This window comes from Apium graveolens, chromosome 11 (genome assembly GCF_009905375.1).
Source record: "Apium graveolens cultivar Ventura chromosome 11, ASM990537v1, whole genome shotgun sequence".
NCBI lineage: Eukaryota > Viridiplantae > Streptophyta > Magnoliopsida > Apiales > Apiaceae > Apium > Apium graveolens.
Window position 1 is genome coordinate 41,288,030 of NC_133657.1, and position 72,089 is coordinate 41,360,118.

At 34.9% G+C, this 72,089-nt stretch overlaps 1 protein-coding gene and 1 pseudogene across 8 annotated transcripts; one reads left to right on the plus strand and one right to left on the minus strand.

The window, feature by feature from the left end:
- The first annotated feature begins 27,996 nt into the window (after positions 1 to 27,996).
- Positions 27,997 to 35,264, plus strand: LOC141696659 (NO-associated protein 1, chloroplastic/mitochondrial-like; annotated as a pseudogene).
- A 383-nt stretch (positions 35,265 to 35,647) lies between these two features.
- LOC141697005 (P-loop NTPase domain-containing protein LPA1 homolog 1) lies at positions 35,648 to 46,600 on the minus strand. 8 transcript variants are annotated; one of them, XM_074501183.1, is made up of 17 exons: positions 46,522 to 46,600; positions 45,836 to 45,987; positions 45,632 to 45,715; positions 43,495 to 43,568; positions 43,371 to 43,404; positions 43,136 to 43,194; positions 42,305 to 42,419; positions 42,146 to 42,183; positions 41,466 to 41,563; positions 41,308 to 41,363; positions 40,176 to 40,413; positions 39,939 to 40,063; positions 39,786 to 39,842; positions 39,339 to 39,404; positions 39,071 to 39,145; positions 36,388 to 36,487; positions 35,648 to 36,151 (listed from the first exon to the last, which is right to left on the minus strand). In XM_074501183.1, exons 2-16 carry the CDS (start codon positions 45,980 to 45,982, stop codon positions 36,410 to 36,412), a joined length of 1,344 nt encoding a protein of 447 aa, XP_074357284.1. In that variant the 5' UTR covers positions 45,983 to 45,987; positions 46,522 to 46,600; the 3' UTR covers positions 35,648 to 36,151; positions 36,388 to 36,409. The 8 variants fall into 8 exon arrangements, 6 of the variants coding, with proteins under 6 accessions (XP_074357284.1, XP_074357282.1, XP_074357283.1 ...); XM_074501181.1 differs by lacking the exon at positions 46,522 to 46,600 and having other exon boundaries at positions 35,648 to 36,058; positions 45,836 to 46,515; XM_074501182.1 differs by lacking the exon at positions 46,522 to 46,600 and having other exon boundaries at positions 35,648 to 36,143; positions 45,836 to 46,515.
- Between the last annotated feature and the right edge of the window lie 25,489 nt (positions 46,601 to 72,089).

Sequence of the window (72,089 nt, forward strand, 5' to 3'; positions counted from 1 at the left end):
GATAAAATACAATTATAAAATAGTCATTCACATATTTCTTCTTCATTTCTCTATCCAATGCAATCTAAGATAATCTATGAATCTTTGAATACTTCCTTGTTTGCACCAGAATGGAAATGCTGCTTTTTCTTGATTCCTCCAAGAGGCTACCACATTCCAATTGTCTCTGTCAACCCATGTGCCTCTGTCAGCTTATAAATTGTCACTATTAACTGCTATGAAACTGAGCATCCATTGAAGCTTTCATCCGTTGATGGCTTTACCCGTTGATGCTCTTATCCGTTAATGCTTTAGCAGTTGAAGCTTTATCCGTTGATGCACTCATCCGTTGATGGATGTTATCCGTTGAAGCTTTAGAGACATCCGTTGAGGCTTTGTTTCTCATCCATTGAAGGTCTTTAATTTATCAGTTTATACTACTTCATTTATACAGAATTACAAGGCATTGAATATTTACAATTAGCCCTCCTATTTGCATATCCACTAGTAGTCAACATGACTTATAATTTCCTACGACTTCTAAGAATTATAACTCATTTACAAAGACTGAAATGTGCTACAATACTAAACTTATTTCTAAGTAAAGCTACTCCATCAACGGATAGCCAAAGTGGTCTTATCCGTTGAGGCTACAAACACTAGATTTCTACTTAAGTGTTTTGTTTAACTTATCATCAAACTAATACACATATATTCCTAACAGCATCTTTGATGGTTGTATATTTATCACATTCTTGCAACTTTTTAAATTTTCAACTTTCAGTTTCTTGCACAAGCACTTACTGCAACAATTTATGTAATTGCATTTTTTGTTTGCTGATGTAGGTTCACTACAAATAAGAATATGTGACTTATCCAGAATTTTTATCAACATTGACTATGTTGGTGTTAATGATCTCAAACGAAGGTATAGATTTATTGATCGTATTTATCATACTTTTGCCTATTTTATTTAAAATGCAATATAGATCTACCAACTCTATATATTTTTTTGTACAAGATACCTGATAAAATTGATGGTGAACACATGGATTCTCCATGAGCAACTATATTTGGTCAAGAGCAATGGAGTTTTTCCAGAATAAATCAGATTGTTACATGTAAATACTGTTTTTTGTTTGCAGTTTAATTTATAGAGTCAATCGATCATGTTATTTCATTCAAGTTATGTCATATTTGTTCAAGTATTGTTTTCAATTTATGTTTGCTACAAGTTATTTTTTTATTTAATGATTACAACTTTGAGGAGTCATGTATATTCACCATTAGCCACAACCATAATTATTTTAATCTATTGCAACTGTTCGAAGAGAGGCCAACTTTGAGGAGTCATGAATGTTCGCCATTAGTCACAACCACAATTGTTCTTTTTATATTCAATTACAGTTATATTTTGAAATTAACATACCAACTCTAAATTTCATTCATTCACATATCATCATTCAAAAAAGTTTTATCAGATGGAACATGTAGAGCGTGTGTGGGAATTTCCTGACTTTGGTTGGGTGAAGATCAATATTCACACTGAGCATATTAAAAATGTGCATGAAGGTGATAATATGAATGGTATTGTGGTTGTTGTACGCGAATCAACCCGCCAACTCCTTAGATTAACATATAGTACAATTCCAGGATTAACAGAACTTAACAGTGCATTATGGGCAATTCTATTGGGAATGTATAGGGCTTTTCAAAATCAATATTCACGTGTCTTGATTGAGACAGACAATGTCCAGGCATACCGTGAGTGCAAGTATTATCCCGAAGAAGGAATCACAACATATACTCGACAAATATTCAGAGGTATTCTTTCTAGGTTCAAGGATCATAACATTCAATATGATATTAAGTTGGTCCATCCTAATATAAATGTAGTGGCAAAATGCTTGGCAACATTAGGTAGACAAAACCTTCATGATTTGCTGACTATGGATATGTCTTTTGCAGATATACAGGATTTACTCAATATTGATTTAGGACTTGGTCCTGCACAAGCAAGATTTCAAGATATTGAGATTAATGATCCAGAACCTGTTGCAGATGGTCAAGTTATAAAAGTGTAAACATGTTTCTAATTTTCTATCTAAGTAGATGATTCCATATGTAAAATAGTCTCGCAATCTCCATCATGTTGTACATATATTAAAAATAATGAAATTGTACATATATTTGTTATTTTTTGTTACAATAATATTGTTTGGTTTTAATTAATTGTGGAAGTATATGTTTAGTATGGGAATTCTATTTATTCAAGAATACAGTGTACAAATTTTATTGAGATTATTTAAGAATAAATAATATAGTGTAATAATACTGTAATTCTAAGAGTTTTTTTAAATAAAATATTTTTTTACATTTAGTATGATATATTAATTTGTTAAAGATAGCATATTTTATCTTTGTATTCGTTGTTATGAAAATATTAAGATAAAATGAATTATACATATTTTCATATATTAAACATTTAATTTAGTTATTTTTATATAGGTGAATAATGTTATTAAATATGAACTTATACATTATTTTAGGGTTTTTTTCATGATACGTTAACGATAACAAGATCTAACCATATTTTGTTGGAATTATATATTAGCTTAAGTTACATGCACGATTAATAATTGTCATTATTCTTTTTTTAAAAATAAACTAGATAAACTTTGGTTTTCTTGAATTTAAAGGAAAATTAATATTAAAAAGAATCCATATTACCCGGTCAACAAATTTTAATTTTTAACTCTTTTTTAAAGAACAATATACTCGATATTTAGATATTTACCATTATATTACCCAAACTTTTATAAAATCGGTTATTTTTTGATTTAACATAAGAAATGTTTAAATCGGTATATTTTTTTGAGTGATGAAATTTTTTGAGTTAATGTATGTTGTCAAATATATTAAATAAATTTTTTTTGCTAATTAATATATTAAATAATTACATAAAAAAATAACACTAATCTGAGGTAGTAGTTTTATCAATATTGATTAGAGAGAACTTTTTGAGTGAATCTTATGGAGATTTCTGTCATGTCAGTTTTTATGGAACACTGGTGATAATTATAATTCACGGTACTCTCTATATTTTTTGTCTTATACAATCTTATTCTTAAGTTAGCGTGTATTTTTAAAGAATTGGGGAGATGAACAGTTATATTTGTTTAGTTACAATATATGTGTTATTAATGTACACTACATTTTGTAAACTAATCACATTCTCCAAAGAACTATATTTACACGCAAAATATAGTATCTATAAAATCAATTACACTCTCTCTAATCTAACTTCCTACACAACACTCCAACTCAAACGCCTACTGCAAAAGTAATTCATCTCCCTATTTGAAACAAATGGTGAACTTTAATTTCTTCGACATGGATTCCGACGTCATTAGTATGTTATTTTCCTTCCTCATACTGGAAATTGATCTTTTCTGCACCTTCTCAAGACTTCTAATGGCTTGGAAAATGAAAAGCAATGCTGGTAGAGTAAGAATGTCCTGCAAAAGGTTTATTGGGATAGACTGTATCATTTCCATAATAATGTTGTTGAAGTCACCCGTGATGCTTATCATGGTTTTGTAGGTTTTGTTGTTCGAAACAAAGTTTATCAAGCAATATTTTATGACTCTGTTCGCAATTTATTACTCTTCCACAATACTGAGCATCACATTTAAACCATACAATATCTGTCTGGTAGCCATCTTCCATCTTCGTTTGCCTTTAATTTCTTAAAAGCTATCTATAGAGAACATGGGAGAGTTCAGATTGCTTATGAATTACGTGTCCTTTTAGATCTCAAACATTTGAGGGAAAATATTATGGAAACAATGAACCTAATGGAAGATATTTACTCTAATTTATTTCAGTATGACTATCTTCTCCCTGTTAATAAATTTTATCCGAATGCGAGGGATACTTATCCAATATATCAACTAGAAGGCATGCCATACCGGGACGAACTTCTCAATTCTCTAAGTGGAGACTATATCTCAAGATTACTTGAATAATGATTCTATTTGGGCTAAACGTGTTACAATGGATCATATGTGGGATACTTCATGTGACCATTGTAGACTTCAGATTGTGCTTTTTAAGATTCTGCTTAGTTCTTTTTCACATTATTGATCTTTTAGTATTATTAAATCTTTTGCATGTCACTGAATCAGATGATAATGAAAACTACAATTTTTAGTTGTCATTTAACAAATAAAATTTATTATTATTTAGGTGAGTGTATAAGAACAAATGAAGTTATGAAGCCATTCAGTTTACTACAATGAGTGTTTTGAGATAATTTCCTTTTGTTATTCGTTATTGTTAAATAGTTTCAACTCTTTATATTTCAATTTAATCCTCGATGAACATGCAGCCAATCACTTTATTATTTTACACCATCTTCGAACGGCTTGAAATGATTGTGCGTTGTCTCTTACATTTTTTTCTTTGACATGTATATGAAGTAATTTTTGTGTGTTTTCCACAGAAACTGCATTATTGAAGTTAATGTTGTTCGAGGAGCACCCTTTCAAGCTGTTATACATTATTAAAATTTGAATTATTTTTTTCCATTTTTGCACTACGATTTATTTATTTTGATGGTTTGTCACGTTTATCACTAACACTATTGTTAATATTTTATAATTTTCTCAAAACGGAAATTTAAAAATGAAATTGTTATCAAGAAGTGTAATATGCTTTAACTTTATATATTTAGGTTTTTAGTATTTTTTTTAATACCAAACTTTATAAGTTACCTTCCCACTAAAATTTTAAAGTAAATTAACCTTATTTGAAGTTCCCTCTTTCTTTTGGATATATATTGTTATCTTAAAACATACCTTCAGAATCATTTTATGATATGATATTTCATGACCAATCAATCACTGAATGGACGATAAGATCATACCATAACAAACAGTTTTTGATTGATCCAATAGTTTGTTATTAATTTGTTCTAAACAATATCAATTAAGATATCTAAAATTTTCACACCTTTACTATATAAATAGATTTTCTCACAATATCACGTATATTATCATCCAGTGCACTTCTGTTTTATCATTATAGAGTTTTGTGAACTAACTCAAGAGGTTAGTATCTTTAGTTTAACATATATTTCTATTGTATTTACAGAGCATAATGATATGATTATTTATTTACATTCGTCTATACTCTACAGTTAATAAGAAATGGCTATGCTTGCATTCGATCATCTAAATGCTATTGAGAAATCCGGAACAGGCTAGATGATTAGGACCAAAATAACAAGGATGTGGCCAACTGTTTCCATCGACAATGAAACTACCAGAGGCCATAATCTTATTCTCCTGTACGATGATGTGAGTAATATACATTTTGAATGTTGTTAATATACCTTTCAGCTAATTTATATTTTATCTTCATTCTCATATTTTAGTTTTTTTGTTATTTAACATAATCTTTTTATAAATTTGATGTTCACAATTAGAACACACATGTCCATGCTTTTGTGTATTCTGATACCTGGGATGTTATTGGAAATAATGTGAAAGTGGGTGGTGTTTACATCATACACGATTTTTCTGTTAAGGATGACATTAGGCTTTTGAAACATGTATCATCGAGGCATACTATTAGGTTCAACATTTAAACTAGATTCAAGCCTTATGTGGATAACTTGATAATCCCCATGCAGAAATTTGAATTCCTTGATCTTGGAGATCTCTACGGCCAGGTTGTTATGTACGAGCCTAATGAAAATCCTGAGTTTGTTGCAGGTATTAAACTATCTTTTTTTGTTGTTATATTATTATCTTAGTTGTCCTAATCAATCCATATAAACTTTTTTATAGTTTTTAACTATATAAATTATGTAAATGTTATTGGTGTGGTTGAGGAATTTAAAAAGATGAGGATTATTAATACAAGATACGGAGATAAGGAAATTGTGTGATTTAAGCTCCACGATGCCACATATGTGTTTTTACAAATGTTTATTTGGTTTTTTGTTCTACAATTTTATTGTTATTAATTAACACACTTATATCCCTTATTTAATTGTAGTGTTCATCACAGAGTTGCTATTTGGGGAGAGCTTGTCAAGATTATCAATAATGAATATCATTCTAAAATTGAAAAGCATGTTGTTGTTGTTGTTTTAACAAGCATCAAGTTGGCTACTTATAAGAGTATGTTTTTGCACATTATAACACCTTGCGACTTATTACAAGCACACTTTGCATATTAATAGTGTATAATATTATCTGTTGAAGAATCAATAATTAATGTAAAATGTTTTTGTAGATTCTGTTCAAATTAGTACATTGCCATCGTCTAAAGTTTATTTCAACCTAAGTGATGATTATGTTATCGAATTTAGACAGAGGTAAGAATTTTTTTAATTTATATATTGAAATGTAATAATGTTCTGAGTTTTATTTATTTAGTAATCATTATAAATCTTTTGTGCACAAGTATTGAAGAGGATGGTTATAAGGGTTCTGTGATTGATGATGGTCAGAGTCCTGAAACCAGATATGTTCCAGTATTTGAGATGATGTTTCTTGGTCAACTTATGCTGGAGCCTGAGGATTTGCTTAAGGTTTAGCTTATTTTAGATTTGATTTCATTTGTTGTTCATATGCACTTAAATAATGTTAATTTTTGTGTTCACAACTCTGTTTCAAACTAAGCAGAAGAACATGTTCTCCACATTTGTGATTGCAAGCATTGAAGAGTTTTCTTTCTGGTGGTACAATACATACAATAAGTTCCAAGCTAAAGTTATGAAGATTGATCGTAGTTATAAATGTGTTGAATGTCCTCGCAGCATCCCAGTTGCTGAGAAGAGGTATAATGCATAGTCTTTGTATCCCTTTATAAAGGCCAAGTTTTATATTTTACCAGTTTACAAATTGATGTTATTTATGCATTACCATATCCTAGGTTCAGAGTCAAAGTTTTTACTGAGGATTCTACAGGTTCTTGCGGTGTATTTCTTATGGACCGTGTTATCAAGTCATTGATATCACAATCTGCTACCAATTTGAAAAAAACCACAGACAATGTAATAATTTAATTATATATTATTTATTTTCATAAACAAACAATTGTCAATGTTTGATATAGTTTATCACAAACCATATCAGCATATGTGTAAACAATATTTTGGTAACCATATTTACCTTTTTAGGATCCTAAAATGGTTCCTGATGTTCTCCATTCCCTTGCTGGTAAAGAGATTACTGCTATGATTACTGTTAGTGAAGATAAACACAACAAAGGTGGATTTATGTTTCATGCCAATGAGCTTTATTTTGGTTCGATAACAAGCACATCCATAACTCATATTTCAAGCCTACCGCAGATTCCAGTCATTAACATATCATATGTAAGTCTAAACTATCTTTCTTAGTATTATATTAATATTATCCTATTGTAAATGTAATATCAAGGTTCATCTGATTATGTTTTTAATTTCTCTTGCAGTCCACGGATTTTACTGAATCAAGCAGAACTCCAGGATCTGCAATGTCAGTTAGCAAGAAGATCAATGTGGTGAACACTGTATTCATTTTTTTTATTAATGCTTTGATTTCTTATTATCCGTATTTAAATTTTGCAGGAGAAGTATTAAATCTCTATCTATCAAAACAAACAACTAAAGCTTCTACCGGATGTTTTCTATTTTTATGACTATCAATAAAGTTTGTTTATGAACTTTGGTTTCAAGACTATGTTTTGTTGAAGTCTTTTTTTGTTTTCTTATTTAATTCGCTCTTAGATGATTTCAAGTTGTTGGTTTCATATTTACATTGTCATATTTTATTGATGATATTCAATTCCACATTTAATATTTGTTATCCCTACTGATTGATGCATAATTATATCACTCCATTATGATTATATCATAAATTTTTCAGCAGGTTTAATGTTTTTAATTTTTTGGTGTCATCATATGTTCAGCAAAAACATTATTAAACACAATCTTATATTTTAATGTTCTGAATAACACATCACATTCACTATGATTCATGTTTTTTGAACCACCATTTCATATATTTTGTAGATCTGTATTGCGGTGATGGCATCGTTTCATATTTTGCTAAAAATAATATATGATTATGCACTTATGTTATCTGAACATTGTAGGAAGCAGTTAGTATAATTCTACTATACATATGCTACCATTTTTCTTGCAAACCTAATCAGATAGGCTATAGGCATTTCTTAGTAACTACTTTCTTTATTAGTATGATTCGTTCTGATACTTGAAGCATAAAATCAACTCTTCTTTCTGATGTTGTGTTGACGGCCATCTTGTTGATGTTCACGAAAAATGATACTCTCACCAGTAAAAATGTTCTTACTAACTTGACCATACTTCTAATTGTGTTTTTCCTATTTGGAAGAACTGATTGGTTCCTTCAACGGATAGCTTTCATCCGTTTTGACATTTTGTCCTTCAACGGATAATCACTATCCATTGACTCACAACAGTCAGTAACAGGTTCAAGTTTTACTTTATCTCTGTTTCCAGCAAGATCATAGAAATATTCAATGTCTTTAACTTCCATGATTTTGTTAACTGCATTTCTGGATTCTTTTCTTTTAGCAATAATAATTTGTTCACATTCAAGTTGATTTCTCAAAGTATCTTCCCTTTTTAGCACATCAAGAAAATCATCTTTAACTACCAGATAATCCTATTTTACTTTTACAAAATCTTGTAATTGAGTTTCTAACGGATTTTTTTCTCAACAAACAAAGCATTAAATTCTTTAAATATAACATTTTCTTTCATGAGATATTTTGGAGTAACATGCAAATTATATAGTTCAGAACTAAACTTGTTAATAACTATCTTCTAACACGCTTGCATTTAGGATTATTTTCAGATTGTTGAAGACACATAAGCAACCAATTCTTTAATTGTTAGTAGCACATAACATAACTTATTCCTAGTGATTCACTTACAAGTATCATCTCCCTGATCCAAGTATTAGTTCCTTCGTATTACCATTCCAATAGATGATTATGATGGCCACATCTTTCACCAGATAACCCACATAAAATGTGTACATTCATCTTGACCTATCATCCTTATAAACAATGCCAATCAACTTGTATCATAAATAATACAGAAAGTCATAGTCCAATTGCAAATGAATCTTATATGTTTCTAAAAAAATAACTTTATTGTTATATCATATTTAGATAACAAATTCAACTATTCTTACCCTCTGATATTACATCCATACTATCATCAATCTCAATAACTTATTCTTCAGATGAAGGAAACGTGAAATCTTCAAAGCGGTATGTTCCATAGCAATTATGAAAGTGATTCATGCATTGTGTATCATAAACAGAAAGTTCAATTTCTGAACTACCCAAATATTAAAAAATAACAGATAACCCTCATGTACATCATACTTTCGCAAAAAATGATTCATCCCATACAAATTCTTCTTCACATAATAGAATTTGAATTTTGCACTAATTCCTCCACCTACAACAATCTTTAAGTTATTGCCAAGCTTTTTACCATAATGATGGAAGAACGCAGCTGGTATTTCCTACATAGTAAAGTTATTAATTAAAGCAATACCTCAGTTTAGTATTTGAGTTTTTACAACAAAAAAAAACTATAAACATACCAGTGCCCCAAACTCTAACATATGTTCTGATATAATCTTTAGAATAAATTGTTGGAATAATGAACATCATCTACCTCACATGTTGAAATGCAGCATGAGAAATAAATTCATAATCTTTAATATTAAGTCTCAAACTATTAGGAATAAAATACCTGCAAATGACCCCTCTTTTGGAAGGACATATTCATCAAACACATAGATTATAAACTTCGACGGCTCTACAATACGCTGGATTACATTTGTATCAACGATTTTAATTTTTGTATCTTCAACAAACATATTACACTCATTATGAAACAATGTTATGCCATAAGCCCACTTAACAGGAATATACCATTCTTGATCTTCAAAACAAAATGTTATTACTCGAGTGGTTTCACATAAACCAGATTTCTCACAAACATCATAATTCATAACCTGGACCACTGAAAACTATTATGCTTAACTCAATAAGAAAAAGCACAAATTTTTATAAATAATTAAATTTTACATTGTCATGTTTACCTATGTGAATGTAGTGCCCAACATATGTTCTCCTTCCATTAGCAGATAATGAACATTGCCAAAATTACAAGCAAAAATGATACTAAATTTGTCGAGATCGGTATCAGCCCACACCAAATCAGAATTTCATTCAACCTCTGCATATTTTATTTCCACAGCATATGGATTATATACCTGAAAATGAAATTGAGCTCCTCCTACATATTCCATTAGAACCATATGGTAGGGCTTAATTGCGTAGAATGTCATCAATTTTGATAAATCTTTCATGCTCTTTTTTGATATATTTTTCAGTCCTAACAATCTCCAAAGGTCCCTTCAATTTAACCTCACCAGACAGGTGACTACCATATTCTACATGAAACGGCAATGGTAGGCACTGTATTGAAATAAACCAAATAATTATCCTAACAATTAAAATTATCATATAAAGACCAAGCAAATCTGAATCAAATTCCATAAAAATGATAATACATACCAATTCACGCTTTATGTAAACACCATATATATTTGGACAAACAAAACAAATCTGAACTTCTTTTAAATTCATTTGTGTAGCAAATCTTATCAAATAAATAATCTAACATATAAATGTATATGCAGCAACAATCAAATTTTATATACTTACAAACAACTTACATCTTTGAGATTAGGTATTCACATTTGTTGTGCAAGACATACATGTATAACAAGACTAAGTCACATTGACAACAATGAGATTTAGTTGTTGGATAAACAATTTTGTATTCTGTATTTTATTTCTTGAGTCTGTAAAAAGGTTAGAAGATTAGTCTGGAGGATTTTTCTGTGAACAGATTCAAGCTAAGGAATAAACTCTGGAAGAAGATCAAGCCATGATCATGCCTCAGAGAAAAGTGTAGAAACTTGGAATTGAATAAAACTGTTATAGGAAAAATGTTTTAAGTCAAGAAATCTACAAGTCACAGATCAATACGAAAAGTCATTTGAGAAGTCCAGAATGACTTATCGAGAAGTCCAAAATGGCTTATAGAGAAGTCTTAGAGAAATCGACAAGTCAAATGAAGATGTAGAGAACCGGAGATATCGGCAAGTCATTTATGCATGTAGAGAACTCATAGATATCGATAAGTCAATTTCTCATTAGAGATCTCAGAGATATCGACAAGTCAAAATGTGTATGCAGAGATCTCAGAGATATCGACAAGTCATTTCTACATGTAGAGATCTCAGACATATCGACAAGTCATTTCACATGCAAAGATTAAGAGATCGCGACAAGTCAAATATACTTATAGAGTTCTCAGAGATCTCGATAAGTCATTATACTTATCGAGATGTCACTTCTCTATAGAACAAACTGGAGATCTCGATATGTCTCTCAAATACAGAATGCAGACAAGTTCAAGATTCAATATTATCAGTCAACAAACGATCTATTCATTAGATTGAAAAGTCTATAAAGTAGTTGAGAGAATGCAATATCAAGGGCCAAGATTAACTGGACAAAAGATGGTCATAGACCTGCAAAATTCTGCACAGATTTGCTAAGCTAGAATGGAAATAGAAAAAGGTTGCTTTAGAAAGTAGTTTAGTACATTTTAGTGCAACTTTTGTAAACCTGTGCTGCTAGTGTATAAACATTCACTGGTCCTTAGTTTAGTAGTAAGATTCATATTTTCTTGTATTCTCTCAAGGAAGAAGCTGAGTTCTTGCATTGTTAAGAATACAACATTTGCAGCAAGACAAACTTAATTAATATAAATTAAGTGAGTTTTGAAATACTGTGCTTGTTGATTTATTTCTTGAACATAATATTTCTGCAAATATAAACTGCTTTGTTCATACAATATCCAAACAAGTTTTAAAAAGGCTAAAAAATCAAAGAAATGCATTCACCCCCACCCCTCTTATGTGTTTCATTCAATATATAATAACACTGTGTTAGGTCACACACACTATAGAAGGGGGTTGAATACAGTATATAGCACAATCAAATCGAATTCAAATAACATAAATAACAGAAAACAGATTTTATTCAATGCAATAAACTCTGTTACAATATGGAACTGTCCTCTCTCAGTGATGAACAAATATCACAAGAGCTGCTAGGGTTACAATGAATAATATTCTCGATAATGATAACACTTATAGTGTAAACCCTATGTCTGTGTTTATATACTACACAGTTACAAGATAATCGCTAATTGATATGGAATATAATTCTGCTTCCTAAAATATCAATCAGTTATCTTTTCTTCCAAGTATTCCATTCTTCATAGAATTCCTTCTTCATGCATATATCTTCTTACATTTGTCCTGATCTTCTTTCCAATCAATCAGCCGCCTTCCTTATCTGAAAGTTTCCTTTAAGTCCTGATAATATCTTCTGATAAATATCTCCTGAACCTTAAGTACTGATCACTTAAGTTCTGACTTCAGTATAAGTACTGATTTTAGTTAAGTACTGATTTGTCCTGTTTAAGTAAGATCTGAAAAACTAAACATAAATCATATTAGTCATGACATTATCAAATATATCTAACAATCTCCCCCAACTTGTAAATTAGCATAATATACAAGTTTAACAGATATTTGATGATGTCAAAAACATTAAGTACAAATGCATGAGAAATTGACTAGATAACTACAATTTACAGTCCTTAAAGCTTTACCAACCTTAACTTCTGATAACAACTCCAGTCTGTATATATATCAGAATTTGAGCAGTTGTAGAACTTGACTTGGCTTCACTTTCTGATCTCTCTGATGTCAGGAGTTGTTCTGATATAGTTCTTTAACAAACATCTATCAGCATATCTGAGTTCATCAATCATCCTCCTTTTAGCATCTTTGAGTTCTGCAGTATCTTCACCAGTTTGGAAGATAGCAGCCCTGATATCATTAATTCTAGCTTTCCTTATGTCCTGATCCAGTCTGATCAAATATGCCTTGTCAGACTCAAGATTGAATTCTACAGCCTTATAACCCAGAAAGGTAGTTATAATCTTAGCAGAGTTAGGCTTCATCTCAACAATATCACCCTTGTGATCTCTGTACTTTGGATGATATGTGCTGTCAGACTTTACAGAATAAAGTCTTTTCTGTCTCTGAATTTGAATCTTCAAATAGTTTGCAGCACTTTCTGTTATTCTGTCATTCACTTGAAGTAAGAATAAAACATGTTCCAGTTCTTCAAAATACTTCAGTGGAATAGCATTTTCCCTTATATGGTAAACCCTACCATCTGTCATGAAATATAACAAGATGTGTTCTTTTAAGTAGGTATGATAAACCATCTGTACAGATTCTAGTTGATTCAATCTTTCAGGAGTTGCTCCAACACCAGGTTCACTTAGGGAAGTTGGATTATTGGTTGTGTTCTATACTCTTCTTTCACCAGCACTACCCAATCCAGATTTATCTCTAGCTTCCTTTCCAGTAACCACTCTTGCTTCAAAACCACTTATTGCAGTCTTCAAAGGTTGAGTCTGTTTGGCTTTAGTGAATCGTGGTAGGAGTAACCTTGAGGATTTAACATGAGCAATGTCAGAGGTTTCCTTTGATTTATCTTCTGATATCAAGTCAACTTGAGCTATGTCAGAGGCTGCTTGCTTCATGGTTATATCAGAACTAACTATATCTTGACTCTGAACAACTTGAGCCATGTCAGAGGTTGTTTTAGAAATCTTTCTTGAAGTCAGAGTAAGATCAGCATCTTCAACAAAAATTTCTTCATCCATAGGAGACACATAAACCTTTATAGGTTCACCAACTTTTTCTTTGCCCTTGGACCTTGGATCTATCTGCAATTGTGATTTATCCCCTCAATATTTGTCCTTTCTTTTATCACAATGCATTTGGCCTTAGGAAGTTTCTTTTTACCAATAGAAGCTTCAGATTTAGAATTGACTTTTTCTGACTTAAGTCTAGCTTCTTCTTCCATTAGACTCTCAAAGTCCATTCCTGGATTTTCTTTCAGAAATAACTGTCTTGAAATTTCTTCATCAAGATCCAAAAGTTCATCAGAACTTATCATTTTACCAGTATCAGAAGTTATTCTTCTCCTTGTATCAGAACTTGTTCTATGACTTGTAGTTTCAGCTCTTCTTGATGAGAGACTTCTACCTTGACCATGACCTCCACCCATTCCAGAGTTTCCCTGGTCATCTTTTTCATCATCCTTCCCCTTCAGTGGCTTAACAGTTTTGCATTTGAACTTAATTTCTTTTTCCCCCTTTTTGGCATCAGCATGTAAAAGAAGAGAGACAAGCAATTCCACTGAGGATTGGATTTCATCAAGTTGAGATTGCTGAGAAGCTTGATTTTTCAAAATCTCATCAATCTGAGATTGTTGCTTCTCTTGGGTTTTCTCAATGTAAGCAACTCTGTCAAAGGTAGGTTAGAAAAAACTTTTCTTTTCAATTTTCATAGTCATTTCTTGCTTGAGTAATGCTTCTTGAATTTTATGCACCTCGGCATGAGTTGTTGAGTGTTCACCTTGAAGATGTCTAGTACTCAATGCAGTAACTCGTAGCTATGTCTTGAAATCATCATTAATTAGCATCTCATCAGCTTTTGCCAAGTGCTCAGCAAGAATTTTTTCAGATGGAACAAAGGTGACTGTGTCCACTCCTTTGTCCACTCCTGTCCTCTAGGAGTTTCACTCCAAGGTACTAGTGCTTCCCCTGTAACAAACTTCTTGACTATCTCAGCTTTATGAACAGTTTGTTGAGGTGCATGTCCTGATGGACTAGCTACATTGGCATCTTCATTTGTAGCAGCATCACCAGTATCATCAGCATTTGCAGCATCAGAACTTACAGAGTCAACATCCTCTGATAAAAGAACAGTATGAGAGGCTATTGAGGCTTCAATATCATCCTCTAAGTGCTGATCTGCTTCCAAGTTCTGATCAACAGCCATATTCTGATGCTCACCTATAATCTGATCATCAATGTCTAGATGTAGAGAAGGTGTTGTAGACAATTCTGGAGTTTCATTAGCATCAGGAATTGGTATTGTTGATGGATTAATTGGTGCTGGTGGAGCTTCTAAATAGAGAACCTCAGGCACAATTAGGTTATGAATATCAATCTCAGCACTTGTGCCTGGGTCTGCAGTAGATACTGGTTCATTGACAGGAGACACAGGTGGTGTTGATACTTTATCTTGAGCAGTTTCCTGAGTTGGTGACAATGAGGTGTAGATGCAGTGGCTTCAGCAAATTCTGGCTCTTTTGAGATCAGAGATTCATGATCTCCTTCCTTAGCTGCTGCTTCCTCATCCTCTGAATCTGACTCAGCCATGTACCTTTGTGCTCTCTGTTTCTTGTATCTCTTTGAAGATGGAGATTCCCTGGGAGTTTCAGCAGAATACATCCTTCTAAGCCTTTTGAGAAGCTTAGATCCCCCAATTCCAGTATCCTTCTGAGATGAGACCGTCTCAGCTTCTTTGACAACAGGTTCTGACACAGGAACCTGTTCCTCACTGTCTGACTCATCTCTCAGAACAATCCTCCTTCTCTTCTGTGGTGTCTGAGGGACAGTCTTTGTCCTCTTGGGCTTTGAAGATGAAGGCCTCACAGTATGTGCTGATGATGAAGGTTGAGATATCTGTGAAGGGTTGATGTATGTTCTGATAGAGGGTTGAGTAGGTTGAGGTGTATATGTGGTATGTTCTGATGGTTGTAGTGGTGTCTGGGATTTGTTGGTGGGTTGAACATCAGGGTATACAGATCTGTAGGTTTGAGGATCAGCATTTACCAAGATATGTTTTACAGACTGAGGTATCTGTAAGGGTCTAACCACCTTTTTCTTAAGGTCAGCATTTACCAAATCATTAAAAGCCCGTTTTGCAAGTTTAAAGGGTGGAAATAAAGAACTGGCTAGTTGAGGGTCATCAACACAATAAAAAGTATATATAAGCTGACAGAATCTAGCAAAGTATACTACATTCATATCCTCTGTCATCATATCCCCTATAAAGCCTAGCACAGCACTTGCAAAATCAAAATGAGTTTGGTGAATAATAGCATACCCGATGTGTTGACTCATAATTGGAATGGCATCAAAGTTGGAACATTTATTGGCGAATGCCTTAGTGATGCAGTTGAAGAAAAAGCTCCATTCCATTCTGATATGTGCTCGTTTCAACTGTCCAAGCTTGGCCAAACTCTTCTCATACCCCAAATTGGCCATGAGCTGCTAGAGAACGGGTTCCTCTGCTGTTGAGAAAATGCAGTCTTCTGGTAAGTGTAGAGCTTTACGAACTGCTCCAGAAGTTACCACATGCTCAACATCATTTACTTCAAAAATAATACTTGGAGTACCAGTAGCACCACCATTATCAAAATGTCCAGTCTGCCAGAACGTCAGAACTTGTCGGCTGGAAATGACTTGAGGTTGGGTCAACGCATACCCAATCTCACTGTGTGCTAGAAGATCTTGCACAAAGTGCAAATCAGATGGAGCTTCAGCATGGTTTAAGATTGCAGCATAGTTGTTGGGTACAAACTTGGCTCCATCTATAATCAAATCCTTAGGTGCCATGAGAAAAATTGAGAAATAAGGTTATCTGTAAGGTGTTTGATAAAATGTCTGTATGAAAAAAAAACGTCAGGAGATGAGAGAGAATAGAAGTAAAGAAAGAGAGATAAAGTGTGAAAGTAAATAAAAGATTTTACAATCTTCTCTCTCTTTTACTTATACACGGTAGAAAAAGTAACCGTTGGACACTTGTCAGACATGCAGCAGTAAAAGATAATTAATGGGCACGGGAATACAGTAATCATTACTTATCACATGCATTATTTCAAGGAAAAACTGTTCCACTTACCATGTAATCCCATTAATGAAGGTAGTTCAGTTTTAATTTAAAATTTAAAACTGTTCCCACTTAATAAATTATTTTTACTGCGAGACCAATATTCTGTGAAAATATGACCAATGATAAAATGACCATAAAGAAACCAAGTAACAAATATTGATACGTCAGAATCAGAACTTGATTTGTATTGGAGTTAAAACGGTCATCAGAATATGAGTAAATCAGGATTTAAAAATGTATCAAACGACTCAGAGACAAAATCTTGCATAAATATAAAAATTTCATTAATATATTGAGAAAATACATATCATGAAATTTAAATTACAACAGAAAATTACAAGATTGTCCTAAGCTACAAATCCTAACATCAACAGCTTTTGTCCTAAACTAAGAAGCCTGACAAAGCTGACAGTGAAGAGAAACAGGGAGCATAAACTATTTCTTCTTCCTAATCTCAATAAAAAGAACAGCGAGACGAATGATTCGCTCCTGCTGTCGAAGACGACGGAGATGTAGTTCTCTTCGAACTATCAACAGATCACGTTTAATAATCTCTGGAAATTGAATCCAGAGATTGTGAGGGATGTTGTCGATAGGGTATGGAGTTGGAATTCCATTGAGAAAGACATGTACTGTCTCAGTACCATAATTGTAAAACCAGCCAAACGCAGCCATTTTTGGTGATAAGAATAAGACGAAAATGAGTATGGGAGAAAATTATAGATGTGCTGGCTGGAATGAAGTGTTGGTTTATATAACCAATGGAATGTCAAGACACGCAAGGTAAATTTAATGATTATAGGTAGAAATAATTCTACCTCGTCTCCCTAGACTGATGAGAATAAGAACAGTCATTGGAAGTGAAAAACAGGATTTAATGCGCGCATGAAACAAGTAAGAATTACTGTGCATGGACATGTATCATTAACCCTCATTGTATTGACTGTTAATATTTCACCCAAACCTATTCTGATTTTAAATAAGACTGTTTCAAATGTTATCGATAAATAATCAAGTAAAAGATCAGAATGTAATATCAGAACTTAGACTTATATCAGAACTTAACAGTCATCAGAAAATGATTTCTGAACTCGAAAAGTAAATTCCTATTTCTGCAATTCTTCACACAAATTTTGATTTCATTTCTTCAGAACTTAATCATCAGAACTTTAATCATAACTTGTCCTCAGAATTTATGCAATCTGACACATAAACTGTTCATCTAAAACATCATTTATCACCACAGTAATTTTCATCATTCATATGGAGTGTATGTGTGTGCAGTAAGCTAAATATCATATAAGGATTAAAGTCTGATTCACTTCAGTACATCTTAGAAATAAGGCATAACTAAGAACTTTGCTCAAAATCTGTCATGATTCTGAAGTCTACTTTAGAATGAGTTCATGCATGAGTCCACCTCAACTGTTTTGTGCTCATTTTATGCATCTTTTGAAATTTTATTTTACAGTGGCTTCTCAGTGTAAGTGAGTCACGACTGCTTATCAGAATTTATGCCATTATCAGAGTATTTCTCCAGTAATCATAGAGTGTGAAAAGTCACCAAGAAAAATATTTTTTTTTGCTTTTCTGATCCATATTACTTAATACCAGCAATGCACTTGGGTCTTCCCTTCCACAGTTTTTACTCTAGATCTCAAAGGAGTACCTGATTTTTATTGCTTTTTCTTTTCCTTTTCTTTTGATAAGTGAGGCTTATCAGCACTTAGTACATTCATCAGACTTACTAACATCAGAACTTAACAGATGAGAAGCATTATTCTATTTTTTGACTTAGTAATAAGATAGACAAAGTAAACTTTACTAAGCTCAATATCAGAATTTGCTTGTGTCAATAGATTTCCACATAAGTAATTACTTCTAACATGGGATTTGTTAGTATATTAAAGACTACTAGGTCAGCATCTAGCATATTTATCCTCATTGGATTGAATAATCACAGAAACATTCATGTCACTATCACAGTTTAGAAATTCACATCAGACAACAATCAATACTTAAGCAATTTTCAATTAGGCACAGAATACACAAAGATAGTAATATCTGTAAATACTGATCATAAAGTCTGATGCATCAGAACAAAAGCTAAGCAGATTTAGAGAAAGAACCTGAAACCATTCCAAGTTCATTTACCAATCTTGTAAAAGTAGCTTCACACAGTGGTTTGGTGAAGATATCTGCTAGTTGTTGATCTGTTGGAACAAAGTGCAATTCCACTGTATCTTCATCCACATGTTCCCTTATGAAGTGGTACCTAATGCTGATGTGCTTTGTCATTGAGTGTTGAACTGGATCACCTGTCATAGCAATAGCACTTTGATTATCACAGTAAATAGGGATTTTAAAATATGTTAACCCATAATCCAATAACTGATTCTTCATCCAAAGAATCTGTGCACAACAGCTTCCTGTAGCAATGTACTCTGCTTCTGCAGTTGATGTGGAAATTGACTTTTGTTTCTTGCTAAACCAAGAAACCTATCTGCCTCCAAGAAATTGGCAGCTTCCACTTGTACTTTTCCTGTCAATTTTGCAACCTGCAAAATCTGCATCTGAGTAACCTATTAGTTTAAAGTCTGATTCTCTGGGATACCACAATCCCAGATCAGCTGTTCCCTTAAGATACTTGAAAATTCTTTTCACAGCTGTTAAGTGAGGTTCTCTTGGATCTGCTTGAAATCTTGCACAAAGACATGTAGCATACATAATATCAGGTCTACTAGCATTTAGATAGAGTAGAGAGCCAATCATACCTCTGTAATCAGTAATATCTACTGATTTACCAGTATCCTTATCCAGTTTTGTTGCAGTAGCCATGGGAGTGGATGCACTTGAACAATCTTGCATTCCAAATTTCTTCAGCAAATTTCTGGTGTACTTGTTTTGGCAAATAAAAGTGCCTTCTTCATTCTGCTTGACTTGAAGGCCCAGAAAATAGCTAAGTTCCCCCATCATACTCATTTGATATCTTGACTGCATCAATTTGGCAAACTTCTTGCAAAGTCTGTCATTTATAGAACCAAAGATGATATCATCAGCATATATCTGAACCAAAAGTAAGTCTTTTCCATGGTTGAGGTAGAACAGTGTTTTGTCTATAGTTCCTCTGTTGAATCCACTTTCCAGAAGAAACTGAGCTAAAGTCGCATACCATGCTCTTGGAGCTTGCTTAAGGCCATAAAGTGCTTTATCAAGCCTGTAGACATGATAAGGATAATTGGAATCTACAAAGCCTGGAGGTTGTTCAACGTATACTTCCTCTTCCAATTCTTCATTGAGAAAAGCACTTTTTACATCCATTTGAAAGACAGTAAACTTCTTGTGAGCAGCATAAGCCAAAAATATCCTTATGGCTTCCAATCTAGCAACTGGTGCAAATGTTTCATCATAATCAATTCCCTCATGTTGAGAATATCCTTTTGCAACCAACATTGCTTTATTCCTTGTAATTATGCCATCACTATCAGTTTTGTTTCTGAACACCCACTTTGTACCAACAACAGATCTGTTCTTTGGTCTTGGCATTAGGGTCCAGACTTTGTTTCTTTCAAATTCATTTAACTCTTCCTGCATTGCTTGCACCCAATCGGCATCTTGAAGAGCTTCTTCCACTTTCTTTGGTTCAGTCTGAGAAAGAAAAGAATTATAGAGACATTCACTTGAAGTAGTTATTCTTGTTCTGACACCTGCATCAGGATTTCCAATAATTAAGTCAGGTGTATGTGATTTAGTCCACTTCCTTGCAGATGGAAGGTTTTCTCTAGAACCGGATGCTCCCCCATGATCCATGCTATCTTCATCAACATTTTCTGATGATCCCCCTGAAACTATGCTCTCTGAGTTGGATCCTTCAGAATTTAAGTTTTCAGAACTATCAGAACTTGGCTTATCAGAACTTGATGAATCAGAACTTGAAGAGCCAGTTGAATGTTTTGATGCTTCTTGAGATGAGGTTGTATCTTCAGTATGCTCCCCCTGCACAGGTGCATCTTCCTTTGGCGTAGTCACCACAGTTTCAATAACATCAGAGTTTAATCCATCAGAGTTTGCAATATCAGGATTTAGACTGTCAGGATTTACAGTATCAGAATTTAAATCTTCATTTTCAAATCTCAGCTGATCATGATCATTGAAATCTTCAAGTCCAATAATCTTCTAATCATCAAAGGAGACATTGATAGATTCCATGACAACCCTTGTTCTTAAATTGTAGACTCTGAAGGCTTTTGTGGAAAGTGGATATCCAACAAAAATTCCTTCATCAGCTTTTAAATCAAATTTGGATAGCTGTTCAGGATGAGTCTTAAGAACAAAACACTTGCATCCAAATACATGAAAATACTTCAGATTTGGCTTCTTTTTCTTCACCATCTCATATGGTGTTTTTCCTTGCTTGTTAATGAGTGTTGCATTCTGAGTAAAACAAGCAGTCTACACAGCTTCAGCCCAAAAATAGGTTGGAAGCTTTGCTTCATCAAGTATAGTTCATGCGCCTTCAATAAGAGTTCTATTCTTTCTCTCAACAACTCCATTTTGCTGTGGAGTTCCAGGAGCAGAAAATTCCTGCTTGATTCCCTGGTCTTTGCAGAACTCTTCCATTGTCAAATTCTTGAACTCAGTGCCATTATCATTTCTTATTATCTTCACAGAATCTTTGACCAATTTATCCAGTTGCTTGACATGATCAATCAAGATAGATGCAGTTTCACTTTTTGTGTGCAAGAAATACACCCATGTGTATCTGGTGAACTCATCCACTATGACCATAGCATATTTCTTCTTTGCAACAGACATGACATTCACTGGACCAAATAAATCAACATGTAGTAGGTGATAAGGCTCAAGAATTGATGATTCAGTCTTGCTCTTGAATGAAGATTTTCTTTGTTTAGCCTTCTGACAAGAATCACAAAGGCCATCAGGAGCAACTACTGACTTTGGCAGTCCTCTCACAAGATCTTTTTTGACTAGTTCATTTATATTGTTGAAATTTAAATGAGAGAGTTTCTTGTGCCAGTTCCAGCTTTCTTCAATTGATACTTTACTCATCAGACAGATTGCAGAACCATCAGTACTTGTTGAAAGCTTGGCTTCATAAATGTTACCATGCCTGTATCCTTTCAGAACAACTTTGCCTGTAGATTTGCTTATAACTTCACAGTGTTCTTCAAAGAAATCCACATGATAACCTCTGTCACTGATTTGACTAACACTCAGCAGATTGTGTTTAAGTCCTGAGACCAGAGCTACTTCTTTAATGATGACATTCCCAAGATTGATATTGTCATATCCCAATGTTTTTCCAATGTTGCCATCTCCATAAGAAACACTTGGGCCGGCTTTCTCCACAAAATCTGATAGCAGGGCTTTATTTCCAGTCATATGTCCTGAACATCCACTGTCCAGAACTAAGATGTTTTTCCTGTTGCCCTGCAATCACAAAGACCACTAATGATTAGTTTTAAGGACCCAGACTTGCTTAGATCATGTGGCCTTATTAAGTTTGTTAACATTTGCAGCGGATTTTGCATCAGAGTTTATGTTAACATTTTTCTTATGAGCATTTACACTATCAGACTTTGTATCAGAACTTACACTAGAAGGAACAATGCTAACTTTCTTTAAAGAAGGTTTTATTTGATAATAATCATAGTACAAACTATGATATTCCTTAAAAGTATAAATGGAATGCCATAAACTACCACAATGAAAACAAGGATTTTGTGGCTTAAATCTAACAGACTGACTCTTAACTCCTGACTTTGAAGGTAAGGAGTTTATGTTCTTATTCTTCCTGCAAAAAGAAGCCAGATGCTTAGAACTTCCACAGTTATGACATATTTTTCTAGGAGCATTAGGAACAGGCTTATGATCATTGCTTTTATTCACACCTTCCTTTCCATTCCTATTTTTCCTAGGTGTTTGTACCTTGTTTACATTCTTAACATCTTTTAGCTTATGCTTAAGCTGCTTCTTTGTCATTAAGCCTACGTTTGCTTCAGTTGTCATTTCCTGTTTTAGTTTGTCAGAAGTTAATTCCTCTTTAACTTCTGATTTCTCAGTATCAGACTTTACAGGTACAAACTTAACAGGTTTTAGCTTTGGCTTTTGTTTAAAAACTTTAGGCTTAATTTCTTCAGTTCCTTTATCATTCTTATCATCTCCATAACCTAAACCCTCTTTCCAGTTTCCACTACTTAACAAATTCTGAGTTATTCTGCCAGAGTTAGTCCAAGTTCTGCTAATCTCTCTTTCCTTTTCTAACTCAGTTTTTAGAGATTCATTCATTTTAAGTACTTCATCCCTAACATAGACAACATCATCTCTATCTTTCTGAGTTTGATGGAACATGACTAACTCTTTTTCTAAATAATCATTCCTCTTTTTACAAGCAAGATTTTCAGAAGTTAATCTTTCACATGTTAAAGTTTGATCTCTATAACTAATGAACATGGTTTTAAGATATCTTCTCAACTCATTAATATCATCAGTATGAAAGGCATAAGTAGTTTGAGGTACCTTTAACTCAGCAGCTTCAGGACTGCTATCAGCATTTGCCATATCAGCATTTGCCATCAAGGCATAGTTCTCCTCACTTTCAGAATCTGAAGTGTCTGTCCAGCTTTTCTTCTTTGTGACAAGAGCCTTGCCTTTGTCACTCTTCACTTTCTTGCAATCAGGAGATATGTGGCCTTTCTCACCACAGTTGTAGTATTTGACATTTGTGTAATCTCCTCTGTCAGACTTTCCTCCTTTGCCTTCAGATTTTCTAAAATTCTTCTTATCAGAACTTGCACCTTTCCTGGAAAACCTCTTTCCCTTCCTGAACTTCCTGTATGCAATCCTTGTGATTCCTTTCACCATAAGAGCACACAGCTTCATCATTTCTTCATCAGCATCCATCTCAGGCAAGCTTTCAGTTTCTGAGTCATCATCACTATCAGAACTTGATGACTCAGTTTCAGACTTTGTGATGAGCGTTTTTCCCTTACCTTTCCTTGAGGTAGCTGCCTTGGGGGATTCTTCTTCAGCCTTAAGAGCAACTGTCCTTGACTTTCCTCTTTTCCTCTTGCTTCTTTATTCCATCTCAAGTTCATGAGTCTTGACCATCCCATAAATTTCATCAAGAGTTGTTTCATCAAGATTATAGTTGTCTCTTATAATTGTTGCCTTCAAATCCCAACTTTCAGGAAGAGATAACATGAATTTAAGGTTTGAATCTTCAATATCATACTCCTTATCAACTAGTGACAAATCATTCAAGAGTTTGACAAATCTGTCATATAAATCAGTCAATGACTCATTAGGCTTTGAGTCAAAGTATTCGTACTCTTGAGTGAGTATTGTCTTCCCGTTCTTCTTAATCGAATCAGTTCCCTGGCACCTTGTCTCCAAGGCATCCCATATCTCATTTGCAGTCTTGCAGTTTATTACCCTATTTGACATTACATTATCAATGGCACTATGCAGTAAGTGTCGTACCTTAGCATCTTTAGCAATTGATGCAATATTTTCAGCAGTGTAATCACTCTTCTCCTTTGGTACAGACTTTGCTGCTTCACCTGCAACTGCAACTGCGAGTTTGGTTGGTTTGTGAGGTCCTTCATGGATTCTATCAAGATATTCTGGATCAGTAGCTTCCAGAAACATAGTCATCCTCACCTTCCATATGGGATATTCAGATGGTTTCAGTATGGGAACTCTAATGGTCTCATATCGACTGTGGATTTGAGTCTTTGGAGGTTCTTCAGTTTTGATGGGCTTGGTTGGAGTTTCTGCTTCAGACATGATTGTTTTTTTATCTTAAACTGTTTGTGTGTTAACAGATTGGCTCTGATACCACTTGTTAGGTCACACACACTGTAGAAGGGGTTGAATACAGTGTATAGCACAATCAAATCGAATTCAAATAACACATATAACAGAAAAAAGATTTTATTCAATGCAATAAACTCTGTTTATATGGAACTGTCCTCTCTCAGTGATGAACAAATATCACGAGAGCTGCTAGGGTTACAATGAATAATATTCTCGATAATGATAACACTTATAGTGTAAACCCTATGTCTGTATTTATATATTACACAGTTACAAGATAATCGCTAATTGATATGGAATATAATTCTGCTTCCTAAAATATCAATCAGTTATCTTTTCTTCCAAGTATTCCATTCTTCATAGAATTCCTTCTTCATGCATATATCTTCTTACGTTTGTCCTGATCTTCTTTCCTTTCAATCAGCTGCCTTCCTTATCTGAAAGTTTCCTTTAAGTCCTTCTTCATGCATATATATAGGTTTACATATATTTAGGCCCATTACCAATATATACCCCGTATACATTAAAGACAAAAGACCTGTCATATTATTCATCCACACTCATATCTTTCCCTCTTTTTATTTCAACTATTCCAAAACTCTCATACTTTCGAACTCAACTGCAACACGTATGGGGTTGGTTCTTTCCATCCATTTCAGGTTTTTATGTTCCTGAACTTGCATTTATTTACCCGTATTACTTTGATCAATTTGCTAATTTATCGTTATTGTTTGTTAAAAGTCTTCCCACAGTGTAATACTATATTTATATATATATATATATATATATATATATATATTCAAGCAATGTGATATTAACACACTATTCTCTAAATTCATAAGTGGTTGTTCTAGTTGTATTAAGGGATTAAAATGTTATAGATATTTTTAAATTTCTGATGTTTTTGTCTATAATTTAGCTTTGATAGATATTTACATTGTCCAACTTCATTATTCTTTTATACAATTAAATTATAATACCATCTTCTTGCAGGAACACACACACCCAACATTTTTGCTTTGTCTATCGAATCTCGATGTTAACAAGACATATATGGTTAGTCCTACTTTTTTAATTACAAAATTATACCAGCAGAACAAGTATCTTGACCCATTTGTATATGTATTGAATTAATTTGCAGAAAGTACCATCTCACTTTGTCAATAAATGCGGAGATCATGTGCCAGAGAACGTTACCCTCCAACTACCAAATGGGTATCAGCACTATGTTCATTTCAACAAGGGTATGAAGAGGTTTGATAATGTTTGTCCTTTTTAAAGTGACTTTAGTGACTTTAATTCTGGGGAAGGTTTCCATCCACTGATCTATTAGGTGAAGGGGTCTTCACTATATTCGTACTTGATCGTTCGGGTATGGAGATTGACTATCCAATAATTAGTATCAAATCAATTCAGTTTAGTTACTTAGTAAACCTTTTTTAAAAAATGTATGTAGATATTGTTGATGGGATTGGTAAGAAATTTTGTTGTTCATACCGATGAGAGGCAGAAGCGATTCCCTGAAATAGTAAGCTCTAATATAGTGGGTGTGTGTGTGTGTATAATCGTATAATTGTCAAAGTGCACATTACAACATCTTAAGCAAACAATATATTCAAATGTTTTGCAACAGGCCTTGCCTTCAACATTTGTTGATCGTTTTCGACACATGATTAGAAGGAACAATTTTCTTACTCCTAATAATGGATATAAGTTCAAGTTCACATTTTCAGCAGTTGAAAAGAAGTTTATGAATCTCAGTGCAATATTCAGGCCCAAATACTAGAAAGCTGGTGAGACTGTCCTCTTTGAACTCTCTCATAAGTCTGAGTTTTTTGTGTCCATTTTTTCAAGAAAAAAACTTGAAAAATCGCTTTCTATTTCCTATCCTATAACCGGTAAGTTTTTATTATATACTTATGTTCTTATTGGTCGTTTGGAGGAGCTTAAATGGATATTATACTATATGTTTTTTATTATAGTCAATGCAAGTTTAGCAGTTCATCATGTTGGCAATATGCGGAGTTTTGATGTCACATTGATTCCATCTAATATTGATATGAACTCTCACGGAGTGGTACTGTTCTTCAAATTCCAAATTCATTAAATATTAACAAGTTAGTTATATTTAAGAATCATGTCTCATATATTTCTTTTTTTTTAATGTACACTATGTTCCACCTTGGATTGTTCTGGAGAAACGTAGTTGAAAGCATGTCAATTATGTCCTTCTAAATATGAGTAGACGGAAGTGGAAGGTTGGAATTGTCTTTTCAACTTCCAAAGCAAGATTTTCATTTGGGTGGGATAAGTTTATCAAGTAGAATAATTTTGCCGTGAATGACAAACTATGTTTTGTCATAACGGAGGATGATTACACTATTTTTTTTGTTGTTCAACAGAAATGACTTTTTGGTTAAATCAGTATGCGTCATTTTTTGAATCTGTTTTAGTACCATAACTTTTATAGTGAACTTAATTCTTAAAATCACTTAAACCCCTTTTTTGTATTTTTATATTCTATGAATTGTATTTGTCGACTACAATTACAATAATCTTAATCTTAATATTACTATAATATTAAATTTTCCAAATAGTGTTATATAAAAGTTCTAAAATTATGAAATTTTTAAAATTATAAAAGAAGATAAAGAGTTGATTCCTCAATTAATAAACATCACATGTGTAGAGCGACTACACACCCTATTATTTTAAATTTGTGTTACCACCATTTAATTGGTCATTCAGAATCACAATTATTCAATTTTTAAACAAATTTAGAATGCTCCAAATAATTAATAACATGAGATATTAAATATCGTGTATGTAGCGCGGGCACATGTAAAATTAACTAAAATTAAATTTAATTAGAATAAAAATAAATAAAATTAAAATTAAAATATTTATATTAACAATTTACAAATAGCTTACCAAAAGTTTGGCCTGTCTCATAAATTTGCCAATTTGCCTAAAACCCTGTCTCATAAATTTGCCAATCTGCCTAAAACCCTGTCTCCTCTCTATCCATTTGTCTCTCCAACAAGCTCTAGAAGCTTCTTCTGGTAAGAAGATTAGGAAATATAAGAAGAAAATGGTGAGTGCTTCTGCTGCTTCTCAGTATATTTGTTGTTATGGATGTGGTGCTCCTTTCGAGACCCGGTTATGTCGATACGGATATAGTTGTACCCTATTTTTGTAACGGTGAACCAGTAATTGAAATTTTAATTATTCAATTTAAGACTTAACTATTCCAGAATCTTTGCAGTCTCACTAAAATTTTCTTTTATGCAATGTTTTCAACTAATCCAAGGAGTTGGGAATCACCATTTAGGTTTTTGTTCTGCTTCCTCTAATGCTTAGTAATCCACAGGTTGATATAGTAGACTTCAACGGCAGCTTCTTGGCTCGTGTGCGCGACCTTGCTGGTGCTAATCCCATAATTTTACTTGTGACAAAGGTGATAATTTTTACTTCATAAAAAGCCATATGTATGCTTCTCTCTCTTTTAATCGCTTATTCAAGCACAAAGTAACAGATTTTTGTATTCCTTTCTAATTATTTTTTCTAATGAAGATATACAAACGGTGCATGAGATTGGAGACCACTCATTCCTGTTACTTACTGAACTAGGTTAGGGCATCTGGCTAGTTAGTGGCATTTCATACATTGCATTATTGTTGTACTGTACAACATGTAATGTAGGAGGAACATGATAATGAATATCTGAAACTAGTTAACTAAGCTATTGGCTGTGGCCTATATAGTCTACTATAATTTTTCTCCTCTTTACTTATATTTTTGCCCACTTCTTTATGGTTGACCTCCTTCCCAAAGGAACAGATTTTAATTATATTGGTGACTGGGTTGTGGAAGCCACCATGAAGAAAAAACTTAAGTAATCCATAAACTCTATTTAACTTAACTTTTTTGGTCTTATTCATTCATTTATTAAAAACATATTGGTATATATTGTTAGTAATGTTATATATACGAAAAAATTTTCTAAGAAAAATCTTATTAGGTATAAAATAGTTTTTTTTGTTCATCTTAGGGCTTCAAGTATTTGTAAAATTATAGCAGCAGAGCAGTAGTTCCTTTTAGCTGTGAAAGTAGGCAACCAACAAGTCGAGACATTACATGACATATCAGCTTTCTAAATAAGTGTCTAAGAGTTCTTTCTTAAGATCAAGATACCCTTAAACATAAATAGTTTGAAAAGAGTATACTGTACCTAAAAGAAGCAGCCTATATGATCACGGGCACGTTGCTATGAGAATTATTTGATTGCAGTGGAACTCATGACATTCCCTGATGACACGAGCAGTGAAGCTAATTTTTGAAGCTTTACCTATCTCTGACATGTTTATGAGCTGTATATACCCTTGGCTTTGTATTCAATAGGTACTTGGCAGAGGTGATCTATTATAGTAGGAGCCTTTTTTATTGTTGATGCTGTCAAGGGTTGTGATATGTGGCTAGTGTTCGCTCTTATTCTTTCTCTAGCCATCCTTTCAGTTGTCTATTAGATAATGAATACGAGTAGCTCGGTACACAAGGCTCCAAATGTGAAGCTATCATTCTGTTCTTAGATTAGGTTCATAATGACATGCACTTTTTTAGAAGAAGCTTGTGCTTTTATTTTATGGTTGTCGTCCATCAAAATTATTAACAATGTAGTTTGGACCACTTTATATTTTACATTATATTTTTTTAGTGAAATTACAAGACTAGGCCCAAAATTATGAATCAACTATGATTTATAATTTTTAATAATATAAATTATTAATTATGCACAGACACTGTGTTTTTATCTAAGTTAATTTTTATTTTCTTGGTGTGAATCCCTATGCTTTAGCTTATGAAATTTATGAACCTCACTGATTGAAACATCTTAGGTAAGTCATGTTTAATTATGTTCCTCTTTATGTCTCTTTTTTTAGAGAACCAAGAACAACGTTACAATTGCTAAGAAGAGTTATGGTTATATTATAAGACAAAATCTATTTTTTGCAGCATCCTTAGTGTTCATTTAACAAGTTCCAAGTCTTTGGTTGGAATAGCTGGGGTTGTGTCCGGAATTCAGAAAGAGAAGAAGGTACATTTTAGTGATTGTCATGGAAACTAAAATCTAATCAGTTCTTCAATCTTCTGGAACTTATTTTTGTACTCTGAACCTTATTTTGCAGGGGCGGGATGTTTATATTCTGGTTAGTAAGCTCAGCTATTGGTTAATTGAATTACTGCTCGATACTAATTGGCATATTGTGTATAATTTGTGCACCATTTTTGCACTTTTTTCATTACATTGTTACCATAGAACAACCACCAGCACACCTGGTGGAGAATCATGTGGATAAAGGATGGGGAACTTATGTTTTGTAATTCAAGATGTCTTTGTGAGTTGGGGCTTATTTGTTTATGATTGAATAAAACCAAATGGGCTAATGCTAAATCATTCATTGATTAAGATTAAGCATATATATGCCGATTAAAACAAATTATTACCTACACTAAGATAAAGCGTACCTAAGGGCTCACTCCGATATTTTCAGCTGAACAGCCCTACATTCTTGACCATTCTACATGTAGCATTCATATTTAACAAATGAAACATGTTTTTCCAGAACTGGTTTAATTCAAGAAGTAGGTGAGACATAGATGCAAGGTCTTCCGAGACTTTTATTTTGATTTTACACGGATTTACCTGGGATCATTACATTGTTTCTTACAGATTTGCTCCACTACTCTACTCGAGTAATCATATAGAGGTGTTTAATTGCTCAGTTCTCCCCCCTCCCCTCTCGCCCTCTCCCCCTACCTCTCCCTCCCCCCCCTCCTCTCCCCTCCATGTAGAGTAAGACCTTTTTTAGAGATTTTATATCATCTTGTTTTCAGTGCTTTCTCTCTCTCTCTCTCTCTCTCTATATATATATATATATGTAATAGTTGTGTTCTTCGTCTTATTTTTTGGGAAGTTTCTCATTATGATAACTATGAATAAAGTATTGTTGTTCACATGCTAGGGGTCTGCTAATGTTGGAAAATCAGCATTCATCAATGCTTTATTAAGTAAGTTTGCACTACGGCTTGAACTATTAAATTCAATCAGCGGGTCAACCCCTCTGTTTGACAAATTTATGTTTCATTTGTGTTCCGTCCATATGTTAAAGGGCACCTGTTTAATAATTTAAAACTGCTAACCCATGCTGTATATATATGGACATGTCTTTTCTTATGTGTGAGTGGAAGGAATACAATATACACTTGACAAGAGGTGTATTCATTCCTCAATCACCCCATTTTGTTTTTTAAGACAACACAGTAACTGTTATAGCTAAACTTTTTTACTCTAAAAGTTGTAGAGCATAAGATACTCACCTACTCACAATAACATAATGAATTGGGTCTACAGGCACGTAAATAATGGGGGACCAACATTTAAGGTAGGGAAACATGAATTCTACCTTGATGTGATTGGCCTTACCACTGATTTGTCATGCATGCTTTTCATAAGAACCTTCTGGCTTGTTTTTTTGTTGGTTCATGTTTTTGCTTGTATAGTCCTAGATTCCTAATCTTAAAACATAATTGCACTGTAAAAAGAGATGTTATCCTATAAGGATCCAGTTGCTGCAATGGCACGGAAATACAAACCTATTCAGTCTGCTGTCCCTGGAACTACTGTGGGTCCAATTGAAATCAATGCTTTCATAGGAGGGGTATGTGATTACTTTCATTCCTAGTACAAGCCATGTCATTGTAGTAGAAATTAATGTGTTTCTTTTATACTTTTGGGACCACAAGTTGTATTCACAATTTTCTTCTCATCTGTTTCATACTTTTCGACATGTTTTTTGTTTGTAGTACCTTGAACTTAGTTGAAATATTTGATACCCTAATACATTGATCGTGCTGGTTGGTCAGTGGGTTGAGTTTGTTTATTAGATTTCAAAGTCTTTATCCATATTACTAATATGCTACTTCATTCCATGTAAAGATAAAGTGTCCTTTAAATCACAGATCATTACACAATATTATTTTTTTATGGTTCAGAAATTATACGACACTCCTGGAGTTCATCTCCATCATAGGCAAGCCGCAGTGGTTCAATCAGATGATCTACCAGCACTTGCTCCTCGAAGTCGGCTCAGAGGGCAATCTTTTACAGTATGTTCTTTTTCTAAGACAATAAAAAAGTCTTATCCTGTGGTCGTAGAAACATGCATAATTTACCCGATTTATTATTCTTGTATCCTTCATTTGGGGGTTATTATGTTAATATAGAGTATGTTGTCTGACCAGAGGGCTCAGGTTCCTACAAATGATTTGGCACCTGAATTAATTAAATTAAATGGAATGAACGGGTTTTCCATTTTTTTGGTAGGTCTTGTTCGAATTGATGTATTGAAGGTAGTCTTTCACACTCTTTCTTATATTTGTCGTGAAAAGATGAATAATGGATGTTTTTTTTTTGGTGTTTTCAGGTCCTTCCTGAGACATGTTTAACATTTTATGGACCAAAGGCAGTTAAAAATTGCATTGTACCTACTTGTAAAGCAGATAAATTTTACAAGGTAACTCTTAGTATGTTCTTCAGTTGCTAACAGGATAGGACCGTGCACGTTACACTGTGCAAGTGCCTCAAAAAAAAAGAGAAGTATACCCTATTTAGGACATCTCCAATGATACACTATAATTCTAAATTAGTGTAACTTTAACACTAGTTGGATATAGTAAACGACGTCCATTAGGACACTATAGTAGTGTAAAAGTTAAACCAAATGAATATTGATTAGTATTGCATCAAATTTGTGGTAACACTATCCTTTGGTGTAACTTCTACAGCAAATTTATTTCTAAAATCCCAAGTATAACCTTATACTCAATAATTAAATAAGTTTGTTGCTTCCATGTTCTACCAAAAAGTTACAAAAAGTTGAAAAATATTCCTAGTAGTACAAAATATGCAGTTTCCAGTGTAGTGTTTGGTCGTAAACATGAAGAGCATCTTTTTTTTTTAATTGAGTGCTCTTGCACAGTGTATTTTACTTGGGAATTTATAGTGTAAAAAGTTCTACCAACATTGGTTAGACATCAGTAGGAAGTAAGGGGGCAGTGTTGTTAAACGCGAGATGCGCTTATAAGCGCAAAGGCTTCCTGGAGCATAAGCGAGAAGCGCAACGCGAGAAGCGCAACGCGAGAAGCGCGCTTTTTGAAAAACAAATTGCAATAGCTTGAAAAAATGTATAACAACGAATTTAACATATAATGAGCAAATCAGATTGTCATAAAATATGTTAATAATATCCAGATTCAAGTTTAGGGCAAAAACATTAAGTCTTTGTAATAAAATAAATATAGAGGATCAATTAAAAGTTCCATAAAGTAGTCATGGACTTCTTAATAGTTAATAACTTGACAAAAACTAAGGATCATCACTAACATAAACTAAAAATCATGATCAGGTTCTTCATCTTCTTGAAGATTTTCTAAATCTTCATTTTCACATGGTCAAGATTTTTACCCCCTCTTCGAATTCAATTTCATCTTCATCGTCTCCACTTTCATCAACTAAACGCCTTTAGATGATGATTCAATATTTTTTTTCCATTTTTGTTTCCACTAGAGGTATTTGACCTATGGTAATGATGATATACATATGTTAAGTACAAAATACTTAAATAATAAATATGTAAATTAATTACTTAAGTATTAATTATCAGAATTTTTAATTATTTACCTAGAATTATAACGAGGCTCTGTTGTGTGTATATACAAGAATCAGTACTATATACTAAGAAATCAGGACTCAGTATCTATATGTTTGTGTATGTGCTTGTGTATATATATGTAAGAAAGAAGATGATTACTAGAAAGGAGATAATCCGGCACATATCTTTTACAATTGTTGTGTGTATTGTTTGTATCGTTTGTTAGTGTCGGTCTCTTTTAGGGTTTTTATTACCATTTTCCTTAAAAAAAGACCCGGTCAAAGGCCCAGTCAGTAAAATTTAAAAAGCGCGCTTTTTTGCGCTTCTTGCATCTCGTTTAAGCGCTTCAGCATCTCGTTTAAGCGCAAGAAGCGCACCAAAAAGCGCGCTTCAGGATACTCGCATCGCATAATTGAATCGAAGCGCTTCAGCCTCTCAGCCTCGCATCGCATCGCTTCTCGCTTAAGCGCGCTTTTAACAACACTGGTGGTAAGGGGAAATTTATAAAGTTTGCACTTCAAGTTATCCATGCATTTGTTTAATAGCCCGTTTTTTTCTTACCTAACCCAGAAGTGATTCTCTTACAGATTTGTTTTATTGGAGTAGATGATAGTTTAATTATGAATATATCTGGAAGAGTGAAGAATACTTTCAGGATATATGTTTATACTTGGAATAAATTGTCTAATCAAAGGAAAGAAAGAAATCTGATATGGTAGTGATTGAGAAAAAATTTGGCTCTTATAGAATTAAATACCGATGGCTGTCCTTTATTGAGCCCATTCATTCGTTGCTGTATGCCCAGTGTTTTTCTTAAACTTTATTTTCCTTTCTTGTGTTGCTGTGCTTTGTGAACTGCTGGCTGGGAAGAGTTAGGAACACAATTTTGCTTTGTTTCCTTAGTATATGAAAATAAAATAAAAGTAACATTTCTTCTATTGCAGAAAGAAGTTGGAACTCTATTGACTCCTCCGATGGGAATGCGAAGAGCAGAACAATGGTCAGGACTTGAAACACACCGCGAGTTACAAATAAACTTTGAAGATCCAAACAGGTACGCACCACTGACCCTTTTAGCAAATCACAATTCAAGCTTCCAATTTGGGATTTAAGGAATTTCATAAATGCTCTAAAGTCTAGTCCATAGAAATATCAAGCAATAGAGATTTCAGTACTTCGTTTTCTTATAAATGGGAACGCAAAGAGAATTTTTTAGAGTGTAATATTGGCTCTATTGTCAATAAATGGATATTCTTAGAGTGTAAACATTTTGTTGATTGCATGGTAACCATTTTTTAATTATATATGAATTATGATTATTGAGCTAATTCTATAATTTTGCTCAAGCAGGCCAGCATGTGATATCAGGTCTTGGATGGATTTGTGTTGAGCCTGCAAGTAAAGAATTTGGCGTAATATCTGAACTAAATTTGGAAGAAAATGAAATTACAAAAGAGCTACATCTGAGAATTCATTTTCCGAAGCCAGTTGAGATTTTCTTTAGACCTCCGATGCCGGTTGGGAAGGCTGGAGGTGAGTGGTATCAGTATCCTGATTTAATGGAGAAAGAAGAGGAAGTAAGACCAAAATGGTTTTTCTGATACCAGTGATGGTGTGGGTTTTTAGCAATATGTTTTTTTCACTTTTTGTATAATAATGTCGAAGTAATAGAATTAAATATCTTATACATGATATGTAATTTAATATCAAATATATAAAAATTTAGAAGCAACATTATTAAAAATGTTTTACACTAACAGAGAAAAAGGAGACTAGTTACATGTTTTGTGTTTTTTTACAGTACTACATGTTTTATGTTTGTAAAAGAGAGGTCCAAGAACTACAACTACACTCCATGCATTCGAAATATTGGATCAGCCAAGTTACATTTTTATGCCTCAATTTTTCCCTTATGTGTTACCCCATGATAGCACACTGCATACCACAGAAAGATTGCAAATTTTCTTCTACTTATTTCCCTAGGCGAGGTATAGGATTTTCCAAAAAAGATCATACACAAGAAACTGCAGAATGGTGAATCTTGACTCTAAAAGTAAGAAAACACATATTTGCAAGCTGTTCTCCCATTGTTTATTTACAGAAGTTATTTAGAGATCCACAACAATTTGAAAATAAATTAGACTGGCCTTCAAATATGGGTATGAACTTTCATAAACACTTATAAACGGAGCAGGAAGTGGGGAGTCTTACAGGCATTATTTGTACATTCTCCAACTGCAGGCATTATGTCGTGCTCGTCTTCAAAAATTACATGAAAATCATTTGATTCCAAAGCACTAATATAGGCCTTCTCAGATTTAAATAGGCACATTACATTGATTATGTATTAATATAAATTGGCGTCCCCAAAAAAAAACCCATTTAGGCCGGTAGATCATTTTAGAGATCACCCACCTCAATAGATGGCAAAACTTGGCGCTTATTATGGAAGCTACAAGGTCAGTGAGCTCACTCGGGCAGCCGAAGGCATTTAATACAGTCATCCAGCAGCATACATCCATCACAAGCACCAACATGCACGGACATCAAATAGCCAGGCTTATAGAGAAGAAAAAGTTGCATTTCAGAAATGATGTAAGCATCAATGGCATCACTAAGAACAAATGATTTCGAGGGACTAAATCTGCACAGCTAAGAACGTATAAAGCCAGTAAAAAACTCTATAACATGACACTTGAAGGTATTCTCAAAGAGAAATTTGATTACACATTTGAACTATGTAAGCTGAAAAAAAGGACATGCAAGCTAAACTTAACTTTTTCTTTTCTAAAGTAATAAGCAAAATCGCTATATTATTGGGAAAACATTCTTAAATATTTTTAAATAGTAAAAATATAAAATAGCATTAACATTGTTCTATAACTTACCTGTGGATATAATATGCTGCCATCAGCCAGTAATTTGCTTTTGAGGTGTCGCCTTAACACTCCCACCAGAAACAGATGATGTACCTCCTTGCTCAATACACTGGATAGAAATTTTGAATTTGAAAATAAAATTAATTAAAGAGATCAAGAACAAGAAGTAAAGTTATCAGTCAAAAACTAGAATCTACGTACAGATGCATATAAAAGGGCATGCATCGATTTGCTTTTGTTATTTGTTTGCGAGATCTTTCCAAAATTTACACTCCAGCTATTTATCGATTTTATCAACAACTTTTTGGACACTATCACTTTGTTAGGACCTGTCCAGTCCTTATATTTGTATATATATATATAAAGAAACGAATTCTTTTATTGATAAACACACACACAACTAGGTGGTATTCGAGAGACCACCCACTCTCCACAAACACTCATAAGTCAATCTTATTTCTTCCTTCCCTAACATATAAATGACTTCCCTATTTATAACCTCAATCTCAACTCACAATCCCTAAATTAAAGCTAAAATATTATTATTCCCACCAAATCCTCCCTTTAAAATCCATAACTGATGCACACACTAATTATTCAGATTTGTACTGATTTAATAATTATTCTATTTATTATGTTTCCTAACATTACCGGCCGCCCAAACTTGAACCTTGTCCTCAAGGTTCAAATGAGAAAATAGTTTCATTCTTTCTTTTTCCTTTTCTTTCTAGTCGAGAACCCCTGGCTCTCCGCCAATAATTTTCTAAATTCCTCCCAAGTACAAGAAGGTGCTTGACATTCCCCACAATTGTACAAGAACAAAGGATCGTGTCTCAAGTATACTACAACTGACCAGACCTTCTTAGTTGGTGATGAGAGGTTAGTAATTTTAACATAACGTTCAGCCTCCAACGACCGACCTTCAAGTTTTACGCACGACCGACCTTCAAGTTTTACGCCTTCGAACATGACTGTTTCAATTCTTCGCGATAAAGAGTCCATGGATGCACTTGGATGCGATGAGACATTAGACAAACAAGTCTCTTGTTCTTGAAGTTTTCCAAAACCAATCATTTCAGAATCTGATTTAAGATCTCTTTCAGTCGCTTGTACTCCCTTCAGCTTCTCCTCAATTTCGTGGACCGAATTCGTGACCCGTTTCAAGCCTTGCCGATTCTCAACAACAGACGGTGATGGTCCACTAGTCTCGCGACTATAGCTGTCCATTTTTGCAAGTATGGCAACCATACCTTCTTTGAGGAACGAAATGTCATTTTGAAGCTTTTCAATGTTGAACTTCTGATATTCTGCTTGCATTATTTCAGTTTTTTTTTTCTAAGTCGTCGTTTTGATACAACTTGTTTTGTACCTATCGTTGCCCCGAGAACAACGTTGCCCCAAGAACAAAGGTGCTCTGATACCACTGTTAGGACCTATCCAGTCCTTATATTTGTATATATATATATAAAGAAATGAATTCTTTTATTGATAAACACACACAACTAGGTGGTATTCGAGAGACCACCACTCTCCACAAACACATATAAGTCAATCTTATTTCTTCCTTCCCTAACATATAAATGACTTCCCTATTTATAACCTCAATCTCAACTCACAATCCCTAAATTAAAGCTAAAATATTATTATTCCCACCAAATCCTCCCTTTAAAATCCATAACTGATGCACACACTAATTATTCAGATTTGTACTGATTTAATAATTATTCTATTTATTATGTTTCCTAACACACTTTCTCGCATTTGTTAAGTAAAAGTTGCAAATTCATTACTGATTGTATCATATGGTTATTTTATGCTTCCCACAGTTTCTTGGCACTGTCATACCCTTCAAACAATTTTATATGTTGATCCTCCATTAACATTAGCATATACATTGTCACAAAACTCAGACTCCTGTTTCTGAATATCAGTTGGTACGATTTTCAGTTTTAACGCCTCAATTCGATTGCAGCTTCCAAATTAACATGGATAAGCGCACAACCATTTCTTTGAGACACATATTATAGTTGGTGATATTAAGATTTAGTTTTGAATAGTTCAACGTAATCAATGTACATGTTATTTCTTGAGGCTGTAAAACGAGTCAAGCTGCTTGCCCCTAGCTCAAGTTCGAACTCGTTTATTACGGCTAGAGTGCTCGACTTGGACCTGAACTATTTTATCATTTTTGAATATACAAATATATATAGTTATACATTAAAAAAAATTCAAATAATTTGATTAACGAGCTCGTGAGTAAACTTGACCAGACTCGTTCGATATACCGCGCTCAATCAAATTAATGGAAGAGCGGCTCCAGCAGCTTAACTCGTTTAAAAATACTCATACTTAAACACATGTTGTGAATACTCTATAGACTAGAGGGTTAAAATACTAAGCAACCTCTAAAGTATGGCATGAGTAATACTCAACTGCAACAAGTTAATCTTATCTTACGCACAAGTAATACTGAATAGGAATAAAAAGGCCTTCTTAATTAGTTAACAAATTTCTATCATCTGCTAAAGGCAAGTGAACTGAAATTTTGTGCATATTTTTTTTTCATTATATAAGGTGCTTGTAAAGTTTGCAAGCTTATAGAGAATCCAGCACTAACAAGCATTAATTACTACTTGTTGGTTCAAACATAAACACTACTATTAATTGAAACGAGACAAGATAAATAAAATACCTGAAGAAGGTAACTATGCAGCCAATCCAGAGTCTGCGGAAAAGTTGTGGCTGATATGTTAGCAACCGTTAGCCCCTGTTCAGGAAAGTTGAAAATGAAAGAAGCTAATAATTGGTTATCGTTCTTGACGCCTGTTAAAAAACATGGGGAATAAAGGGCACAACATCATACTCGTAATACAATCAGTATGTAATTTTACACATGAAGCTTGTAATTACAACAAGCTCACCAAATTTAAAACTCAAAGAAGCAGGTGGAATAGGCATACCTGTGACGTAAAAGAGCAAAGGTAGTCTTGAATGGTTTTTAGGTTGCTTATTAGCTTATCTTTGTCCTGGAAAAAGTAAAACATATAATATCATTACAAATACATAGAGCCACTACTACAGAGAGCATATTATTGGCACAAGTCAATACATACATGAGAATAATAGCTCCTACCTTATGGGTTCTTTTTAAACATTTTCTTCATACTAGTATTTGTGTGGCCATATATTGATAACATTTAATACCTCTTAGTTAAGACTTGGATAAAGCATAAGATAAAAGTTATCACATCACCTCTTTTTTCAGACAAAGTTGACATACATTCATAAATTTTGACGTTTGACCGTATTGTAATATTATGTATACAGCATTGCACTTAACAAAATTTTCAAGACACTGTTCTATGGCTCATAATATTCTCTACAGAAAGCTTACCAAGTCTTCATACCTGTAGTGGATAATTGTCACTGAATGAACGTGTAGAGATCCACTCCTCTAGTAATGCCTGTAAAAAGCACGTATTTAGAGAAACACTCCAGTTTTTAAGAAGATATTTTTAAATTGACACAATTTCTGTCTGAGAATGAGGAACGGTAAGAACCTTATGGTCAAATTCTGCCATCTTTAGGACTATAGGAACAATTATTGGTGCAGCAGAAGCACCGCTTGACTTTTCTTTCTTCACAAGTAGATTTCTATCTTCCCCTGAATCTTTTGTTGAGTTCCCTGGAATGGCCAAAAACAAAATTATCAGATTTAATCCTAACTGTTATCTTGCACGCTGGAAATCATGCTAACAAATTGTAAACAACCAACGAAAATACAGGTTACATTCAACCTCTATCATCACGAGCTTCAGCAATGACAATTGATTGCAAACCATCAATAACCATATTCAGCTCATCTGCAGGAGAATGATGATTGTAACTAGCAGGAGCAATAGAATCATTAGCGGCTTGTGTTGCATTTCGCTCAACTGCCTCTGCAAATCTTTGCTCATCCAGTTTTGCTGATACATTTGTAGGTGTTTTATTCTCGTCGTCCATTAGGTATATACTTGGATCTAAATGCATGCCCTGCCATTAATAACATACAGTGTAAATCAGTTATTACTGGACCGTTGAAGATTCAGAATTACAGTAAATGAGGAGTGTATAATTTATACCAGCAACGAGAGGATATTAATAGTATTCTGCAGGAAATAGAAGACTAGCTTGGGAAACAATTAGATATTAGTATTTTGCAGGCAATAGAAGTCTATCTTAAAGAAAACAATAAAAGAGACTTGATGTAGGACAAGATTTGAAAAGCAAATAAGCTTTCAGATATTTATCGATAAGCAATGAATTATACAATTCCCGAGAATAAAATCATAGTATACCCAAGAAAAATGTATAATCAAAACTTCGTAATAATGTGAGAATTACAATACTTTTACACGGAATAGAAACCCTAATAAATAACCTAATGGACTAAGGCCCGTAAAAATTGGCTTTATTATAAATAACCTACTTAATTAAAAAATAACTAGTCCCACATAAAAAACATATGGATAATACACTATTTATCTTTACCCTAAATAAATATAAACTAATTAATAACATATATTAATTCTTTATTCTCGTTCCTCATCATTCTCCCCTTGTTTAAGAAAACTCAACCACGAGTTTTGTAAATATCAAGAATCACACAAGGATGAGATGGAACCAAGATGAAATTCATACTCTTCTGGAAAAGACGTAATGTAACAAAGACGTATTCAGCCACAATTCGAGTTTGGTAGTAAGCATGTGTAGACTAATCCTACTACTTTTATACGATTGCAGCTCTTGGTCCAAAGACTAAAAAATGTAAGATACCAATAACTAGGTGAAAATGCTGCAAGGAAAAAACAAGTTTTAAAGAGAGCGTAGAGCGGGAATCCCAGAGGAAAAGAAACTTTATATACGTGAAAAGGAAGTTCTCTGCACCTCAATGATTATTGGCTTTCCATCTTTCATTGCTTTCTTCAGGTCACCCGCCAGACCTGAAAGGCAAGTCAAGTTAAAGAATAATTATAATTAGCTTCATGTATATGTTTTAAAGAGTTTCAAATGTCTTATTCTCAACATTTTGATATGAGAAATACCTTTTCGAACTATTCTACATTCTCTACAAAATTCAGTAATTAATTCTTCTGGAGTACTGAAGTGTCGAGCCCATACCGGGGAACAAGCCAATGGTGCACTGAGATAATATCAAAAGAGCATAACAATATCAGCCCAGGGTTAATAACTATATAAGCAATTAGAATCTATCCTATCCATTTTTCAAAGAAGAAGTTAATGTAAAAACTTGAGAATATCATTAAGTAAGAATTGAGGGTAAAATTCACATTGGAAGAACTTTATGGTTAAACAAAAGCTAAACATCGTGCAACTTTTATCTATTTCCGAACACTAGATTTATTGAAAATACAGCGTCAAGTTTTTTAATATTATGTACGAACAAACATTGAATATTTCAATAATAAAAGAAAGGTTTGAGAGTCAAAACTAACAATTAAAATACGACTCAAATCCACCATTAATTACATTAGAAGTTATATCTAATCACGATTTACCTGATTTCAGTTTTTACTTAGGAACCACTTGTCTATTTACATAATACTGATATATAATCATTAACCAATTTAAACAGATCTATGAATGTATAATAGTATAGTACGTTCCATACTTGTAGTTGGATAATTTTTAGGTAAGACGTAATCAGACTTGAAATGACCATTACAACCAGATATAAAAACAAATGATTGGGTCAACTACATACTCTGTCGATGTCCGTAGCAACTCATACACCATGCCTGTCTGTAAAATTAGACACATCTATTAAAGTCAATACTAGTGACAACGTGTCATCAGACAAAAATATAAAGAAGCATGCAAAACATTAATAAACAGACTTGGCAATTAGTTTAGACGGGTTAACCTGCAAGACATTTGGCAAGTTTAGCCTTTGTGCAAGCTGGGTTGCAATTGTAGATTTTCCCACACAGGCAGTTCCACACACAAGGATTACCAATGGCACTCTTTGATGGTGAAATCTAAAGGAAGACAAAGGAATGTACAAAGTTAGGATTGACTTAGCATCTAATGACCTATTCCCAATTTTCATTCTTATGCCCATATTCTTTTGTCTACAATACAGTGGGTAAGAAAGCTATTTTTTGTTTGAAATACGACACTGAACAGAGTTGATTTGGTCCCCCTTCTGACTTTTTGCAGAAGAGTATTCCTATTCAGTTACAACATCAAAATATACAAACAGCGGCATTTTATTAATTTTTTGATTATCTTGTTGAGAGTGCATGAAAGTGGAGTTAAAAAAGGCTGAAAAAAAAAGATATGCACCATACACGCATTGAACGAACAGCTTAGAAGCTCAGCATTAAAAAGATTTCATTGCCAAATCATACAAATGAAGAAACATTGCCACGTAGTTAAGTCACAAGTGTCCAGTTGAACCAGGCATTTAAAGAACACAGGATATTCTCAGAAGTCAGAGCAATAGTTGCAGTTGGTAAGGCCCCTTTTCAATTTAATAACATGTTGAGTTTCACTAGTGCAAAATTGCCAACAAGTCTTGACTATTTGGGTAAGACTGTAGCAAGATAAAATGACCCAACTTGTTGCATTTTTATTATGGATTAAAAACTTTTTTTAATTGGTCCTCTGAACTTGACAGAATATCTTAAACAGTGAAAGCATATTACGTTTACACTGGAAGATGAAATAGAGGATCCAGCGAAAATTTGTTCACCTTGTCATCATCTTGTAACGATTTATGTACTCCTCTCCATAACCCCGTCGCTCCATAAGCTATAAGGGAGACAAAATAATAGGCTTCAAAACCAAAAGATTGGCAAAAGCTATTTGTACAATAATAAGAATTCCAGGCATGCTCGTCTATATTTGGAGGTGAATATGTGTATCTATCATTTTATATACAAGCAATGACAAAAAGGAGCAATAAAGTGGAACAAATATTTATATACCTTAAACAGGTTAGCTTCAAGGTCCGACTGAGAGCTGCAAAATATTTTGAAATAACAAAACATTCAAGGAATCAGTAAGTGACAGATGTGGGAAATGAAAATTTAGAGACGGCGAGCAACATACACATCCAGAAGGCTGTTGTCTATGAGTAGCTTTTTGAGTTCAAGAGCAATTTTAAGGGCCACGTGATTAGGAATCTGCACAGAAATATTGTTGAGACTTGAAATTGCATATAAATATATATATATATATATGTATATATATATATATATATATATATTCTGAATGCAGGTCCTGTTGTTATATACAGCAGTACCAAAAGTCATAACTGGAAAACCAAAGTGTCAGCGAATTCATCAGATATTTAGGTAGGATTCAATTATACAACAAAATGAGCCAGCACGTTGAAAAAAATACAGTTATATAGGTTTCTTAGTTAGTGACTCCATCTTTTACAAGATATATAATTTCAAATGAACAACTTTCAGGAACTAATGAATAAATAATAATCATATCTTTTGACGTTATCATATACATTTCTAACAAATTTATATATAGAAAACAAAATGTTCACTGAACCTACAATTATATTCGCATCGCGATAATTGTTATTCATAAGTAATGTATTTTGAAGAACAAGTTCGAATCCCACGGGAGGAGAATTTATGATTATGCCTCCTGAGCCAGAGTCTGTCGCTTAAATGCGGTTTACCTTGGTTCACGTGGTTTGCAGGCTATTACGTGAACCCGTAGGGTTTACCCAGTGCGCACCCACCCGAAGGGTAGCGGCTGCGGGTTACCTACGATAAAAAAAAAAGAACAAGGAAAGGGGAGGTGAGAATTGAACTCCTCTTTATCACTTCCAGCAGTTGAGCACCTTTGCCACCGCTCGTGCACACAATTCATTTAAAAAGAGAAAAGAGAATTACTCACTTATCTCATTCGAAGGGGTAAGCGAGGAGGGTAGGATGTACGTAGCCTTACCCCTATCCAAGAGAGTAGAGAGGCTTTTTCCAGAAAATGACCCCCAATATATCCGACACGACGATTGAACCCATGACCGGAACCCTAACCCCCCAACGCGATAACCATCATTCAGTGCTTCATGACAACATTAATACTTTGAGAAATCTAATGTATGATCCAGAAGACTATCTGACATTGTTTGATAAAAAACTTGAACAATTAAAAATCATCCAATAAGTGACCCTATTATCAATCAGGTTGGGTGGCCCCCACAATTTAGTTGGTTGCTCGGAGATATAATCCATGACAATGAAGCCACGAGATGTAAAAATTAATAGGCTAAACAATTTATGCTCGTGCACACATGTTCAATGTATGTTAATCAAGTGCATAAAAATTAAATTGTATAAACGACCAAGTAGTGGAATAAAACCAAACAAAGTTGTAACCAACAACCAAGCACCAAAACTCTAAAACTTTAGGAGCATTTCCAACCCATTGCACTACTTTGGGTGTGATTTTGATAGCAAAATGATGTAAAAGTTACACTAAATCCAAAATCAACTCCAACTCAATAACACTAAATTTTACAACAAAAGAATTATTTTGTACGATAAAGATAATTTTAGTGTTTAAAGAACAAAAGTTATAAAGTTGTTGGGATAAAAATAGAATGAAATTGTTGAGTCAGTAGTGCAAAACTCCAAAGAACTGTAGTGTTTTGTTTGGTTGGGATGAATGGAATTGGAGGAAATGAAATTTGAAGTATGATATAAATAAATGTTAATAAATCACATTCCTTCCTTCATTCCATTCATAACAAACTAAACTAGAGTTCAAACCCCAATTTCGAGAAGGAATGCTTCATTCCCCATCATACCTATTATCTTCACAATTTTTATCATAAAGAATCTGTATCTACCCATTTCTTTAACATTCCCCTCAACCCAAACCTCCTTAATTCCTTTTAATATAATTCATTCTGTTCCATTCTTCCCAAGCAAACACTACATAAAAGCTACATGTTTTGGTGTTATTTTTACGCCAAAATGGGGCAGCTTTTAGAGGTGGGATGTAATTGATTTTTACTCCAAAATGGTGTAAATTTCGAGTTGAGTTGGAAATAGTCTAAGTATGTTCCTATGATAAGTAAGTTTTTCGGCACGAAGCAAAAGTAGGTGCATGAGTATTTTGCTAAGATATGTAATGATATCAGCATGAACAGGGACTATGTATTGAAGACAATGAAGTAAATTGACAATGGAATCATGGTGAGTTAGAGGATTTTATAGACCTTTGTAACAGTCAACATTCTGCTAAGTAAAAATCTGGAGAGAACATAGTAATGATCGGCATTATCACCTAACCACACCTTCACCTGAACCATTCAAAATGGTATAACCATTACAAAACTAAGAATAAAGCCAATATACTGTTTTGGCAGAGAGAAGAAATAAAAAAAAAACAACACTGTAGAACATAGAGGAAAAACAGGGACCTTGACAAAATCGTATTTGGAGGAAGCGTTGCGAGTGGAGAATCGAACAGCTGGGATATTTAACTTGTCTTCTTCTTTGTATTCAGAATCATCATAACTTGTGGTACCAGGGCTACTGCCTAATGCAACCCCTCTTTCCTTGTTCATTTGCACTATATCCCCCATTTAAGAATAAAACAGTAGTCGAAATTACAACCAACATACAAAAAATTAGCAACTCGATTAAGCCATAGAATCATAACAACAACAACAACAAAAAAAAGAAGAAGCTTCAGCATTTATAAAATAAGCTTCAAGAATTTACACATCGGTAGCATCCTAAATGTCAACTCAGAGTCATGGGACATATTATATTCTGCTAAATACGAAACAAAATTAACAAATTGTTTTCACATATTTGCAATCAGTATTAAAATTCAGTAAAGTTATAATCAGGTGTAATAATGTGATTCGCAATTTATACAACAATTAAAAAAATGAAGAAGCTGCTTATAAGCAAAATTAATATAAAAAAGCTAGGATGCTCCGACTCGGTTGTTTACGGTGTCGACACGACACGACCCGGGTACGGACACACGGAACCCGGTAAGAGTTTGTGTTATGTGAGAGGCTGCAACCCTAAAAAATTGAGCAGCGGCGCGATGGAGAAGAAGAGAAGAAGCATTGCACAGTTATCAAGATATTACCTTTTGATTGCAGAGCTGCTTTTTGATTGCGGAGCTATCACTTGTCAGCTGTCTATTTTAATTTTCAACTTAATATTAACCAGACCTGTATATTTTAAAATTTCTACCTCAATTTATAGAAAAAAACTTATTTGGATATTTGTCAAATAAATAAAAGTGAATCAGAAAAATATTCAAATCGGTAAAATTACATTATTTTAAATTTAAATTTATTTTTTATAAAATTATAAATCAATTTTTCATTTCCAAAATTAAGAAAGATTTTTTATATATTTTTTTGACAGAAATTAACTTGTGTAATTCAAATTATTTGATGCAAATTAACCGATCACCTTTTTACAATAGATCTTTTTCATATTTACATATTTTTTGTTAGTATCAAAGATTTAAATTCAAAAAAAATATCCTGCAAATTAATATGCAAAAGATATGATTGAATATTCTTTTACTAATAAAAACCGAAAAAATCTGACACAAATTTAGATCAATCAATATCTTTTTAGGTTGATGTGTATTTTCATATTATTTTGATTGGTGTGAGATATCTAAAATTCAAAAAATATTGTGTACATTATCTTTGACTTTTTTATTTAGGTAGTATATTTTAAGAAGAAAGATGTTTATTTCAATTTCGCACTATTTTGACTTTTTTTATTTAGGTCATATATTTTAAGAAAAAAGATGTACCGTTCTTTTTTCTTTTTAATTATTTTATGGGGTAGAATATTTTTCAAAAAATACCTTTAATATTTTTTACATTCGTCAAAAAATAACAAAATAAGTTAACTAAAAATTAGCACCTTTAATATTTTTGACATTCGTCAAAAATTAAGAAAAAATTGATAAAAAATTAAGAATATTTTTGAAAAACTGTCTAATGGATGGAAGATTTTTGAAAAAATTTAAGAATATTTTTGAAAAATGTAAACAACTAATAATGTCAGAAAATAAATAAATAGATGTCGTAATTTTAAACTAATATAAGTAAAATAGTATGATTAAAAATAGTTGATGATCAAATAATATAAAATGTGATCAACTATATATTTTTAGGGTCAAACCTAATAAAATAATAAAAATATCAAATCAAAGCATACAAACACATAAATAAATATCATAATTCGAACTTTCTACAAGTAAAATAATGTGATTAAAACCATTGGTGATTAAATAATATAAAATACGATCTCATATATCTATCATAATTTGAAATTTCTATAGTTAAAATAAAGTAATTAAAAAATGTTGGTGATCAAATAATATAATAAAATCTAATATGTTCAAATGTATTCAAATATCTACACATCTTTAGTTAAAATTAAGAAAATAAAATAATCAAACTAGAATCTCATATATATATATATTATAATTTAAAATTTTTACAATTAAAATAATATAAAATAATATGATCAAATGTAGTTACACGGGTCAAAAGCAAGAAAATAAAGTAATAAAAGTACAACCATCAATTAAACTTTTTACTATTAAATTAATTATTAATGTAACTAAAAAAAGTTGGTGATCAAATAATATAAAATATAATAAAATATAGTTACACACACTTGGTCAAAACCAGAAAATAAAGTAATCAAAGTACAATCTCATTTCATTATCATAATTTAAAATTTTTACAATTAAAATAATATAATTGAAATAAGTTGGTCTTTAAACAATATAAAATATGATCTGATAGGGAATAAAATAAACCCCGATTGCGTAATTGATATCGCATTAATTGTATTGAAATTGGGCTGGTTGTTAAGCCCATTAGAAGAGGCCCAAGCCCTTGTTAGGGGCCCAAAAATAGCCCAGGAGTATAATTGGTGTTAAAATTAATTAAATTAGATACGATTCAATGACGAAGCCCAGTTAGAGAGGGTCCAAAATCCTGAATATTAATTAATTTCGTAATTAATTAATAAGCGATAAAACAGTTGTCAAGATAAGTCCCAATGAGGATATAAATCCTTGTAAATTAGCCCTCAAGGGACCTAATAGGATAAGGAATCAGTTTCCTACTTCCTAGGACTCCAAAGTCCATTCTAATTCAGAGATTTGTCCACCAAGTCTCCTAACCTTAGTCCAATTCAAGGACTCCCAACATCTATATAAGGGGTCTCACCCCCACTAATGAGAACTACTTTTTTTGCTTGATTCTCTAATTCACAGAGATACGTAGGCATCTCGTAAAGGCAGAATTAAGCTACGAAACACGAGAGCAGCCATTAAAGGTCTTGAGCTCCCGATCCTTAGTATTAAATACAACAATTAATATATCTTAAGTTTTTATCCATAACATTTGGCGCCGTCTATGGGAAGAGCACAACAACAACCATGGCGACAACACGGAGGACAAGCAGCGCCCTTGAAGGAGGAACACCCGCGGGGACAACCCAAACGATTTCGTCAACCGTGGAGGTACCTCCGTATTCAACCTATGCCACCACCCAAGGAGAAGCCCAGGTAGGGGCAACTGAACCTCAGCCACAAAGGACGATTCCCTCGGCTACTCAAGGGACGAATCCCCAACTTCAGCAGCTACACACACCTGTGAATTCTCGACCCGTTGGGTATGAGTATTCAACTATTGTGACTAATAACCCCCCTTATGGGATGCCCCTTTACCCCGAGGTTGGAGGAAGTGGACATGCTGGACGGAGTGAAGCACGGAGGCAAACACCCCCTACATTCAAGGTTTGGCTCCTATCCCGGAGGATCAGGAATTTTCTGGTCCTTATACTGAGAGAGATTCTGAATCTTCGGATGATGAAGTGGCCCCAAGAAGTAGGTGTGCTGGCAAAGAACCGATGGCTTCCCAGTCTCCCATACCACTTAGGGGGAGAAATTCTCCTCCAATCATAGACCTGGATGGTCCATCACAAAGAAGGGATGTAGTCCCGAGAGCTGATCCAAGCAATCTTCTCCCCCTTGGAGATCCTGATGATCCTACTCGACCTGATGATCCTACTCGACTATTCACTGAAGAGATAATGAATGTCCATATCTCAAGGAAGTTCAAGATGCCCACAATCAAAGCTTATGATGGCACGGAAGATCCCGCTAATCATGTCAGAACATTCTCCAATGAACTGTTGTTGCAGCCCGTGAATGACGCTATTAAGTGTCGGGCCTTTCCTCAAACCCTGTCGGGTATGGCTCAAAGATGGTATAGTCGTTTGCCCCCGAACTCTATTGGGTCCTTCAGAGAATTAAGTCAGGCTTTTATTAAGCAGTTCATCAGCAGGAGAGTGCATAAGAAAAGTTCAGCATCCCTCATGAGCATTGTGCAGGGAGCAAAGGAATTCTTGAGAGACTACCTGAATTATTTCACGAAGAAAGCTTTAAAAGTCCCGGACCTTGATGACAAGGTGGCCATGATAATACTGCAACAGGGAACTAAGGATGTGTTCTTCAAGATGTCCTTGGCCAAGAGCCCCTCTGAAAGCATGTTGCAGCTCCAAGATAGGGCCGGGAAGTACATCAAGGTGGAAGAGAACATGAGGAAGTCCGTAATGAGCAACGAGCCCGCTGGAGGTAAGAAGCAGAAAACTGATCTGGAATATATCGCCAAGGATAAGTATCATATAACTGAGTAAAACTCTGATTCAACCCCTAAGAAGGGAGGGCATGGGCAAAAGTTCGCTGAATACGCTAAGTTGAATTCTCCTAGAAGCCAGATCTTGATGGAAATCGAGAAAGATCAAGATATTCGTTGGCCTAAACCCTTGAAGGCAGATCCTGCCAAGCTAGACAAGAGCAAATACTATAGATTTCACAAAGATGTTGGTCATGACACCGATGAGTGTAGGCAACTGAAAGATGAAATAAAATTCCTCATTCGGAAAGGAAGATTGAACAAGTACAATGGGGAAGGAAGAGATAGGAATAACAATGGGAGAAAGAACTTTGAAGATCGTAGGAGGGACCAAGACGATCAGGGGCGGAATCCCCAGCCTAGGGGACCGGTTATAAATGCAATCTTTGGAGGACCGCGTCCCCGAGGGCCTGTGATGAACACAATTTTTGGAGGACCAACTGCTGCTGGATTATCCAAGAACTCCAGGAAAGCATATATCAGAGAAGTTATGCATATTGTTGGGAAAGCCCCGAAAAGGGCAAGGACAGGAGTGACAATGGCTTTTGATGATTCTGACCTGGAGGGTGTGAAATTTCCCCATGATGACCCGCTGGTTATAACACCGATAATAGAAAACAGCCCGGTTAAGAGGGTCCTTGTGGATAATGGTGCTTCAGTGGATATCTTGCTCCATGACACCTTTTTAAGGATGGGTTATAATGATTCTCAACTAACCCCGACCGATATGCCGATATATGGAATTGCGGGAGTGGAGTGCCTCGTGGAAGGGATAATCAAGTTGCCAACGACCATGGGACAGGAACCAAGTCAAGCAACACATATGTTGGACTTTGTGATGGTGAAGGTTAGTTCAACTTACAATGCTATCATGGGGAGAACAGGGATACATGCCTTCAAAGCAGTCCCTTCTTCCTACCATTCAGTTATGAAGTTTCCCACCCGGAATGGGATTGGAGAGGAGAGAGGAGATCAAAAAATGGCTAGAAGTTGTTATGTGGCCTCACTAAGGGCAGATGGAGTCGGGGGGCAAGTTTTGCCTATTGAAGATCTGGATATCCGAGAAAATAATGAGAAAAGAGGGAAGCCAGCAGAAGACTTGGTTTCGATTCCTTTAGCTCCCGAGAATCCTGAGAAAGTGACTTTCGTTGGAGCCACACTAGAGGAGCCCCTTAGAGGGAAGTTGGTGAAATTTTTACAAGAAAATAGTGATGTGTTTGCATGGTCAGCAGCTGATATGCCAGGAATAGACCCGGAACTGATTACTCACAAGCTGAATGTGGATTTGAGTCGGAAGACGGTGAAGCAAAAGAAAAGAAGTTTGCTCCATAGAGGCAAGAAACTATAAAACAGGAAGTAGAGAAGCTCTTAGAGGCTGGTTTCATTAAGGAGAAATAATTTCCAGAATGGTTAGCAAACCCTGTAATGGTGAAGGCCAATGGAAAATGGAGGATGTGTGTGGACTTCACTGATCTGAATGATGCATGTCCTAAGGACTGTTTCCCGTTGCCAAGGATAGATACTTTGATAGATGCCACTGCTGGGCATGTGATGCTGAGCTCCATGGATGGATTTAGTGGATATAATCAGATCAAGATGCACAAGGACGACATCCTAAAGGTATCATTCATCACTGACTTTGGTGTTTATTGTTATCTTGTTATGGCATTTGGTCTCAAGAATGCAGGAGCCACCTATCAAAGGTTGGTAAATAAATTTTTTTAGGATCTTATTGGCAAAACCATGGAAGTTTATGTTGAACACATGTTAGTCAAGAGTTAGTAAAGACTGACCATATAACCCATTTGAGGGAAGCTTTCGAGGTCCTGAGGTACCACAAGATGATGTTAAATCCTACAAAGTGTGCTTCCGGAGTAGGATCTGGAAAGTTTTTGGGATTGATGGTCTCCAAGAGAGGAATCGAGGCCAATCCCGATAAAATAAAGGCAATCCTGGACATGGAGCCCCCGAAAACTATCAAAGATGTTCAAAAGCTCATTAGAAGGGTTGCTGCATTGGGACGATTCATCTCAAAGTCTGGAGACAAGTGTTTGTCATTCTTCAAGTCTTTAAAGAAGGTTAAAAATTTTGTATGGAGTGAGGAAAGCCAGAATGCGTTCGAGGAATTAAAGAAATATATGGCCCAGGCCCCGTTGTTGGCCAAGCCAGCTTTGAATGATGTTTTATACTTGTACTTGGTCGTTTCAGAGAGTGCCTTGAGCGCTGTATTGGTTAAGGAGGAACTGAAAATCCAGAAACCCGTGTACTATGTCAGTAAAATTCTGAATGGAGCTGAGTTGAATAATTCAACTATTGAGAAATTTGCTTTAGCCTTGGTAATGGCTTCAAGAAAGTTATGTCCTTACTTTCAGGCTCATCAAATTGAGGTGCTAACAAATCAGCCCTTGAGAAATATCATTCATAGTCCCAAGGCTAGTGGGAGGTTGATCAAGTGGGCACACTTGGGGTGGGGCAGAGCACTAGCTCATAAGATAACCCATTTAGGCTTCTATTGGCCAGAAATGATGGCTGATGCCAAAGAGTATATGAAGAAGTATGACCGCTGTCAGAAGCATGCACCTGTCGTTAGATAACCCCCCGAGATGCTGACCTCCATTAACTCACCCATCCCCTTTGCTATGTGGGGAATAGATATACTTGGGCCTTTCCCCATGGCCATGTCACAAAGGAAGTTCCTGATTGTAGCCACTGATTATTTTACTAAGTGAATTGAAGCCAATCCTTTGGCTAAAAACACAACTAAGCAGGTTGCACAATTCCTGTGGGAAAATATCATGTGCCGGTATGGAACTCCCCGCATCCTAGTCACTGACAATGGAACACAGTTCAACAATGAGGAATTCAAGAAGTATTGTGAGAAGAATAAAATTGAATTACGATTCACCTCTGTGGCTCACCCGCAAGCCAATGGACAAGCAGAAGTGGTGAATCGAATAATCCTGGATGGACTAAAGAAGAGGATCGAGAAGTCAAGGAGTAACTGGGTGGATGAAATACTCCCAATACTATGGGCCTATAGGACTACCTGTAGAGTCACGACTGGAGCAACTCCCTTCATGTTAGCATATGGGGCAGAAGCGGTTGTTCCTGTAGAGATATCATATTCCTCTCCTAGGATTCAAGCTTTCAATGCTGAGGAAAATGAGGAAGGGCAAAGATTATCCCTGGATCTAATTGATGAAGTACGAGATGAGGCACATGCGAAGATAGTGGAATATTATAAAAGGCGTCGTTCTACTACAACCTGAGGGTTAAGGAAAGGTTCTTCAAGCAAGGTGACTTAGTCCTGAAGAATGTAGAAGCTTCTGGTGTTGGGCAGAGAGGGAAACTTACCCCGAATTAGGAAGGGCCATATAAGGTCAAAAGTGTTTAAGGAAGGGGAACCTACAAGCTTGAAACTATGGATGGTTTTGAAGTTCCAAGAACTTGGCATGCACAAAACCTGAAGGTTTACTATGTGTAAAACAGTTATAGCACGATTTTCACTTGTTGGAATGACGAGTAGGTTTAAAAGCACCTCTAAGCTTTGTTTGCTTAGGATCTTTTTTAGAAGAAATGTTTAGTTTTATCAGGGTTGAACCCATATCGTGTAAGGTAGCGAAAATACCAAGTTATAATGAAAAGCGTTCAGTTTGATATAGCCTATTAGATTGATATATTGTGAAGGATAAAACCAAGTTATAAACTTGAGTTTGAAAACTCGGAAAAACTACGATAATGTTTGGACAATACAAGTGAAAATAATTAAAGTCAATTACAAAAATTAAAAAATGTCTTAAGAAAAGAAAAGTACATAATGTAAGAGAGTTAGGCCTTAGAAGGCTCAGATTCTTCGGAGCCGCTATCTGAAGTCTCCTTAGATGTCTCCTTAGTTGGCCCCTCGGAAGTTTCTTCAGAAGTCTCCGCCGAGGTCTCCTCGGAACTACCCTCGGACACCTTTGATGCCTTAGGGGACGCTGGTTTTTGGAGGCTGTTCCACCCTCGCCTTCTTAATAAGGGGCTCGGCCTCTTCCTCAGAAGAAGATTCCTCCTCTTCAGAGCTGGATTCAGGCTCCCTCCTTTTTTGGCCTTGGCCCTGGCTTCCTGATGGCGCTCTGATCGGGGACGCTGAAGTGCCCTCCTTAATAAGATCATCGAGCTTATCTGAAATGCCTCCTAGTGTCGGGACTTGCACAGGGAAAGGGAAGGAATATTGTTCAAGAACCTCAAGAAACTCGTCCTGGATAGCCTCAACAGCAGCGTCCCAGCCTTTCTTATAGCTGACTGGATTAAGGAGGGCATCGTGCTCTACCATTAAGTCCTTGAATTCTTGAGTATCCATCCAGCCGTTAAAGGCCTTGTCCTTCTGGGCCTTAAGAATAACAATCTCAGCCCGGGCCGTTTCAAGATCATAAGTTGAGGAGGCAAGTTGGGCTTGGAGAGCCTCTATCACCTGGTTAGCCTCCTCCAGCTTCTTATTTGTGTCTTCTAGGCCAACTTTCCAAGCCTTGGCTTGGTGAAGTGCCCCTTGAAAATGGACGTTCGCCTGCAAAAGACAAAGAAAAAGTGAGAAACAAGAAAAAACACGACAGAAGGCTATGGATAACAAAAGAAAAAGACGTACCGTCGCCAGGGCCTGAGCACCGAAAAGCTCGTTAGCCTCCAAGTCCTATTGAAGGACAAGGTCATTATAGTCTACAGGGGGAATAGAATGCATAGACCATTCCTTGGCAAGTGCTGTGTTGCCAACAATCAAATTCTTTCCCCACATTCCCCATGCAGATTGGAAGAAAGCCCCTGGTTTCTGTTTTATACGCAAAGGTTGGTCGGGGTCTTCCTCGTCTCCTTCCTTCGCCTGGAGAAGGAACTCTGGGAAGCGATCCCCAAGGCGCGGGTCCTTGAAGCCTTCGCGGCACGTTTTATCCTGGTCGTTTCCAGGTCTTTAGGCTTGGTAGCCTCTTCAATTTTCTCAGCAACTGTAACGAATAAGTGAAGTGGATTGAGAAACTAGTAAAGTATAAAGTGGGAGAAACGAAGACAACTAGAAAGAGAAGAAAACATACCTTTTTTAGGAACGGGAGAATGGCCACGTTCCACAAGAACTGTCTCCCTGATAAGATCCCAAAAGTGAGAAGTCCCATTATCTTGGGTAAGGGGGTTGAAGGCCCTAGTCACCTCCTCAGTCAAAACTATGTCATTTGGGCTCCCATCCACAGCTTACCCAAAAGACGAGCGAAAGAGAGTCCCCCAGTCGCCACCTTCCCAGAGAACGTAAAGAAACTCCTTCTTCCACCCCAAGTTATTGTCAGGGATGGACTTCCCGTTCACTATGTGAGGAACAGTGGGGCGTTGGTTCAAAGAAACCCACTCCAGATTCTTGTCAGGGCTATTCTTGAACTGAAATATCTTTCTGAACACGGCGACAGAAGGAGGGACGTCGTGCTTGGCGTATTGCGACAAGTAGCAAAGAATCAACCTCCAAGAGTTTGGAGGGAGTTGGCAAGGGCTGATGCCCACATCAGCTAGCAAAACAGGGATAAATGAATGAAAAGGGAGTCTGATACCTGCCCTTAAAGTGTCCCTATAGACGCATAAAGCGTCTTTCTTCCATTGGCAGGCCCTGTCGGCCGGACCCGCAAGAACCAGCTTGAAGGGTTCCTTGATCTTGAAATAAGTTTTCAACTTATCCAACTCCTTTGCATCCCTGAAGATACTGATGTGATCATGCACGTCTAGATGCGCATCAGACGGGTACTCATCCCCTCGAGTTTTGATCATATCAATCAAGGAAGTGTACCTTGATCGAATGGGGAACTCATTAGACTTTTTGGCCACGTTCATCTTGGCCAAACAGGTTATTCTCTTATCAGCCATCTGAAAAAGGGTGTAAAAGAAGACAATTTTAAACACAAACTATGCAAAAACGAGCAAAAGAAAAGAAGATGGGAGAGTATTTACCTGAAGTAATGCTGCAAAAAGGGGACTAGGTTGCTAAAAGCGAAGGCTTAGGGGATCAAAAATTCCGACCTACAGTTATTTCTCCGAGATCTTTAAGAGAAGAAGAGAGAAAGAGAATTCAGAAATGAGAAAGTGAGGAGTGATTGACTCTACTCACTCCTTTATATAAGGAAGGAAATGAAGATGAAGGGACAAAAAGCCCAGAAAGTTGGAAGCCCAAAAGATAAAAGCCTAGAATCTAGAACATTCCAGAATATTTCTGGGCATTCTAAATAATTTTAAAGGAAATGTATAAATAGAGGCCCAAGTCGAGGCCCAAATCCAATTAGGATTTAGAAAAATACAGGCCCAAATTAAGGCCCAAATCCAATTAGGATTTGGAAAAATAGAGGCCCAAATCCAATTAGGATTTAGAAGAATACAGGCTCAAATCAAGGCCCAAATCAAAGCCCAAATCCAATTAGGATTTGGAAAAATAGAGGCCCAAAACAAAAGTCTAACTCCAATTTGAATTAGAAAAAGCCCAAGAAAAACAACCATCAAATAGACCAGGATCGAGATCGAGGTTGAGGTCATGAATTCTGTTCGAAAACCTTCGAACAGGAGCCAGAAAAATAACCATCAAATAAACAAGGATCGAGATCGAGGTTGAGGTCATGTATTTTGTTCGAAAACCTTCTAACAGGGGCAAGAAAAACAACCATCAAATAGACCAGGATCGAGATCGAGGTTGAGGTCGTGAATTATGTTCGAAAACCTTCGAACAGGAGCCAGAAACACAACCATCAAATAGACCGGGATCGAGATCGAGGTTGAGGTCGTGAATCCTAGTCAAAATATATCAAGTAGGAGTCAAAAGGTGGCCAAAATTTCGACCAAAATATAGGTCGTATATTCGACTAGGATCCAGGTCGAAATCCTGGTCGTGATTCTTAGTCAAAACATCACGAACAGGAATAAAAAAAGGACAAAGATTTCGACCAAAATCCAGGTCGTTGGTTTGACTAGGATCCAGGTCGAAGTCCTGATCATGGATCCTATTCAAAATCCTTCGACCAGGATTCAGAAACTGGCCCAAAATTTTACTAGGATCCTGGTCGAATTTTCGACTAGGATTCTGGTCGAAAAAGGGCTGAAAATTGGAAAAGAAAATTCCTGAAAAATACCAGAAAATTCCGAAAATTAGGGAAAAATGTAAGAAAATAATAGGGAATAAAATAAACCCTGAAGCTATGTTCAAGGCAAATCGTTGTAAATGTGTAGGTCGCTCCACACTTTACGTCAAAACGATACCATGTAAGGGAACGAATGAACTTAACTTCTGCGAGATCTTCTACGATTTCCCAGAAGTTGGGGGCAAATGATAGGGAATAAAATAAACCCTGATTGCATAATTGATATCGCATTAATTGTATTGAAATTGGGCTGGTTGTTAAGCCCATTAGAAGAGGCCCAAGCCCTTGTTAGGTGGTGTTGAAATTAATTAAATTAGATACGATCCAATGACGAAGCCCAGTTAGAGAGGGCCCAAAATCCTGAATATTAATTAATTTTGTAATTAATTAATAAGGTATAAAATAGTTGTCAAGATAAGTTCCAATGAGGATATAAATCCTTGTAAATTAGCCCCCACGGGACCTAATAGGATAAGGAATCAGTTTCCTACTTCCTAGGACTCCAAAGTCCATTCTAATTCAGAGACTTGTCCACCAATTCTCCTAATCCTAGTCCAATTCAAGGACTCCCAACATCTATATAAGGGGTCTCACCCCCACCAATTAGAACTACGTTTTTTGGCTTGATTCTCTAATTCACAGAGATACGTAGGCATCTCGTAAAGGCAGAATTAAGATACGAAACACGAGAGTAGCCATTAAAGGCCTTGAGCTCCTGATCCTTAGTATTAAATATGACAATTAATATATCTTAAGTTTTTATCCATAACATGATCAAATGTACTTATACATCTTCGGGTCAAAAGTAATTATAGTACAATTTCATATATCTATCATAATATGATCAAATGTATTCAAATATGATCAAATGTAGTGACACACATTTGGGTCAAAATCAAGAAAATAAAGTAATCAAAGTATAATCTCGTATATCTATCATAATTTTAAAATTTTAAAATTAAATTGATGTAAATAGAAAAGTCGGTGATCCAATAATATAAAATGTGATCAAATATAGTTACACACCTTTGGATCGAAATCAAGTGAATACTCAATACCAAGAAAATAAAATAATTAAAGCACAAATCTCTACAAATAAATAAATAAATGTAATAATTTGAAATTATAAAATTCACTTGTAAATTTACTCGAATATATTTTTACTTTTAAATTAAAATAAAATTATTTCTAATATCAAAAATTAAATAACGTGACAATGAAATAAATAAACTGTGGCATAAATTTGTTTAACATATCAAATGTACAACCTTGGACATACTAATTTTCAATGTAACAATTTTTAGACTCGACAGACAATAAAAATAGTATCAAAACAAAATATTTTGTTTATCTAAAAAACCTATATCATCATAGTTGTCACTCCTAATTTATTCTACTAATTGCTCAATATTATTTCCTTATAACCCTCTAAACCCTAAGAGAATCATGGACATCCTCACCCTATACAACTATATAAAATCATATAGTTTAGCCCTATAAAACCACACACATTACAGTGACACCATCCTCTCTCTCTGCCAATCATCCGCACATTTGCAATGTCATTATCACACAGCAGCCAACAAGGCCAAACACAACACAACAAACCCAGTTTGATCCAGCACCCTTATGGAGTCACGTAACCGTTGTTAAAGCTCCACCAAAAGGTGGAGGTAATCGTGTTTGGATTTGTAACTACTGCCACAAACAAGTGATAGGGTCATATACCAAAGTAAAAAGTCATCTTTTACCGCTGAAAGGAAATGGTGTTGATATATGTAATATTATATCTGATCAAACAAGAGATGAGTTGAGCAGAGAGCATGAAGCAGTTGAAAGTCGCAAGTCAAGGCAGGCTCTTGAAGCGAAGAGGAGACAAGAATACATGTCTTTGCCTCCCGGTTCAGACATCAAAAAACAAAAAAAAATAAAAGGAACGGTAGAATCATGCTTTAATGTTGTTGACAGAGATGAGTGTGACAAAGAATTGACTCGTATGTTATATGCATCTGCTCTACCATTCTCATTAGTCAAGAATCCATTCTTTCGTCAATTTTTTTGGAGACTATCAAATAGCAAGGTGGCTGGAAATGTTCCTCCGACATATAATAGGATGAGGACTACCTTACTTGAGCAAGAAAAGGCACACGTTAATGTTTTGCTCCAACCATTTTGAGATTCTTGGAAGAAAAGAGGAGTTTTATTATGCTCTGATGGATGGGGAGATAGACAGAAAAGGCCTCTAATCAATGTCATGGCAGCGTCGGGTGGAAATTCTATGTTTATCAAATCATTTGATACAAGTGGCAATATAAAAGATTTTGATTATGTTACAAGTTTGTTTCTGAATGTCATTGATCAAGAAGGGGCCGATAATGTGGTTCATATCATCACCCACAATGCTGTGAACTTCAAGGCAGCTGGTTTAAGCATTGAGGCAAAGTACACGCACATTTTATATACTGCATGTGTGGTTCACTCGCTTAGTTTGGTTCTCAAGTCCATTTGCGAACCAACGGCAAACTCCAACCACTTTGAAAATTGTAAGCAAATCTCTACCTTAATTTCTGATTGTGATGAAATCACTATGTTCATTCTAAATCATGGCAAGGACCTCACTTTGTTTCAAAATCATTCAAATCATATGTTGGTTAAAATGGCCGGGACTCGTTTTGTATCCCATGTCATCATGGCCCAAAGGTTATTGTTAGTTAAAACTTCTCTTGAAAAAATAGTTTTGGACCCTAATTGAAAAATATTTAGAAAAACAAACTTAGAGTCCAAGGCTGATCATGTTAATGAGTGTGTAATTTATGATCGATGGTGGGATAAGTTTGAGTATTTTATAGGCTTCACATCTCTTATATATAACATGATAAGGTTGGGAGATACTGATACTCCATGTTTGCACTTAATTTATGATATGTGGGACACAATGATTGAGGAAGTAAGGGAAATAGTTTTTAAGGAAGAGGGGACAGATTTAAAAATGGGTGAATCTTCATTTTTAATGGTATTCAACATATTTTGGAAGCAAGGTGGAATAAAAGTATCACCCCTCTTCATTGCATGGCTCATTCACTTGTCCCTAAATATTATAGTCAAACATGGTTGGAAAGTGGTAGTGGAATTGTTCCGAGAGTGGCCCCAAATGAGTGCCAGGAGGTTTCTCTTAATAGGGCCAAGTGCTTTAAAAAAATATTTCCAAATCCGGATGATTTAAGAAAGGTGAATGCTGAATATGGAATGTATTCTGTCCCGTTGGGTTTTTTTTCGGAGTCTCATTATATGGATGCTAGGATTCATGAGGAACCACTTAGTTGGTGGGCTAGTTATGGGTCTGAAACACCAATGTTACAAAACTTGGCTTTTAAGTTACTTTCACAACCTGATTTTTCCTCTTGCTGCGAGAGAAATTGAAGTTCTTTCGGAAATATTCAAAGTCTAAAGAGGAACAAATTAGCATCAAGTAGAACAGAAGATCTTGTGTATGTTCTTAGTAATTTGAGATTGTTATCTCGTAAAAGTGAAGAATACACTAAGGGTCCTTCGATATATTGGGATGTTGGTATGATTTTTGAACTTTACAGCCAATTTATTTATTTTATTCTAACTAATGCTAATATTTTTTCTTTTGTTTTTGTAAGGTGGAGATTCACGTTATATTGATGATGGATATGCAGAAGCATTTGCTAATATTTTTATTGATGATCTTAATGCCGAGGATATGTTGTTTAATGAGGAAGGTGGAAAAGGAGAAGAAAATGCTGAGAAATGATTAGACTAATTTTAAAGTCCTAATGATGCACTGTGGCATCTCATATGTTTTTCTTTGTTTTTTAAAACTTTATCACTAAGTTTGTTTCATTTGAATTGTTGTTGCAATTGCTGCTACTTGATTTTTTGATGGTTATTTCATGGAATTTAAGTTCTGAATTTTGTTATAATTTTTTTTTGAATAACATAACTCAACATAAATTCTGAAGAACACTTTATTTTAATTTAAATTTATTTAAAATAAAAAAATGATGTGTCAATATCCCCGTGGCTGATCCTTATTAAACGTGTCCCCGAGCTACAAATTTAAATTTTGAAGAGTCTGACACTCCGATCCGTGTCCGTGTCCGATCCTTTTACAAGAGTTCGAGCATCCTAGTAAAAAAGGGGGAAGGAACAAGAAGATACCTAAGTTAATAGAAACCGCATAGATTGTATGGAAACTTAAGGGGTGCTGCTGTGCTGTCTATAGTGTAACCGGAGTTTAAGCTCTGTTTGGCGATTTTATAACAACTGCTTTTATACGCGCTACATGTTCCTTGGAGTATTTATTGATTTATTTGCGTTATAAAAAAACAATGTGTATGTTAGTTTACTGAGAAAATGTAATTCTTCAACTTGGGGGGAAATAAATTGAGTTTCAATGGTAAATGTTAATTTTTAAGACGTAACACCTTCAGTCTCCTCTCTCATACATGAATTTTTAGGCTACCACATTAAAACTAACAAAGCCCTAATAGAGACCTGTAAGTACACAATGAACTCTGGCCAACTGGCTCGCCTCCGTCAAAGGAACCTACCCAACAATTACAAAATCATACAAATATCTCATTGATCAGTAGCACAAAATCCCTCATCTCACATATAAACAACTCTCATGACTATGAATGATTCCACCCGAGCATAATAATGCCGTAAACAACTCTAAAACCCATTTATAATACATACACATGCTAACACAATGTAGTAATATAACCACACAGGTAGATAACTAATGTTAAGAATATGTGGTGAACTTGATGATAAGTAAACAAAACAATTAGTAGATATCATTTAGTGTATTTGTAATTTTGAACGGATGATCACTTCAACATCCATTGAAAGTGTAGCTTATGTAATAATAAGTTTAGTAGCACATTTCTACATATTGTAATGCCTTAGTGAACTAGATGTTGTAGAATGTTTAAGTCATGTTGACTACAAGATTGATATGCAAGATAGGTTGGTTAATTATAAATATTAGATGCCTTGTAATCTTGTATAAATGAAATGAAGTTAACTGCCATGAAGACAGTCTCAACGGATGTTTCACTAGGCTTCAATGGATGATCAACTATAGTTTTAACGGATGCTTCACATAGTTTTAATGGATGATCCAATGAAGTTTCAATGGATGATCAAATTCAAAAGAGCAGTTGATAGTGACTTGACAGTCACATGCGTTGATTGTATGCAAATGGAATGTGGCAGCCTAATTCAGGTTTTAGAGAACAGAGAAGCATTTCCATTTCCATGCTAAATTGAAGATATTCAAATATGCTGGATTTAGAAATGAAGAAGCATGAGATTAGACTAGAAACATTTTGTCTTATTTGTTTGTCTCTTTATCATGTAACTTGGTGTTATATAAACCAAGAGTAACAAGTAGAACTAAATCCAAGTAAGTAAGCAATTACCAGAGAAATAGAAAAGGCTACATCTGTAAAGAATTTCTCTGTTCTTTGTGAGTTCAACTTGTAAGTAGTTGTGTACAACATTATAACACAAAGTTCTCTTTTTAATATATATCTCTGGTGGAAAAGTTCAATCCACCAGAAAGTTTTTAAGTACTTGTATTTAATTACTCCTTGATTTGATTTCTTTACTACTTTCATTCCGCACCATTGCTAAATCAAACACATTTATATATTCATAGTAGAACTGTTCTTAAAATTGAGAATAAGCCAGAATTACATTGAAACCCCCTTCTGTAATTCTTTGTTAAATTGTTTGGGAATAAAAATTGGTATCAGAGTTTGCTCTTGAAGAACAAAGAGTTTAAAGATCACAACAACTAACACGATGAGCAGAAACGATGTTGGAGTAAAAATTCCATTTATGGACAAAGACAACTATCACCATTGGAAGGTGAAGATGCACATGCATCTCCTCTCTCAAGATGAAGAATATGTGGACTGCATTGAGAAAGGTCCACATGTCCCTATGAGAGCTGCAACAGGAAATGAGCCATCCATCCAAAAGCCTAGAGCATAATGGTTTATCCAGATATTGAACAAGTTCATAAGCATAAGAAGGCCATTAACATTTTTGTTTAATGGTGTTGATGGTGACTGTTAGGTCACACACACACTGTAGAGGGGGTGAATACAGTGTATAGTACACTCAAATCGAACTTTAAGATCTTAAGTAACAGAAAACAAACTTTATTGAAACAATAAACTCTGTTACAGTATGGAACTGTTACCTCTCAGTGATGAACAAATATCACGAGAGCTGATAGGGTTATATAGAATAATAACTTCGATAATGATAACACTTATAGTGTAAACCCTATGCCTGTGTTTATATACTACACAGTTACAAGATAATCGCTAATTGATATGGAATATAATTCTGCTTCCTAAAATATATCAATCAGATATCTTTTCTTCCAAGTATTCCATTCTTCACGGAATTCCTTCTTCATGCATATCTCTTCTTATGTTTATCTCGATCTTCTTTCCTTTAATCAGCTACTGTCCTTATCTGATTGTCCTTCAGCACTTAAGTTCTGATATCTATCTTCTGATGATTATCTCCTGATAATATAAGTACTGATATCCTTAAGTCCTGACTTCCAGTATAAGTACTGATCAACAGTTAAGTACTGATTTATCCTGTTCACGTAAGATCTGAAAGCTAAACATAAAACATATTAGCCATGACATTATCAAATATATCTAACAATCTCCCCCAACTTGTAAATTAACAAAATATACAAGTTTAACAGATATTTGATGATGTCAACAACATTAAGTACAAATGCATGAGAAATAGACTAGATAACTACAACTTACAGTCCTTAAAGTTTTTACCAATTTCAACTTCTGATAACAACTTCAATCTGTATAAATATCATAATTTAAGCAGTTGTAGATCTTTAACTTGGCTTCTTCATTTTCTGATCTCTCTGATGTCAGGAGTTGTTCTGAGATAGTTCTTCAACAAACATTTCTCAGCATATCTTAGTTCATCAATCATTCTCCTTTTAACACCTTTAAACTCTGCAGTATCTTCACCAGTTTGAATGATTGCAGCTCTGAGATCATTAATCTTTGCTTTTCTTAACTCCTGATCTAGTCTTATGACATAAGCTTTGTCAGATTCAAGATTGAATTCAAGTCCCTTAATACCAAGATACGTTCTAATCTGTGCAGTATTAGGCTTCATATCAACAATATCACCATTGTGATCTCTGTACTTTGGAACATATATGTTGTCAGACTTAACAGAATAAAGCCTTTTCTGTCTCTGAATCTGTTCTTTTAAGTAGTTTGCAGCAGTCTCTGTTATTCTGTCATCCACTTGAAGTAAGAAAAGTACATGCTCCAATTCTTCAAAATACTTCAAAGGAATGGCATTTTGTCTTATATGATAAACCCTACCATCTGTCATGAAATACAACATGATGTATTCTTTCAAGTAGGTATGGTAAACCATCTGTACAGATTCCAGTTGATTCAATCTCTCAGGAGTTGCTCCAATACCTGGTTCACTCAAGGAAGTTGGATCATTGGTAGTGTTGTGTACTCTTCTTTCATCAGCACTTCCCAATCCAGTTTTATCTCTAGCTTCCTTTCCAGTAACTACTCTTGCTTCAAAACCACTTGCAGTAGTCTTCAAAGATTGAGTCTGTTTTGCTTTAGTGAATCCTGGTAGGAGTGTTTTAGTTCTATTTTCTGATATCAAGTTAACTTGAGCACTGTCAGAGGTTACTTGCTTCTTCTGAATATCAGAACTTACAATTTCTTGACTCTGAACAACTTGAGCCATGTCAGAGGTTGTTTTAAGAACTTTTCTTGTAGTCAGAGCAAGATCATCTTTTCCATCAATAATTTCTTCTTCCTCAGGAGGTACATAAGGCTTGATAGGTTCACCAACCTTTTCTTTACCCTTGGATCTTGGATCTATCTGTGGTTGTGATCTAGCCAAAGTTGCTTCAGTATGTATCCTTTGTTTGATCATAATGCCTTTAGGTTTTGGAAGTAACTTTTTACCAGAAGCTTCAGATTTAGATGTGACTTTCTCTGATTTAAGTCTGGCTTCTTCTTCCTTTAAAATTTCCAAGTTCATCCCTGGATTTTCTTGAAGAAATAACTGTCTTGACATTTCCTCATCAAGATCTAGAAGTTCATCAGAACTTATCCTTTTACCAGCAGCAGAACTTATTCTTTTCCCAGTATCAGAACTTGTCCTGTGACTAGCTTGTCTTGATGTAAACCTTCTACCTTGACTATGACCACTACCCATTCCAGAGGTTCCTTGGTCATCTTTTCCATCATCCTTTCCTTGCAGTGTCTTGTTGGTTTTGCATTTGGACTTAATTACCTTCTCCCCCTTTTTGGCATCAGTAGGTAATAAAAGAGAGATAAGTAGTTCCACTGAGGTCTGGATTTCAGTAAGTTGCGATTGCTGAGAAGCTTGATTTGTCAGAATTTGATCAATCTGAGCTTGTTGCTTCTCTTGAGTTTTCTCAATATAAGCAACCCTGTCAATGGTAGGTTGGAAGAACTTTTTCTTATCAATTTTCCAAACTTGTTCCTGTTTGATAAAGTTCTCCTGAATCTTGTGTAGCTCTGCATGAGTATTGGAATGAAGACCTTGTAGATGTTTAGTACTCAATGCAGTGACTCTAAGCTGGGTTTTAAAATCATCAGAATTTAACATTTCATCAGCTTTAGTCAAGTGCTCAGCAAGATGTAAAGCATTTGGAACACATGAAACTGATTTCCATTCCTTAGTCCACTCCTGACCTGCAGGAGTTTCACTCCAAGGTACTGGTGCATCCCTGATAACAAACTCCTTTACCAGTTCAGACTTAGGAAGAGTCGGTGGAGGAGTATGTCCTGAAGGACCTGCTTCATCAGCATCTACAGTTGTAGCAGCTTCACCAGTATCTCCAACATTTGCAGCATCAGAACTTAAAGAATCAGTATCTTCTGATAAGACAACAGTGTGAGTAGCAATGGAGGCTTCAGCATCCTCTAATTGCTGATCTGATACTAAGTTCTGATCAACAGCCATATCCTGATGCTCACCTAAAATCTGATCATCAGCATCTTGATGCAGATAAGGTGTTGTTGATAACTCTGGAGTTTGAACATCATCAATAACAGGTGTTGTGGAAGTATTATTTGTTGTTGGAGCTTCTAAGAAAAGTATTTCAGGCACAACCAGGTTCTGAATATTAATTTCAGCACTTGTGCCTGGATCAACAAGAGACACAGATGGTGAGTTAGCCTTGTCAGATACAGCTTCTTGAGATGGAGTTGATGGAGAAGAAGTGACTGGAGCAAATTCCTTGCCTTGTGAGATCAGAGATTCCTGATCCCCTTCCTTAGCTGCTTCCTCCTCATCATCTGAAACTGGCCTTTGTGCCCTCTGTTTCTTGTACTTCCTTGTTGATTTGGATTCCTTGGGAGTTTCAGGAACTATCATACGTCTAAGCCTCTTGAGAAGCCTAGAACCCCCAATTACAGAATCCTTCTGAGAAGTTGCTTTCTCAGCTTCAACCACCACAGGTTCTGAAGAAGGAATCTGTTCCTCAGAATCTGATTCATCTCTCAAAGTAAATCTCCTTCTCTTTTGAGGTGTTTGAGGAACAGTTTTTGTTCTCTTTGGCTTAGAGGATGGAGACTTCACAGTAGGTGCTGAAGAAGAAGGTTGAGCAGTCTGTGAAGTGGAGAGATAGGATTTGAGATAAGTTCTGAGGGTAGGTTGAGTAGAATGAGAGGTAGGTACTGAGGTTGATGGATTTTGATTATGGTGAGTTGGTTGAACATTTGAGTAAACAGATTTGTAAGTAGCAGGATCAGCATTTACCAGAATCTGTTTCACAGACTGAGGAATCTGTAATTGTCTCACCATTGATTTCTTTGTGTCAGCATTTACCAGGTCATTAAAGTACCTTTTTGCAACCTTAAAAGGTGGGGTTTGAGTGCTAACTAAATGAGGTTCATCAGTACAGTAAGTGTAAATAAGTTGACAGAATCTAGCAAAATAAACAACATCTCGATCCTCTGTCATCCTATCCCCAATAAAACCAATTATTCCAGTTGCAAAATCAAAATGAGTTTGATGGATAATTGCATACCCTATGTGCTGACTCAGAATTGGGATAGCATCAAAATTTGAACATTTGTTCCCAAAAGCTTTGGTGATGCAATCAAAGAAGAAACTCCATTCTCTTCTGATATTAGCCCGTTTCAACTGTCCAAGTTTCGTCAGACTCTTTTCATATCCCAATTCAGCCATTAACTCCCGAAGGGCTGAGTCCTCTGGAACTGAGAAAGTACAATCCTCTGGAAGATATAAAGCCCTGCGTACTGTACCAGGAGTGACTACAAAAGATGAATCACCCACTTGGAAGATAATACTGGGAGTTCCACGGTTACCACCATCATCAAAAACGCCAGTCCTCCAGAACCTCAGAACTTGTTGACTTGAAAATAATTCAGGCTGAGTTAAGGCGTACCCAACCTCACTATGTGCAAGAAGATCTTGCACAAAGTGCAATTCAGATGGAGCTTCAACATGATCAAGAATTGCAGCATAGTTGTTTGGAACAAACTTTGCTCCATCAATGATTAAATTCTTTGGTGCCATGTGAAAAAAAATTGAGAATTAAGTATGCCTGATAGGTGTTTGATATAATATCTGTATGAAAACAACGGAAATAGTAAAGTGAAGGAGAGTAAAAGTAAGAAGAGAGATAAAAGATGAAGAAATTAAAAAGATTAAAGAAATCTTCTCTCTGCTGTACTTATACAAAAAATATTACCGTTGGACACCTGTCAGACATGCAGTAATAACGGATAGTTACTGGGCTCGAGAAAACAGTAATCATTACTTACCCATTTACCGAGTTTCAAGGAAAAACTGTTCCATTTATCAAGGGAAACAATTCAAATTTTAACCCGTTATCACTGATTGAATTATTTGTCACTGCAACATTAATATTCTGAAAATAAATCATGTTAAAAATGACCGAGATAATTTCGATGAATAAGTGCTGACAGAGAATCAGAACTTAAATAAAAACAAAATTTAAATGGTCATCAGAATATCAATCAGGATTTATCAACACAAGATAAAATAACTCAGAGACAAAATCTTGAAGTAAAAACAGTTTTCATTAATATATCAAGTCAATACATTTATGAAATGGAAATTACATCAATACAAGATTTTCCCTAAGCTTCTAATCCTAACGTCAACAGCTTTAGTCCTAGCTAAGAAGCCTAACAAAGTTGATGATGAAGAAGAACAGGAAGAAGACGAGATTAAGTCATCTTCCTCTTCCTATCTTCGACGAACAAGATGGCGAGTCGTATGATTCGCTCTTGCTGACGGATAGCTTCCCGCCTTTCCTCCTCCAATCGCTCCAGATGGCAATGGTAATCCATATAGAAGAATAGAAGGTGAGTCAGCACCTCCTGTGGGACAGAATCCTAGATCTCCTCAGGAATGGCTGTTACATGCCACTCCTGCTGCCAATCGACATAACTTAGCTCCATTGTGAAGGTTTGGTTGTTCAAAAATATGTTGTATCGAACCATTGTGTTTTTGATAGAAGAAGGAGGATAAGTGTGTGAGAAGAATGTGATGGAAAGACTGATGTGAAGTGGTTGCTTATATAGGCAAGAGAATGCCAAGAGACGCAAAGATATTTAATGCTGACAGGTAGAATTAATTCTACCTCGTCTCCCTAGACTTTGAAAAAGAATAACAGTCATTGGAAAGAGGAAGCATGGTCTAGACCGCACAAAACACAAGAAATAGTGGTCTGTTCAAGTACAAATACCATTAATCCTAATCATAGTGACTATTAATCTTCCACTTCAACATATTCGAGTACAAACTGAGACTGTTATCAAATTTTATTCAAAGATAAGCTAAGTAAAGGATTAGACTGAGAAATCAGAACTTAGACCTATACCAGAACTTAACAGTCATCAGAACATAATTTCTTAACTCGAAAAAGGAATGCCTATCTTAGTAAATACTCATACAAGTTCTGAGTTATGGACGTCAGTACTTAATCATCAGAACGTGTAACTTAGAACTTGTCCTCAGAATTTGTGCAATAATGACACATTGACTGTTTTATCTAAAATAACATAGACCACCACAAAAATTTTCATCATTCAGACGGAGTGATTAGTGTGTGCATTAAGCTAAAAACAGACAAAGAGTAAAGTCTGATTCACTGCATTACATCTTAGAAATAAGGCATAACTAAAATTTTGCTAAAGATCTGTCATTGTCCTGAAACCGACTGAAGAATGAGTTTATGCTTGAGTCCACCTCAACTATTTTGTGCTAATTTTATGCATCTTTTAAAATTCTATTTTACAGTGGTTTCTCAGTGTAAGTGAGTCACGACTGTTTATCAGAATTTATGCTATTTTCAGAGTATTTCTCCAGTAATCATAGAGTGTGAAAAGTCACCAAGAAAATATTTTGCTTTTCTGATGCATATTTACTTAATACCAGCAATGCACTTGGGTCATTCCTTCCATATTTTTACTCTAGATCTCAAAGGAGTACCTGATTTTAATCTTTGATCTTTTTGCTTTTGCTTTTGATAAGAGAGGTCTATCAGCACTTAGTACATTCAGCAGTTTTACTAGTATCAGAACTTAACAGATGAGTAGCATTATTCTAATTTGTGACTTAGTAATAAGATATACAAAGTGAACTTAACTAATCTCAATTATCAGAATTTGCTAGTGTCATAAGTTTTCCACTGAAATAATTACTTCTTCCATGGAATCATTTGTTTATTGAAGACTACTAGGTCAGTATCTAGCACAGTTATCCTCATAGGATTGAATAGGTACTAGAACAGACATATCACTTATCAGAGTTTAGAAACATATATCAGACAACAGTCAGTACTTAAAGACATTTATCAATTAAGCACAGAATACACAATGAGATGAATTCTGTAAATACTGAGCATAAAGTCTGATAACACTGAACAAGTCTAAGCAGATTTAGAGAAGGAACCTGAAACCATTCCAAGTTCATTTACCAATCTTGTAAAAGTAGCTTCACATAATGGTTTTGTGAAGATATCTGCCAACTGTTGATCTGTGGGAACAAAATGCAATTCCACTGTACCTTCATCCACATGTTCCCTGATGAAGTGGATGCTGATGTGCTTTGTCATTGAGTGTTGAACTGGATTACCTGTCATAGCAATAGCACTTTGATTATCACAGTAAATAGGGATTTTGAAATATGTTAACCCATAATCCAGTAACTGATTCTTCATCCAAAGAATCTGTGCACAACAGCTTTCTGCAGCAATATACTCTGCTTCTGCAGTTGATGTGGAAATTGACTTTTGTTTCTTGCTGTACCAAGAAACCAATCTGCCTCCAAGAAATTGGCAGCTTCCACTTGTGCTTTTCCTGTCAATTTTGCAACCTGCAAAATCTGTATCTGAGTAACCTATTAGTTTAAAATCTGATTCTCTAGGATACCATAATCCCACAGCAGTTGTTCCTTTAAGATACTTAAAGATTCTTTTTACAGCTGTTAAGTGAGGTTCTCTTGGATCTGCTTGAAATCTTGCACAAAGACATGTAGCATACATGATATCAGGTCTACTAGCAGTTAAATAGAGTAGAGAGCCAATCATACCTCTGTAGTCAGTAATATCTACTGATTTACCGGTATCCTTATCCAGTTTTGTTGCAGTGGCCATTGGAGTGGATACACTTGTACAATCTTGCATTCCAAATTTCTTTAGCAAGTTTCTGGTGTACTTGGTTTGACAAATAAAAGTGCCTTCCTCATTCTGCTTGACTTGAAGGCCCAGAAAATAGCTAAGTTCCCCCATCATACTCATCTGATATCTTGACTGCATAAGTTTGGCAAACTTCTTGCAAAGTTTGTCATTTGTAGATCCTAAAATGATATCATCAACATAAATCTGGACCAGAAGTAAGTCCTTTCCATGGTTGAGGTAGAACAGTGTTTTGTCTATTGTCCCTCTGTTGAATCCACTTTCCAGAAGAAACTGAGCTAAAGTCTCATACCATGCTCTAGGAGCTTGCTTAAGTCCATAAAGTGCTTTGTCAAGTCTGTAGACATAATCTGGATGTTTGGTATCTACAAAACCTGGAGGTTGTTCAACATATACCTCTTCCTCCAATTCTCCATTGAGAAAAGTACTTTTCACATCCATTTGAAAGACAGTAAACTTTTTGTGAGCAGCATAAGCCAAAAATATCCTTATGGCTTCTAACCTAGCAACTGGTGCAAATGTTTCATCATAATCAATTCCCTCCTGTTGAGAATATCCTTTTGTAACCAGCCTTGCCTTATTCCTTGTAATTATGCCATCACTGTCAGTTTTGTTTCTGAATACCCACTTTGTACCAACAATAGATCTATTCTTTGGTCTTGGTACTAGGATCCAGACTTTGTTTCTTTCAAATTCATTCAACTCTTCCTGCATTGCTTGCACCCAATCAGCATCTTGAAGAGCTTCTTCCACTTTCTTTGGCTCAGTCTGAGAGAGAAAAGAATTGTAAAGACACTCATTTGAAGTACCTGTTCTAGTTCTGACACCTGCATCAGGATTTCCAATTATCAAATTAGGTGTATGTGATTTTGTCCACTTCCTTGCAGATGGAAGGTTTTCTCTAGAACTGGATGCTCCCCCATGATCCATGCTATCTTCATTTTCATTTTCTGATGCTCCCCCTGAAACTATGCTTTCTGAGTTGGATTCTTCAGTATTTAGATTTTCAGTACTATCAGAACTTGGCTTATTAGAACTTGACGAATCA

Bases quoted from the DNA above. Each gene is read 5' to 3' on its own strand.
- LOC141697005 (XM_074501181.1), bottom strand. From the start codon at position 46,000: ATGGGGGATATAGTGCAAATGAACAAGGAAAGAGGGGTTGCATTAGGC. The intron at 40,064-40,175 runs GTTGAATGTAAC...TGGCCATTCCAG, and splicing joins TGAAGCTCGTGATGATAGAG to GGAACTCAACAAAAGATTCA. The intron at 39,843-39,938 runs GTTCTTACCGTT...TGCTTTTTACAG, and splicing joins TGGCAGAATTTGACCATAAG to GCATTACTAGAGGAGTGGAT.